The 72,089-nt window shown below is 31.5% G+C and overlaps 2 protein-coding genes across 2 annotated transcripts; both read left to right on the forward strand.

Annotated features, from left to right (window-relative positions):
* The first annotated feature begins 12,846 nt into the window (after window positions 1-12,846).
* On the forward strand, window positions 12,847-30,307 carry LOC145327714 (organic cation transporter protein-like). The gene is made up of 14 exons (XM_080171270.1): window positions 12,847-13,028; window positions 13,689-13,745; window positions 14,089-14,241; window positions 14,488-14,580; window positions 15,069-15,164; window positions 15,425-15,514; window positions 15,841-15,916; window positions 16,143-16,225; window positions 27,304-27,402; window positions 27,876-28,049; window positions 28,491-28,624; window positions 28,966-29,083; window positions 29,611-29,712; window positions 30,142-30,307. Exons 1-14 carry the CDS (start codon window positions 12,907-12,909, stop codon window positions 30,290-30,292), a joined length of 1,548 nt encoding a protein of 515 aa, XP_080027396.1. The 5' UTR covers window positions 12,847-12,906; the 3' UTR covers window positions 30,293-30,307.
* Window positions 30,308-43,982: 13,675 nt separating this feature from the next.
* On the forward strand, window positions 43,983-46,266 carry LOC145328127 (uncharacterized). Its single transcript, XM_080171706.1, has 3 exons — window positions 43,983-44,939; window positions 45,046-45,216; window positions 45,797-46,266. The coding sequence occupies exons 1-3, from the start codon at window positions 44,535-44,537 to the stop codon at window positions 45,875-45,877; spliced, it is 657 nt and encodes a 218-aa protein (XP_080027832.1). The 5' UTR covers window positions 43,983-44,534; the 3' UTR covers window positions 45,878-46,266.
* The last annotated feature ends 25,823 nt before the right edge of the window (window positions 46,267-72,089 follow it).

Raw genomic sequence — 72,089 nt, forward strand, 5'->3', positions numbered from 1 at the left:
GGATAAGCAATTTCTATCAAGAGTCTTTAGCTTCAGAAAAAAAAAACTACTTTATAGCCTCTAGGGGGAGGGTGGTAGAGGTAAAGTAATAGCTTAATACCACCAATAGACATTTATAACGCTTATGTAAAAAGTACATTTTCAGATCTAACTCGTTTTAATTATAATAATCGCTGAAAGCTGACTATAATGTGACAAGATAAATAACTTTACATTTAAATTTTAAAACTTTTCATATTTTAAAACATTTTTCTATGAATTTCTTTTTTTTGGGTATAATTAGAGAAATCCATCATTTAAAAAAATCAATCAGTTATATATCAAAATCTGTTTCTACAAATAAGCAAAAAAATAAAGATAAATCAATTTCAGACATGCAGACAAACGGACATTAAAAGATATAAAAGTGATACTAAGCTAATAGTATTATTCCTTATCGTACTGGGATTCATTTGTGCAAGTTGATATTAATAAATATCAACATGCTTTAAACTGACGCATGCACATTTGCAATTATAACAATTATAAGTTTGCTACGCTTTCCAGATTAAACCGATTAGCTACAGGAATCATCATTCAAGATTTTAAATTGAAAGGAAGAACATAGCATCTTTTGCTCCTCAGTTGCTTTTAGCATTTTTAAGTAAACATTAATAGTCATCATAGCATCGTTTTATAGATAGCTTTCCGTGGAAAGGAAAATGATTAATTATAAGATTGATTCCGGTTTTGTTAGTCCGAGTGAAGGTTTAGTTAACAAAACTTATATCAATATTTTTTCTTTTAATTACTCGTAGAAAATTATCTATTTTACGATGCTACACATGATTTTTCAGTATGGCTGAGATTCGGTTCTTTTCCAGTGGATATTAATCGGTTTTGAAGCCATACTGAAAAAGATTAGCAGGTGGTTTGAACATTCCAAAAAAATAATCTCAACTATTTTATTATTTTTAGCAGATGCCTTCTTCAAATATTAAAACAATCAGTTCAACCATTTCTAAAAGCGAAGTTTCTCTACATGAAGCTTTGATTGTCATTCAGACTTAATCCAAAAACAGACATTTTAAAAGAAATACCTAAAACCTGGGTATTCAAAGGGATAAAACAATGAAATAAATAAATTGATATACGTCCCCAATTATTATACACCAATTTACCCGTTACAATTAGTGGTTGAAATGTTTGAACATTCAATTTAATGAACCAACCAATAAAAATTCATTACAATCCCCAAAGTTATTACTTTTATAATAAACAGCCCAATGTCCCCTCCCTCCCTGCTTAGAATTAATGCTTTATACTAGTGGATATGTAAGTTTAGATTAAATGCAAAAAGAAAAAACAATTAAAATTTAATAATTAATAACTGAGCTTTTCTCTCTTGGATGTAGTCATTCTTGCTATTAGAATATGTAATTAAGACATCATTTGTTTAAATTTATGTTTTATTTAAATATAAAATTTAAAGCACCCCCTATTCATAGATATATTGTTATAGTAACGACGACGCTAATTTATAATTCTATCTTTCCGACTGTCCATAATCCTGTTTATAGAAACATAATTTTATTGGCTGAAGGATTTTTTTGTGATTTCTTTATCACTCTGCTCTACAATTACTTTTTCCGTCCGTTTGTTTGTTTGGCAACTCTGGGAGCTTTTTACTTTTGGGACTCGTTTCTTGTTTATATTGTCATTCCTGTGTTTCTCACTAGCGGAAGGAGGGGGGGGGGGGGTTGAATAGTTAATTGGTTTTAAAATGTTTGTATGTGAATCTTACCTGAAATAGACAACCCAAAACGTTTAGAAGTTCTTGAGATCTTATGCTTTAGACAAAAATTAACGTACTTTTACACACTAAAAAAGTGGTAAAAAAATACTTTCTTTCTTTTTAAGCATCTGCCATTCTTATCTTATCAATCATTTCAACTTTTTTAAGAAACTCGTAATCTTTTTGTTGATAATATCCTTTGAGAATAGATATATAATACGAATTTAGGTTGCTAACTTGGACATCACTTATTGGTCAGTTCTTTTCATCCAGTAGGAGAAGATGGGATGGGGTAAAGAAGGTTAGCCAGCTACAAGTTTCACATTACTAGGGTACATGATGATCCTCCATAGCGTTGCGGACTGACGGACAGACTGATAGACAAAGTGAATGATAAAGGATTTTCGCTACTAAAAATGAATATATAATATATATCAAATCAATTTTTAGATGTAAAATACATTATTCTTTTTTATGACCCCTTTTACAATTTTTATTTCAATTTTTCAATAGATGCTAAATTTTATTATCAGCCTCGTCTTTTTACTGTCTGAAGTATTTGCATTTTGCATCTATAATAGACTGAATAAATGTTTTAGTATAGATTTATATATTTGTTTATTCCAGACAATTATCTCCTCCAAATAGCAAGGACCTTGTAGTAGCAGACGAAAATAAATCTAATTAAACTCTGCTATGTTAGCAACTATTGTGGTAAATTTTCATTGCATTGTTTTGGTTAATTTTTTAATAAACGTTGAAAGAGACGGAAAATTTTCTTTACATTGAATTCATAGAAAACAATACAGACTTAAGTTTACTTATGGTTGCAAGGCTTTTCTGTACAGAGGGCCAGCCCATCTGTTGCTACTCATATATACTTTTGCTTATTTCTTTGATAAGACACATATAAAAAGTAAAGGATGCCTGTCTGTCTATCTGGGTATGTGGAAGGATCTCGCTAACCTCTGAACCGTTTAGTTTCTCCAAAGAGAAATTGCCCCTAGAAAAAATGAACCAATCACATAAATCTTACTTAAGTATTGTATTTCAAAATCATATACCAAAGCTTTTTTTTGGCGCAAGGGTTTAAAGTCTTTTAAATGTAGTTATTTTTATAAAAGTTTATCATTCAAAAATATAAATATGTAATGTATTAATGTATATTTTTATGACAAAAGTATTTCAAATCTGTATTTTTTACAACTGCAATTCTTGTTCAGGGAAAAGGAATAAGAATTCTGAAATTTGTAAAGCCGCCAAATCCAGCAACCCGTCACCAAAGCACCTTTTTAACAATTGTATAATCAAATGAAATATTTCCCTTCACTCATCAGTAAATAATTTTAAATCTAATTTTGCCATTGTCTAGCAGAATACTTCTCTCCCTGTATCATGTTTAAGCTTTAATTGTGCAAAGTCCAGATTTTGCAACAAAATTTTGCACTGAATTTTGCACGCATAGTTGACATTTTTATAGCAGCTGTATGTACATTTATACTGTTCAGACAAAACAACTTTAGATTATTTGCTTTTCAGCGGAGTTCTAACGAAATGGATATCCTTATCTATAATACAAAGTAGAACGATGTTTGTTTGTCTGTCTGTTTGTTTGTAGCGAAGGATCTCGCTAACCGCCGAACCCATCGGGTTTTCCTTTACAGGGTAGCTTCTCATAGGTCCCGGGAAGGTTTATAACTATTTTCTTGGGGGGTGGGACACCCCAAACTTCCCAAAAAAATTGAAATCCCCCCCCAAAAAAAATAAAGAATTTTTTCTTTTTAAAACTAAAATTAAAATAGTGGGGTCGACTACCCCCCCCCAAAAAAAAATTGTTTTTTCTTTTTTTTAAATCTAAAATACGAAAAATTGGTTTGATCAAACCTCTTGGGGCAAAGCCCCTAGAGGCTAGGGGCGAAGCCGCTAGTAATTAATAAAGTAACAGGATGTTTGTTTGTTTGTATGTCTGTTTGTCTATACTGAAGGATCTCGCTAACCACTGAACCGATTGGGTTCTCCATAACAAGGTAGCTTCTCATAGGTCTCGGGAAAGTTTATAATTTTTTGGGGGGAGGGTACCACAACCCTCCCAAGAGAAATCACAAAAATCAACGCAACATAGACATGTTTGAAATAAAAAAAAAACATTTTAAGTGTCACTATAGGCCTCTAGGGGCAAAGCCGCAAGTAGAATATAAGTAGATATTATGACAGGGAAATATTGTAGTCATGGATATTACTTATTGGTTCGATCATCCTGTAGAAGGGGAGGAGATAGGGTAATAAGGGTGGATTGGGGATCGTTATTTTGGCCATCTACAAGTATCACTTTGTTAGAGTAATTCTAATCTGGTGTAAGATGCATGTAATAATGACGATCAATTTTTAATAAGTTGAACCTTTTTAGGCCATTTTTGGGATACTTTATCCCCATTATATCCTTATAATAAAGTAACAGGATGTGTGTTTGTTTGTCTGTTTTTTTGTCTGTACCGAAGGATCTCGCTACCCGCTGAATCGATCGGGTTCTCCTTAACAGGGTAGCTTCTCATATGTCTCGCGAAGGTTTTTAACTATTTTGGGGGAGGGTATCACCACCCTCTCAAGAGAAATCACAAAACAAATTACGTAGAGACTTGAACGCAACATAGATAGGGAAAAAAGACATTTAAATTGCCACAAGAGGCCTCTAGGGGCGTAGCCGCTAGTAAGTATTGTATTGATTACCATTCCTTTCTGTTTCATTCTAGCAAATCAGATAAACATTTCACTTGAATTTTTATAGTTGCTTTAATTCCACTTAATGATATTATAGAACTCTTTTATGTAATTTGGTTAAAACTCTATTTTTCATTGGGTCTAAAAATTTACACCGCCTTTGAAGCTATTGAAAAGGACTCTAAAGGTATTCATATAAACTCTCTAAAGAACCTGTTTTAAATAGCAAAGCTCTTCCATAGGACTGGTTGAATAAATGTATAAGTATTGATGTATAATCCAGACAACTACCTGGTTCCAGTGGTGGGGACCTTTTTTGTCTGCTCTCAAATTGCTTTCTGCTACTGTGTTTTAATATTTCCGACTCTATATTATTAGCTGATATTCAAATACCCAATAGTCGGCACAGGATCCCCATCCCTCAGGGGTCAAAGTTATTTGATCCCTCACCCTCTATTCTTTTACTTTAATATTGGTTGTTCAAAATTATATAAGCACATAATTTTAATTACTGCTAAACTACGCATTTTAGACTTATTCATAATTGCGTAATTTATACTATACACTATCTACACAGTTTAGATTCTAGTCTAGTACCGTTATATAGTCTCGATTCTAGACCTATACATTACCTGTTCAGCCGAAACTCTGAAGCCACAATTCTCTCATTAGATCATTTGTGTATATATTACTGTATTACACTTTTATCTAAAATGTTTATTGTTATGTGTGTCAAAATCATTGATACAACATAAAAAAAACTATTAGGGAGAAGACAATTGCCGATAAGTTTATGTACATCTCTGATGATGATACTGAAAATTACCCCTTCTGTAGATTACAATTAGTGGTTGAAACGTTTGGAAACTCAACTTAAAGAACCAACAAATCAAAATACAAAAAGTTTCCAAGATTATTAAGCCAACGAATAAGAAAACCTTATTATAAAACTTTGGGAGTATTAGTCTGTTGTAATAAACAGCCAAATGTCCCCTCACTCCCTGAAAAACTTTGCTGGTTTGTTGGCACCCCATTCGAAATTCAACAGGAAGTTTATTCTAGAACCTTTTACAGCAAAACTTCTCTATAACTAGTTTGTATCCGTCAGTATAAGTAAGTTCATAACTTTTGTTAAAACTTGTATCTTGGATAAGTGGGGGGCATTTGGACTAATTTAACAACCTCGAAAATAAAGTACCCCGTAAGGTTTTTAAGACGCTAAAAATCAGCTTAAAATAATATTTCTTATTTGTTGGTTTAACAACTTTGGGCACTTTTATTGAATTTTGATTGGTTGGTTCATTGGTTTCTAAACGTTTCAACCACTAATTGAAATCTACAGAAGGGGTAATCATCATGTACATCAATTTATCAGCTGTTATCCCTTTAGATACCTGCATGCAACCTGTTATGATTTTATTCTTGTCTTTTCCCTATTCTTTTTCTATCTATTCAAAGTCTAAGTAAAAATTACACTTTTTCATGTTATTTGTTTTCAAAGTTGCTGCTTTTTAATGCGCAAATGTTGTTCAAAAAAGCATTGGTTCCCTTTTCTTTGTGTATGTCATCAAAACGTTTAATTTAGGCTATTAATTCTGAATTATTTACGACAATCTTTTTACGTTACTAGCGGATGCACCCTAGAATTTTAATTTTCAAATGGGTAAGAAGGGGGCAGAAAAATAACCTAAAACCATCCAAAAGCTTAAATCTAAAGATTAAATAGCCTAAAGTCATCCCAAAACCTAGGTGAAGCTACCCAAAAATGGAGAACCCAATCGGTTCAGTAGTTATACAATAAGATAATCGATTGTAATGACTACTGTACATTTAGGTACACATATGAGAATAAGATAACTTTATACAAAGTTGTTTTTATCCTTACTAACGGCTGCTCTCTTAGAGCCAACAAAGGGCGTAGCCATAAACCTTCTCATGGCCTATATAAAGCTTTGCTGTAAAGGAGAACCATATCAGTGCAGCGGTAAGCTAAACTTTTCGGTACAAACAGACACACAGACAGACATCGTGTTACTTTTATAAAAAGGATTGTCTGTCAGTATGTTCCTGTTTCTATTGTTAAAACTGTCATTGTAAATGTACAGTTGCATAAAAGTTATTTATTGCATTGTATTATAGACAGCTTCCCGCGGATATTAAAATGAAAATTATCTAAACCTGTTTTGTTAGTTCCGAGGGGCCGAAGGTACGTGGTGCTTATAAAACTGGTATTCAATTGTGATTTTTATTTTAATTCAAAATGTCAAAATAGTATGGACAGGAACCGATTCTAATCCAGCGGATATTAATCGGTTTCGGAGCGATACTGGAAAGTACCTCTTTAAGTTTAGATTGTACTTAAATTTTTCTGAGGTAAAATTTAACAAATATTTTTTTTAAGTATTGCATATGCTTAAACGTAATTTCTTTTTTAAGAACTTGTTTTAGTACAGTATATAAAATACGCGTATAGTATAAGATTATTACTCGATCTAAAACACTTTTGATCATTTTTTATTCTGCAAAAATGAAGAAACAAATTAAAATAGTTAAATAACGTTTACAAAGACTTTAAATGCCCAAAATAGTTTATTATTTTCCAATCTTAAAATATTGATTTTCTTTTATCTTATGATTTCAACTTACTAAGCTATTTTTCCATCAAAGTTAAGTTTTCTTCGCCCCTTTTTTCCCTTGAGAGGAGAAATCAGGTAAAGTTACACCTTAAATGATATGCCATAATTATTGTTTTTAAAAAGTTGGGGGGATTAATTAGAAAAGTTGAGCTTAATCGTTTTAGCGATGAATGAGTCCTTAAGCTTTAGACAGAGAAACAGACAGACGGATAGACATCGTTCTACTTTGTATTACAGATGAATCACAACTACCAGGTTACAGCAGCTTCAGAAACCGATTTCTAATTCTGAACTCCGCAGTATTAATGGATTTATTAATACTTGGATCTTACACCAGATAATCGTGTTCTCCAATAATGTGAAGCTAGTAGAGGGCTAAAATAACGATCCCCTACCTCCAACCCATTTGCTTCATACCCTTCCCTCCTACTGGATAAACGAACAGCCCAATAAATGACAGAGTGAACAGCAACCAAAATTGACGAAATTTTTCTCTGTTATTTTACTATTTGACACATCCTTAGCCACCAAAGCTGTACCAATGAAAACTATGCGGCTTCCAATCCTTTGTTTACGTATCCTTCTATACGTAGGCGTATAGACAGAGAGAAAGAGTAGCTTCGCTACTGATATTAGTCACGTGTTCATGGGCAACTTTTTTGCGGGGTTAGAAACAAGTCACGTGTTTTAAGGGTACAAAAAGTGGATGGGTTCATTTTTTGTTATTTAGACTTTCAAAAAGTACTTGACAGTAATGTATTCTTGACTTTTCTTTAAAGACTTTAGCAGTAGCGTTATAACAATTTAAAAGATTCACTTTAAATCTTTACACTTCTTGTTATAAACAATACAAGCACATAAACACGCCCACAAATTTGGTTGATCTTGGTAAACAAACATTCATGCTATTGCTTGGACTATTTTCTATTTGCAATTTATACAACGGTGAGTGTTTAAAAATAATACACCCAAAACTTAAACTCGAATTACTTCCCGTAGAAAGCTTGGACGTCCTTAATCTTTGGTTAAATATTGATATACCTTTCTATTAATTATACCTGCATTTCAGATTTCTGAACTTTTCTTATTAGTTTTGCCACCGTATTACTGCGCTACCTGCGGACATTAAAAACTTTTTTAAACTTAGAAACAGCGTGTTTTAGTCTGTCTGATTTTGTGAATTAATGTTGTAATTTCTAAAATTAGCTACAAAAGTGTACTATTGCTTTTGTATTTTAATTTTAAGTGAATTTTTAATAAATTGTTCATAAAACCGAAGCTATGTCTACATTTAGAGTGTGTCCTTTAGTTTCATGCCCGTAATTAATAGTGTTTTATTACTGATTTAGACATGTTAGAATCGTGTTATCAACTTAAAACTTTGATGATTTTTTTTTGTAACGTGATAATTTAACACGTTAAAAGCCTAGCTATAATTAATCATTATTTGAAAGCCCAACGTCAATTTTGATTTGTTGAACAAAAAACTTTCTCAATTATTCCATTGATTTTATAATTGATATTCCTAGATTGATAGGGTCAATTTAAGCACATTAAGCTAGATAAACGTAAACTTTTATAAATTGGGGAAAGTTAAAATTTTCTACTATTGAACAATATCGCGACACACGGACAAAGTGATTTAAGAGAAGCTTTTAGGCCAATAGTAAAAAGAAAGCTTGTTTGTTTATATTTTAAGCTACTCTATTTTTATTGTGTATTTTTATTTTTAGCTAGATATGCGCATTTCTATTTATCATTTCTCTCTCGCTCTCTCTCTCTCTTTCTCTTCCAATCTGCCTTTCTTTCTCTTTTAATTTTGCTTTATATATGCTCTATATATGTTCTTTCTTGTTTCATAAATCCCTGCAACTATTGGACGTAATCGTACTTGATTAAGACACAAGACACAATTGTCTGCCTCAATACTGCATACACATACATAACTTCTTAGTCAAGTGCATGGCATCATATCGAAATAAATATGAAACAATGACTCTTTAGTTTTGTTTAAAATATGAATGTTTCTCATAACTAAGCTATGATGCACATGGGAGATTTTGATATTGTTTGACCTCTTGCTTGCTGGGCCTAAAGTGAGGATACAAAATCTACTATTTAAACACTTTTGTTTAAAGCGCAAAAGTTTTTCAGGGGTGATTTAACTTGGGAGTGTTGCGATGGTGGTCCCCTTCCCCAAATTAATTAAAACCTTCCCAGGATCTATGAGAAGAAACATTGTACAGGAGAACCATATCGGTACAGCAGTTAGCGAGGTCCTCCGGTACAGAGTCACACAGATCCTGTTACTTTCATATTATTTAAGCATAAACCCACCTAAATGATTTGGCTGAAAACCCCAACAACTTTAAAGAGTCACTTACCAGTTTTTAGAAATATTATATGGCAAAAAAATATTTAATGCTGCTTTACTAAAAAAAAATTAGGTAATTAGCGATTTTTAACAATAACAAAAAGTTAGGGAAAAATAATGATTTTTTTGTTACATAATTTCCTTTAAATAATTAAGTAATACGGGCATTTTTCGTAATTTTACAGGGGGTATGATAAATTCACTGAGTGAAAAAGTCTTTGATACTTCCCAGCTATTTATTGAAATATATTTCGGTGGACATTGCACCCTCTTCAGTCTTGAGTTTAGTTGGATGTTACAGGGGGTAGTTTATTGTTATGAAACATAGATTTTATTCAATTTAGAAACTTTAAATTTATTTAGTTAGTACATTCAGTTTTCTTTTAAAATTTGTGACAAAAACACCATTTTCAAATTAAGTTCAGATAAAACTTCAATACGAATACCTTAGATTTTCAGTGTATTCGTATTAATTTCAATGACTTCTGATTAATTGGTTTTGGTTAATTTTTCTTGATTACTTGTCGGTTTGAAAAAACAATATGTTTCCACTTCCAAAATTACTAGTAGTAATTTATCGCATCATACTATAGGTAGCTTTCCGCGGATATTAAAATGAAAATTATTAGACTAAAACAAGTTTTGTTGGTTGTTGTTTGTGGTCTACTTTAAAAGTCTACTTGAAAAGTCTTATTAAATCAAATACCATTAAAAGGGTATAGCCCTTTTGTGGCAATACACCTTAAGGGGCGATTCTTCGTATTTTTCACAGTAGATTTTCTCCTATTTCTAGCCCCTGCGGGGTGCTCTAACCCTGCGGGGCCAATTGCCCAACCCTGTGGGGCAATCACCTAACCCAATATAACCTAACCTAACCTAAAATCACCTTTAAAAAGCCATTTTAAAAATACGACGAATTGCCACGAAAGGGATTATACCCCATTTAATTAGTCATGGATGACAATATATTGTCGTAATTATTTAATTGTTCATTTTAGCTTTCCTATTATATAAAGTAAGCTTTTTTGTCTGTAGCGAAGGATCTCGCTAACTGCTGAACTAATATGGTTCTCCTTTGTAGTGAAGCTTCTTATAGGTCCCTATATAGTTTTAGGCTACTTTTTTGCATAAAAGTCGATGTAAGGTTTAGGCTATTTTTCTGCCCTTCCATATTCCGTCGAATTATAAATAGCTCTTCCATATTCCTTCGAATAAAGAGCCCCTAAATGTTAGGGGCGCAGCCACTAGTATGACATAAAGCATTTAAAACTGTACAACTAATTTATTATTTAATGCGAATAAAATTTGCTTTTGCTAATTTGCGCAAATCTATTTTTGATATACTTAAAAATAATTATTTTTGTATTGTGCAATACTAGTAAAAATATCCTTGTTTAAATAACAAGAATGAAAACAGTGTTAGAAGCAAAGTCAGTAATTAGAATCTTGAAAATAAAAATATTTTATTTTTCCAGTCTGACAACTAGATGTAAGGATTTTTATTTTTGCTTCGAATTAGATTCATATCCGTTTGATTAAAAATAGTTCTAAGGCAAAATAAAATCATTACTTCCGTGGAAAATTGTCAATAATACGATGTGAAACTTTTTTCTAGCCTTTCAAAGGTTTCCAAGAAAACATATGTTATACTAGTGGCTACACCCATAGAGATCTATTCCTGATAGAGACCTCCTTATTTCAAAAGAAAAGGAAAAACATCTTTGGCGTTTATTTTTTTTTGTAGGGGCAATTTTAATATCATGGTGGTGGCACCCAACCCAAAAATACTTATAAACTTTCCCAGGAAGTATGAGAAGATACACTGTAAAGGAGAACCTTATCGATTCTGCAGTTATTGTGATCCTTCGGTACAGACAGACAGTCAATGATTCTGTTACTTTTAAGTAAGGATTTAATTAAAAGCATTTCTTTCAGGACAAACCGAAATTATAGAACATTTTTGCATTAAATCACAGAAGAACATTTTGAATATTTAAACTTAATAGCATTAAAGGTTAAAGAAAAGACGCAATATAAAAATACAACACATAATACTACAAATTACATAAAACTAAAGTCATAGTAAAGCTTTCTCCGAGAATATATACCGGCTGCTTATACACTAGGGCTAGGCAATGAAGCTAGTAGATCTAGATGGTTAAACTGGCCCTATAATCCGTCAAAATTAAAAGGAAATTGTAGCAAACCTTTGATATTTTTTTGTTATTTTTTTGTTAAAGATAACTTTAACCTAAGAAATTCAACTAATCAATGCTGACTTATTTATATATGTTTTGTCATATGCTTCAAATTATACGAGGTAAAAATTGTACATGATTTAATTTACCCAAGAAAAGCTGTATTTTAAGAAATACGACTAATTAAAGCTGACCCATTTTCGAACAAATTGCTCTTTCGTAACAAAATCTGTACACTTAAGGGCCGATAATATGTCTGAATTATACCTTCAATTTTTTCCTATTGGTTGATTTAGAGAGTTTGTATCTAGATTATATCTAATGGCCAAGCAAAGGCAAAACTGCCAAGCCCCTAAAAAACTGGGACAGTGATGGAGCAACTGCAGAAAAACTATCTTTACTTGTTTAAAAACTAACTTATATTGTGTTTCATTTAGTGATAACAATTATATAATGCTATTGTAAGAATTATTAGTCCTTTTCTGTCAAAAAGTTCAATATTAACACAAATAATTTAGTTTTTTTGCTTATTATTGTAAAATAGCATGCTGTAAATGTAATCAAAAATTAATTTATGTATATATATATAAAGACTCCTTTGTATTTGTCTTGTAGAAAAGTTAGAAGCAAGGAAGTTTTTCTTGTGATTCCAAATCCCTGCGACTGTTGTAAAAAGATACTGTACATGTAAAGCGAACCTTTTTTCCTAGATTTTTTTCCAAGTGCAAAGTTAGTTTATCATTGCACATAAGAAGAGAATAGTGATTTATCGTATCTTATTATAGACAGCTTTCCGAGGATATTAACATAATTTTTAAGAGATTAAAATAATTTTGTTAGCCCCAAGAGTCCGAAGGCCCGATCGAATTAAACTGATTTTATTTTGATATTCGTAGAAAACTGGCTATAGTAGAACCCAGTAAAAGTGTCTGACTATGACGTCAGAAAAAATTAATAATTAACCAATGATACACCGCTATATATTTTACCATTGGTCAATTACAGTGAATACTGGCTTCTCATTGGTTAATTGTTATTTTTTTCTGACGTCATAGTTCGACACTTTTACGAGGTTCGCTATAGTACTAAACTATCCATGATTTTTCAGTATGGCTTAGAACCGGTTCTAATCCAGAGGATGTTAATCGTTTTATAAGCCATACTATGAAGAGTATTACTTTTCAGATTTAAAATAATTACAGTACAATGGAAGATACAAGTGATGTTAATGAACATATTGAGTATATAGATAAAGAATCTTTAGCTGAAAGAAAGTCTAATTATGAAAATGATGATATTACAATAAGTTCTCAAACCTCCACTGAAAAGTAAGTTTAAAATTTTATTATTAAAATGTTTTAAAGAAAAATAAAAGTAGCTAAAACAGAAATAAACAGCCGCAGTCAGATTTGACTGCTCTTTTGGCAACGTTTCTGTATTTTTTGTGTCTGTTTAATTTCAACAAAAAGTCAAATCGGCAATTTTCATCAAAGAGCCTTTCCGGGCATAGAGTCCCCTCCCTCTTATTTTACAAAATAAATAAATTTTTCATTTTTTTCAGTTTTTCATTTGATTGACTTTTATATTAGGTTAAGTAAGGTTATATTAAGAACAGGGTTAGGGTACACTGCATGGTTTAGGTATAGGGAATAAATCTATCCACCCCCACCCTCCTCCCTTATTATTTATTTTCACTAATAAGAAAGTAGGTTTCAGCACTTAAAGGAAAAAAAAACTTAATCTGTTAATTCAAAAGATATATATAATCTTACAAAATTTAACATAAATTCAACTTTCGTACAAATAATAAAAATTAAATAATTACAATTATTGAACCTTTTCATCTATCTTAAAATAACCTAAATATCTATCCAAGAAATTTAAAAATATTTGTTTTTCAATTATGACTTAAACAAAGCATTTGATTGAACTCTTTAATAAGCTAAATAGTATTTAAACAATATATAAAATGAAATAATTGTTTACAGGATAAATATAAACGAAGAACTGGACAATGTCTTATCACAATTGGGTCATTTTGGCAGGTATTGTAAATAAAGATTTTCAATTTTAGATATATTTCACATTGATTCTGGGATGGATTAATGCTATTTTATTTTCTGATTTAAGCCTTGGGATTGTTTTAAGTTATTATTCTCATCTTCTCCTTGTAATATAGAGACCCTAGAAGCTAAGTAAAAATCGTAGTCATACAGTGCAGTTGTATTTAGAACCAACATCTTTTTGATTCATTTTAATCATCTTACAAACATTATTAGTACAAAAAGTATTGTTAATTCTAAATCTAAATTCTAAAAAATTAAAAGTTAAATGTCTTTTTGTTCAGTTTCTATCGGCCTATCAAAATAAAAATACTTGAACATTTAGGTTTCAAAAGTTGCTGTATTTTGGACTATGGTTACCAGCCTGTGGTATGGCGGCTGGTGCCTATGCCTCCCTCTACATGGAGTGGAGCCCCACCTACCTGTGTCTGGATGATACAACCTTTCCTGCCAGCTTGTCACAGGATACCTGCTACAGGTAAGCCATGCCATGGGTTCGAATCTCAGTCTAAATCGCATCATAACTAAAGACGTTAGAAATTGCACTTTTTGTCAGGTTATACATTAGTTAGAGGAAGAGAATGCCTTGGCCCAAAGCAGGCTATACTAATTGGGGAAAGGGGAATAAGGGTGGAAACTTTTTTAGCCTGATGCAAGTTTTACTTTAATAAAGAACATGAAAATCTGGTGCAACATCAAAGTAATAATTTATCTGTTATTGTAGGGCAGATAATGAAACCCAGTGTTCCACTTTTCTGTATGACACCTCCTTGTTCTCTTCATCAGTTGTCACAGAATTTGATCTTGTATGCGACAGGTAAAGATTATATGCACAGTTAAGAGAAAGGTCGTGCAATCAAAAGGGTTTAGTTGTCTAAAGAACGTATGACAATTTAACAATGCACAGCATTGAGCAAAATTTGGCTCAGAGTTTTACTACAATAAGATCTAGTAGTGCAACCCGTTCTCAAGGATATCCTAGGGTAAGGACACCATGATTGTCTTTCACAAAAAGTTTTTTCCAGTAAAAGTCATATCTACAAACTAATAGTTATAGTGTTTTCTCTCTATTTGACAAAACAAATACTGCCAAAAAATTATTAAATTATTGGTGAAAAAGCTTGGACAGTGCTAATTTGTACAAATTAATCAAAAGTTTTTAGACCAACGAATGAAAGTAACTGTTTATAAAACTTTGGGCACCAGTTTTATATGAAGTTTTGTTGTAGATTCTTTCCTTAAAAGTTTTAAAGTTTAAGAAACTGTTGATTATTGCCGTGCTTTAAACTATTTCCTTTCTTTTAGAATGTATCTTCAAACAGTGAGCAAGACAGTTTACATGCTTGGGATGTTACTTGGATCTATGTCATTTGGTTGGCTGGGAGATAAATTTGGTCGCAGGCAAATAATCATCTTAACTTTAATTATAGAGTATAAATTAATGTACATCCCCAATGATAATGCAACAATTAACTCCTATAAATAATAGGACACACAACTTAATGCACAAACCAATCAAAATTTAATAAAAGTTCCCAAAGTTGTAAATCCAACGAATAAGAAAATGGTAATGTAAAACTTTGGGTACTAAAGTAATAAATAGTTTTCCTTCTACTTTAATCATGGTTTTTAATTGAAAAGTTATGATTTGAACATTTTAGAATTGCTTTCCTCATATCATCTCTATTTTTGTCTATTGGATCAATCATTTGTTCATTGGCATTCAATATTGAGTCATACATTATTTTCAGGTAATAATCTTTTTTTAACAGCGTAGCATATTCTAAACATATATGTAGGATATGACCGACTGAGAGGTAACTTTAGTATTGTTTTCAACAGAAAAGGTACTTATGTATGGACAGACTGGAAACATTTTTTCCCACATCTTTTCGACCTATCAAATTTATTTACAACGATTTATTTTGATTTTAAGTATCTGAATGATTAGTCCAGTCCTAATTTGGCCCCTGGTGACTTACAAAACTGGTTTTAATATTATAATGTTTCACTTTAATATCCGGGGAAAGCTGTCTATAATACACTGCGATAAATAACTAACTATTCTTTGTTTAAGGTTTCTAACCTCATTTGGAGGCATGGGACTGTTTATCACATGTTTTGTAATAGCTCTAGAGTTTGTAGGACCTAAGGTAGGTGTTTGAAGTTTCTATAAGAGAACCTCCTATTATAGAAACAGTAAAGGTCTTTTGTTTTCCATTAAGACCTTGCTAACCACTAAACCGATAGAGTTCTATGCAGATACCCTGTGCATTGGGTCAACTACTATATTTTGCCTTTATTTGAGCTAGAACAGGTTGTGGGGTGGCTATACGGGCACATTTTGCCTGGGGTCAATTATATGTCGTCTTTATTTAGGCTAGAACAGGATGTGGGGTAGCTATGCAGATTCCTTTTGCCCTGGGTCAACTATATGTCGTCTTTATTGGATATTTTGTCAGGTAAAAGAATTATATAAATCTTTTTAGTAGCAAAGCTACTCTATAATTTGAAATGTCCGTCTGTCCGTATGTCCGTCTTAGTTTAGGGGAAACGTGATTTTCTCGGCTCCTGTAAAAGATAAAAGGCTGACATTTTTTGACAACATTTATATTATTAAGGAGCACAATTAACTATAAAACATCTATGGCGGTAGGACCGCTTTTTAGCAGGTTTTAGGCTATTTTTGTATTTTTCAGATTTTTCTCCATATCTTTGGTGTTTATGGTCCAATTTCCAAAATTTTTTCAGTTATAATATCAAAATTAAATTTCCTGTCATTTCAAGAAAACAACTATGACGGTCAGACTGCCTTTAAGCAGGTTTTAGGCTATTTTTATATTTTTCACATTTTTCCTCATATCTTTGGTGTTTATGGTCCGTTTTTTAAAATTTTTGTAGTTAAAAATATAAAAATTAAATTTCCCGTTGTTTTGAGCATCCAGTATGTAATTTACTTTGACAGTCAGTCTGTTAGTCATAGTACTGAAATATAAATATTAAGAAATTAAAAACAAATGTTGAAAAGGTTTTGTGATTTTTTCCCTAATATACATGCTTTTGACAACTAATTTAAATTCTTATTTATTTGTTTGTGCTTCGCTACATATGGATGTTGTCATCCTTGTTGATTTGTAAGTAAAGGCATTAAGTCATGGAAAAAATTAGATATTTTTTATATCAAATGTCAATATCAATGTCCTATAAGTATAACATTTCTAAAAAATATCTAAGGTTTTTTTATTTTAGATTACTAGCCAAGAAATTTTACCTATAATCAAAATCAATGATGTGTCTACTACATATTTAAAATATTAAGTATTCCAAACCCTAAACGTATCGTATTTCGAGAAAAATCAAAAGGGAATTTAGAGACATGATAATATTGAAATTGGGGAATATTAATTAACGTCGCCAAGAATTCTATTTCAAGAATATGATATACATTCCCATCTCCGTTCGTTCACAAATAGCTCCCTATTTATATTTTTCTAAATATTCAAATTTCTTAATATTTATTTACGAAGTGCTTCGTAAATAAATACTAGATTTTGAAAAATAATAAATTTTTACGTTGTATATTTCTATTTCTGAAATAAATCACGCAATCTTAAATGAAGTATGTTCGTTAAACAATTCCGAAATAAAATTTACTAAATATATTAGACTTTTAGGTTCTTTTTAGATAGATAGATAAACCCATAGATAGATAGAATCGAATAAAAAGAAATAGCCTGAAACCTGTCCATACAACAATACTTAGCTTCCCTAACAATTTAATATTGAGTAGTTAAGCAATTAAGAGAGAGAGAGAGAAAGAGAGAATATGAGAGAGAACGAGAGAGAGAGAGAGAAAGAGAGAGTCAGAGAAAGAGAGAAAGAGAGAGAATGAGAGAAAGAGAGAGAAAGAAAGAGAGAGAGAGAGAGAAAGAGAGAGAGAGAGAGAGAGAGAGAGAGAGAGAGAGAGAGAGAGAATAACATAAAGAGAGAAAGAGAGAGAGAGAGAGAGAGAGAGAGAGAGAGAATAAGAGAAAGATAGATTCAGAGAGAGAGAGAGTAAGAGAGAGAGTAAGAGAGAGAGAGAGAAAGAGACAGACAGAGAGAGATAGAGAGAGAGTCAGAGAGAAAGAGACAGACAGAGAGAGAGAGAGATAATAAGAGAAAGAGAGAGTCAGAGAGAGAGAGAGAGAGAATAACATAAAGAGAGAAAGAGGGAGAGAGAGTTAGAAGGAAAGAGAGAGAGAGAGATAGAGAGAGAGAGTTAGCATAACTTTTGACGGAGAAACTCACACACCCCTAAACTATATTAACCAATAGAAAATTTCAGCGGTAAACAAATTAACCAATGACAGATGAGCATTCATATAGGCGCTAAATAAAAAAATATTAGATTTTTGCATTTTAAAGAAATTTATAAACCATACGAACTTACGAAGGAAAAAAATGATATTTAGCGTGATTTTTTTCAACTTTTATAGAAAAGCAAAGTTGTTAGGAATTGCTTTGAGTACAACATATAAAAAAATTAGCCTTCTAGGATCATTGGTTATTGTTTTATCTCTTACGTAAGTTGGTCAAAAATTGATTTTTTTAAATGTTAAGGTAGGGTACTGTGCTTTTTTTCTTCTTAAAATTTTCATAGCCTTCGATTTTTTTAAAAACTATATTTTTATGTTTGGTTATCATATACCATCAGAGGAAATCAATTTGGGCAGGTTTTAGGCTAGATTTAAATTTTTGGACAAAAAAATATGCGATTTTAGGTACATCAATTTTCAAGCCCAAATAAACCGGTTTTAAAATGATTTTTTCAAAACAAAATATAAAAGCAAAGTTGTTAAGCATGAAAAAATCTCTAACATATTAAAAAATTAGCCAGATGCTCGTTTTATGATAAAATGAAGGTTTTTTATTTTTTATATAAAACAGGCGCAACTTGTTACCATGCACAGTTGGGACTTCTCAGAAAAAGGTCATGCACCACAGAGAGTTGGTTGTCTGATGGATGTTACTTAACCTAATATTGTTTGGACAGAGAAGGGTGCGTTAAAGTCATCCTTAGTTCTCCTGGATTGCTGGACCAGGACCTGGACAGTACATCAAGTTGATAAGGTCCTTGACTGTAATTCCGCCCGTACGAGGTAATTACGAGGTAAACCAAAGTCTCTAAAGTTTATAATAACATTTTCTTTTCGTTAGCTTAGCAACTTTGGGGACTTTTAATGAATTGGGTGATTGGTTGGGTGATTAAATTGAGTGTCCATCTGTTTCAACCACTATTTGTTATCTACATTTTGTATCATAAATTGGGATATTCATCAATTTATCGGCCATTGTCTCATCTCTTTAGATCCCTCGTTATATTATAACAATTTGTTATACAAAAACCTTTAAATAGCATCTTATGTTATATTTATAGCAGCAAAACTACTCTAGAGATAACTTGGTGCGTCTGTCCATCTGTATGGCTAAGGGGAAACATGAATTTCTTGACTACTATTTAATGTAGAAAGCTAAAATTTTTGGTGAAAACTTGTAAGACCTATGCACATCAAGGCTACATTTGTCTTTCCTTATTATATTATACCAGGGAGGGAGACGACATTGGGCTGTTTATTACACTTGTCCACAAAGTTTTTTTGTCTAACAACTTTGGGGACTTTCAAAGAATAATGATTGGTTAGTTCAATAAGTGTCCTAACGTTTCAACTACTAATTGTAATCTATAGAAGGGGTAATTTTGTGTATCATCTTTGGGGTTGTACATCAATATATCTGCCATTATCTTATCCCTTTAGAGCCCTCGTTAAATTATAACAATTTGTTATGAAAAAATCTTTAAATATCATTTAATGTTATATTTTTTTAGCAAAGCTACTCTAGAAATAACTTGGTGCGTCTGTCCATCTGTATGGCTAAGGGGAAACATAAATTTCCTGACTACTATTTAAAATGGAAAGCTAAAATTTTTGGTGAAAACTTGTAAGACCTATGCACATCAAGGCTACATACATCTTCCCTTATTATATTATACCAGGGAGGGAGACGACATTGGGCTGTTTATTACACTTGTCCACAAAGTTTTTTTGTCGAACAACTTTGGGGACTTTTGAAGAATAATGGTTGGTTAGTTCAATAAGTGTCTTAACGTTTCAACCACCATTTGTAATCTACAGAAGGGGTAATTTTGTGTATCATCTTTGGGGTTGTACATCAATATATCTGCCATTGTCATATCCCTTTAGATCTCATACATGCTCCATTATTACATTATACTGTTTAAATTTCCCTCCTTTTTATGAAGTTCTCATGATAATACTTCACCCCCCCCCCCTCTTTAACAGTTATCCCACGAATCGATGATGAAATTGACTATAGGATTATAGGGGGGAAGGGGTTTGTAACTTAAGAAGGGGTCATCTTAAACGGGTCAACAACATATATTTTCTTTGGGGGAGGGAGAGGATTAAGAATAAAATGAGAGATAAAAAAACAAGGATGACAACTTCCTTAAAAGCAAAATGGTAGTACAAACAAACATTAACACTTGTATTTTGTCTGTTGTTATAACTGAATAATCAGAATATAAATGTTTAAGTAAAAACAAAATTATAAGTGAATATTATAGAGTTGCTATGTTTTCTAAATTGTACAATAGAACAATACTAACAAGCCTAAATTCTAAAAATTCTAAAAAATCTATCTGTTCCAGATGTACAGACGGACGGACGTGCAACCAACCCCAATTATAGAAAAGAAAATTATGATAAGAGATATCAGTAAAGGACGGAGCGGCCTTGATTATAGAAAAGCTTCGCTTTTAAAAATTGGTCCTTAGAAACACATTCTTACAAAGGTATATCTAACATTGTCTCACATGAAAGTTTGTTTTGTTTTAAAGATATGTATTTCATAAAGAAAAGACATATACATACAGAATTACATATTATAGTACGAGACTTTTATTTACATCAACATAGCTTAGTAGCTAGAAATTAATCAGAAAAACAGGAATCACTGTGTTATTAAAAACTCAAGAAAATCAGAGATAAAATTAGTTTCTTGCCCTGCATTTTGTAACAGTTTGAAGGAAAATTGGGTTAGGAGAATTGTATGGGCATGCAGGTTGTTTTTATTCCAATTTGAAATACAGTCTTCTTTGCTTAATTTGAGTGATTTGTCTAAAAGCGAATTACTTAGGTAAGATTTAGAAAGCGTAGCAACTCTATAATCAATTTTGCATCAACTCTTATACATTTATAATCTGATTATTCAATTTTGACACTATACAAGTGTTAATATCCGTTTGTCCTACCAGTTCAGCGCTTCGCTTTTATGGATGTTGTCATCCTTGTTGTTTCTATAAATGCTCATATTTAAACTTCCTATTGTATAGGATTATGGGGGGTGGGGTGTGATCACAGGGTTTTTTAACCCCCCCCCCCCCATATTCAATTGAATATGATTTACTTTACAAGGCATAGGAAAAAAGCAAGCCGTTCTTATTTTCTCTGCTCCCTTCCTGAACTACAAATGAATTCTTAAGAGCAACTTTTTTTTGGGGGGGGGGGGGGGAGGGAGATTAGAATATAGAATTAGTTTTTTTCTTCGGCACCTCGGGGCTAAAAAAACTGGTTTTAATCTTATAATTGTACATTCTATATCCGCGGAAAGCCGTTTATAACACAATGAAAGAAATAACTATTATTGTCCATGTTTTACCTTTTACCTTTATTTTGGCAGAAAATAGTAGTAAATCATATTCAATTGAATATGGGGGGGGGGCAACTCTGTTTAACTTTAGCCAAATAAAGGAAATCGGAGGGTTTATCAACAAGGATGACAACATCCATAAAAGTGAATCAGTAGTACAAACAAACAGTAACACTTGTAGATTGTCAGAACTGAATAATCAGAATATAAATGTATAAGTATAAACAGAATTATAAGTTAATATTATAAAGTTGTTCCACTTTCTTAATCTATCTGTTCTAGATGTACAGACGGACGGACGTGAAACCAACCCCAATTATAGAAAAGCTTTGTTTTTAACAGCAGTAGATATAATTAACACCCCTTCCCATATCATCTTACATGTATGATATGACCCTTCCCCCCTCTACCTACCCCGATTGAGTATAAAGTATATCTGACATGAAAAATATATCTTCTAACCGGTTTATGATAATAACAATAATAAAAGGAAAATCTCATTATTCGCTCTTTTTTTAGGTGCAACTACAAATCCTAGCGATTTTAAAAGACTAAAAATGATGAAAAGATTTTATCCCTCATTATAATAAAATTAGCATAATATTCGAGATGTAAACCTAGATATTTAATTATATCCAATATGATGCATTTCAGTATGGCTGAGAACTGATTCTAATTAAGTTAAAAGATATCAAAATAACAGCTTAAAAAAATGTTTTTTAATAAGTCAAAAAGCATCATTTTTAACTTAAAAGCGGCGTAAAAAACATTATTCTATAGCATTAAATTACTAAAAGTATTGTTATATTGGACGGTTTGTAACGTAAAAACGACGTAAAAAACGATTAAAATAACTGATATTCTATAGCCATTAAATTGCTAACAACATTTGTTAAAAGTATCATTAAATTGGATTGCTTTTAACGTAAAAACGGAGTAAATAAAAAAGGTTTAAAAAACCATTTTTCTATAGCCATTAAATTACTAATAATATTTGTTAAAAAGTATCGTTAAATTGGACGGTTTTCAACGTAAAAATGACATAAAAACGATTAAAATAACCATTATTCTAAAGCCATTAAATTACTAATAATATTTGTTGAGAAGTATCATTAAATTGAACGATTTTAAACATAAAAAAAAGTAAAATACAATTTAAAAACCACTATTCTATAGCCATTAAATCACTAACAATGTTTGTGCAAAATTGTCTGTAATATGATGCATTTCAGAATGGCTGATGACCGACTCCAATCTAGCGGATATAGCCATATATAGTTTATAAAACTTTGGGTACCAAATGTAATCTATAGTCCAATGTTTACAAATGGTTATAAAACTTTGGGTACCAAATGTAATTTACAGTCCAATGTTCACTAATGGTTATAAAAGTTTGGGTACCAATTAGTCCTGATTTAATATTATTTGCCTTATTTATTATAGGTTTAATAATTGAGAGAAAATTGCATGTAATATGAGGCATTTCAGTATGGCTGAGAACTGATTTTATTCTAGCAGATATTTATCGGTTGCAAAGCCATACTAAAAAAAAAAAAGATCCCTCATTCATGGAAATATTTACAAGGTAGAACATGTTGTATAGTTAGGTTGCTAATATGGACCTCATTTATTGCTAAGGGATAAGGGGTTGGGGGCAGACCCACATGGCATGATTTATGCTAGATTTTTTAATTTACTAGGTTTAAATTTAGTATCAATTATTTTTTTCCTGTAACAAAATTAACATTAACTTTTTGTGCAAAAATAAACCACTGAAAATAAAGAAAGTAGTCTGAAATTTTTTGTGTAGATTCCTTAGACAAATAAAAATCGCAGTTCCATTATGCTTCATGATCGATTTTTACGTTTAAACCCCTATAATTATGTAATCTTTGTTCTTAGGTTTTACGTTTAAATTTCAGATCAATTATTTTTTACCTTTCACAAAATTAACGTTAACTTTTTGTGCAAAAAAAAACACTTAAAATAACGATAGGAGTCTGAAATTTTTTGTGTAGATTCTTTAGACAAATGAGAGTTGCAGTTCTTTTATGCTTCGTGATCGATTTTTACGTTTAAATCCCTTTAATTATGCAATCTTTGTCCGTAGGTACTACGTTTAAAAAAGTCTTTTTTTATACTAATAAATAAAAAATGTTGATTGTCTTTGAGTGTCGTTTACTCGTTAGCCTTTCAATGTAGATCGATGAAATTTTAAACATAGCTAGTTAAAGTAGTTGGTAGTCTCTTTATAAAATTTCATTAATATCACATGAATACAAAAAAACTTATTACAATGGTAAAAAACAACACTAAAAACCATAAACCCCAAATGAAAATAAAAAAACATTTTTAAAATAAATTATTTCAGACTTTTCACGTTATCGTCAGCTAAGGGGTTAATTTGAGCCCACTTATTGAAACCATTTTTAAGATTTTTCATGAAAGCAAAAGTGTTCCCCATTTTCAGGCCATAAAGGGGGAGAGGGAAATGGCCACAAACCGGTTAGAAGATATATTTTTCATGTCAGATATACTTTATACTCAATCCCTACCCCTATTGGATAGATAACTAAAAGCTTTTCCTTAATCTCTTATAATATTACCCCCCCCCCCCCCCACGCCAAACATGTATAGACTCATAGAGTCATGGAAAATTTTAATTTAAAATATATTTCTGTTTTCATAAAGTTAATATTTCACAACTCTTCCCCCTCCCCTAATTATTATCATATCAACAAAGTACAATGTCATAAGCAAAGCATCTCTAAAATTGATTCCTAAAAATGTAAGTATGTACTTCAACATTATCCTGTATTTCAACAAATTTACTAACAATTTTGTCTCTACTTTTATACATTTAAATTCTGATTATTCAGTTCTGACACTCTACAATTGTTAATATTCGTTTATCCTACCGTCCCAGACCTTCGAGTTTAGGGAGTTTATGTCATCCCTGTTTTATAGCTTAAATGGTAGTATCAAACAGCGTTAATTACAGCTTTAAATTTTATTAAACAAATTTAGCTGCTAGTCAAAATATAACCATTCTTGTTATATAGACAAGAACGATGACGTCAAGTACTAACGAAGCTTTGTTGCTAAATCAAAATTAGAGTATTTTTATTTTAAACCATAAGAGCCGGCCATTGGATTTTAAACTGATCCAGATTTTTTACAAGACAAAATTTCATGGACATATAAATAAACAGACCACTGAATAAAGCTATTAAAATATCTAACTTTTTAACCATGCATAATATTAGTATCAAAGCTTTGCCTTTTACCCTTTATAACATAAATTTTTTAATAGATATAATAATCCTCTTTATCTTATTCTTAAAATACTGATTCCTATTCCATAAAAAATATATTTATAGTAAAACAAGGATGACAACATCCATAAAAGCGAAGCTCTGAAACGGTAGAACAAACGGACATTAACACTTGTATAATGTCAGAACTGAATAATCAGAGTGTAAATGTATAAGAGTCAAAGCAAAATTGTAAGTAAATTTGTTGAAAAACTGCTTGATACAGGATAATATTTATGTACATACTTATATTTTTAGGACTTGATTATAGAGTTGCTTCGCTTATAATATTGTACTTTGTTGTCCCATGAATCAGAAAACCAAAAATCAATTCTAACATGCATAAATTAACGAAAAAAGCTATCCGTTACGGACGGACGGACGTATGGACGGACCGACCCTAATTACAGAAAAGCTTCGCTACCCCTTGTTTTCAATTTTATGGGAGAAGGGGAGTTTATCTGCACAATTGGGTACTTCGAGTGAAAACGCCAATATATATACTTCTATTTAATAATTTATTTAAGTATTTTAAAATTATTTCTCGTATTCATTTAAATCCGGTGCAGTGGTTAGGCACCGGTTCTCATCAATACGAAAAAACTATGTCTATCATCGTATTATATCCAGCTTTCTACGAATATAAAAATATACAATCATAAGATATCCGCGGCAAGGCGTTTATAATACGATGCGAGAAATAACTATTCTTTTATCTAATTTAAATTTTTGCTCATTGTAAACAGCAAAGAAATTCTACAATTAAAAATAAAATATTAAATCAATTTATCGTCCATTGTCTTATCCCGTAATAATATAGTAATTGTATAAAGGTGTTATTTGGAGGTTTCCTTCATTTTCCCTTTTTAAAAGCTAGGTTTTTCCGTACGAATGAGATGGATAGCTTTTTTCATTAATTTAGGCATGTTAGAATTGTCCTAATTATTAGCATTTCCCCGTAGGGGGGGTGGGGGGTTCAAAAACGTTGGGGACTTTTATTAAATCTTGACTTGACTTCAAAATTTAATCTGCAGAAGGGGTGATTTAGTTTATTATCTTTGGGGATGTAAATAAATTTTTTGCTCATTGTCTTATATAGAGGAGCTTCGCTTCTAAGAACTATCTAAATGTATTATTTTAGATTTTATAGTCCTTGTTTCACCTTCTATTTTTATTTTGTCGGAGAATGGTAGTAAAGTAAATCATATTCAATTGAATATGGGGGGGGGGGGTAAAATCTCTGTGAACACCCCACCCCCATAATCCTTTGCAATAGGAAGTTTAAATATGAGCATTTATAGAAACAAAAATTAAATTTTACTTTTATTTGAGCCAATGTTAGATATACCCAATGGTAATATTTAAAATTTTCACTTGGTTAAAAAGTGAAGACACTGCTAGTTTTAACCAACCAATTAAAATATCCTTGTATTTATGTTTTGACATGTCCTATACTCAATAGGCATCTATTAAATGTAATCTAAATAAAACAAGGATAACAAGATTATCATCCATTGTCTTATCTCCTAAGTTGTTTACAACCCCCTCCCCCACACATACTCACACAATACAAATACACATAATAAATACTAGGATATGACAATGAAAGAAAAATCGAGATTTTTGGAATAAAGAAAGGGGAGAATAAATTATTTAAAAGTCTTATCTATTATACAAATTTTATATCTAAGTTTTCATATTTATTGAATTGTTTACAAGTAAAACTGATATGGTTCTGATATCGCAAAAACCAATCAACCAATATTATGTTTTTATAATTCATTCTATAAAAATAAAAAACTCATCAATATTTAATTTTTAAAAAAAATTTGTATAAAAAGTAAAAAAAAACACTGAGAAAATATTAGGTGTAGAGGTTTCGTGTTCTTTCTAGACAGCTATATTGGCTATTTTTCCAAATTTTGACGGAACGAAAAAATTTATTGGAAAATATCAGTAAATATTAACTTTCAGGATCGTAAAAATTTAGAAAAGATTTTAATATTTCTGTTTCATGTCCATTTTCAACCCTTTCCCTAATTATTATCAACGACTTTGGACCGTTCGTAAATAGGGGGAATATCTGAGAAATATTGACCCGTGGGTTTCAAATTTCCATCGTCAAAGATATATTGGATTGATTTCAAGTAGACATATGTCTGATCAAAATTATTATAGTTTTCTAATTATGTGTACCAGCTTCTATACAATTTCTGGGTTTTTCTCTTCCAGGATAATTTCAAGAATAAAATGCCTTTTATTTTTTAAAGCAAATCTTTGCTGTACTTACAGTCATAACGGATAGCTCTTTTTATTAATTTAGACACATTAGAATTGTCCTATTGCTTTCAATCTTTGCATGATAATTCCTTTAACAGTTAGATACGATTTAGGTAGAGTAGCATCTCTGTAATCCTTACCAGAAAGTCCCTTCGTCCATTTAAAACATGCTGATTTTTAACTTTTTGACAACAACTTTTTGTATGATATAATTATCCTACTCATCTTTTTAGAGACTGGAGACTGCATCAGGCCACCCTGGCAGCAACATTCCTCATCTTTCCATTCTACCTTGCATTTATACCTGAGAGCATTAGATGGCTCCTTTCAAAGTAAGTGTAGTAGGGCACAGTTTTTTTCTAGCAATATCTGCGCTGCCTATGCTGATAAACATTCTTGTGCAAAATGAATATAAATTTAGTGATGATCAATTAGTGATAATTGAATAGAAGCTATGCTTCGGAATTGGTATAAAGTTAGTTAATCCTTTTATTGATCACTGTAGTACACAACCCCAATTTCAAGTGCATGCAAATTATGTCAATCCTTTTTGTCATGCAGTGATATTTAAGCACAATGTGAATATAAACAAATTCTTCCTTGCATTTTTACCTGACCTTTGACTTTTATTTGTAAAACTTGCATTTTTCTCATATTGTCAGGTATAATTGGGTGTCCCAAAAGAAGTAAAAAACTAAATTTACCTTTTTAAAACTCTTTATCTCTGAAAACCCATGTTTATTAAATTAAATTTTCTTCTTGTCTGGCCAAAAGATACCTAAAATCTCAGAATATAATTTTATAGGAAAAGAAACGAATCAGCCTGTAAAATTCTGAACAAAGTTGGTGACTTCAACAACGTAGTTCTTCCTGAGTTAGTAGTCAATAATGATGACACTATCGGCAATTTGAATGATAAAGAACAGACTGCAGCTGATTCCTCGCAGATTTCTTCAATCATTATTCAACCTAAGCTAAGGTATGTATATTTAGAATTTAAAGAGTTATTGCCATTGGACAAAATTAATTGTTGTCATCTTGTAGTATTAAAGTTCAAATAAGAAGAATTAAAACTCTATATTAATTAACAATACATAGGTCAAATTAATCCAAGTATAAAGCAATTATGCTCAAGATCTTGTAAATGACAGGTCTGATGAGGTTGAGATTTTTGAGAATCTAGAAATGTTATGGGGTGATTTTAGATTATTTTTAGGAACTTCTAATTTCGTAAATTGCTGTCACAAAGGATTTCTTTTTTAGGAAAACTTTATAAATGTCTTAAAGGGGTTTTAGGCTATTTTCCTGACCATTATTGCCTTTCACTAGAGGCTAGGGGTGTTTACAACTAGCCATATTATTTAGAGAAATACTTTTGTAGTTTTTTCTTAAATGATATTGATTTTTTCTAAAACCAAAGGTTGAGATTCCTGGTGATGGCTTTGAACTGGGCAGTCACAACTCTTGGCTACTATGGCCTGGGATTAAGCTCTACAAGTTTAACAGCTGATCCTTTCCTGTCATTGGCATTGTCGGCTGCCATGGAAATTCCAGGTTAAAACATATTTAGATCATGGACCGAAAATTAAGTAGCGGGTTTTTTGGTATTTACACAGTAGCTTTTTGTCTATGTCTAGCCTCTGTGGGGGGCTCTAACCATGTAGGGCCTATTTCCTAACTCTGTGGGGGCAATCATTAACATTTACCTTTTATTTTAAAAAGGGGGAGAGTGTATGCTTAATAGGCTTAACAAATAAAAGCAGCATTTTTCTAATTATTTAGATTTTTCCTTTTTACAATAAATGTTTGAAGAAGCATAGATGCTCTGTGAATCTCAAAGCGCATAATACGGTTACAAATGTTTTGGTTCCCTAGCTTTGAAAGTAATTGTTTAGGATACCTATTCTGTGTGTTTTCCCTGGATGTGTTTGGAAGGAAGAGAATCCTTGCCTTCAGCCAGATGTTGACTGGTACAATGTGCATCCTGGCTGCTATTTTACCTGCAGAGTATAGGTTAGATAATTCTTGCCTTCATCCAAAGTTTGACTAATACAATGTGCAATCATCCTGGCTGCTATTCTACCTTCAGAATATAGGTAAGATCATTCTTGCCTTCAGCCAGATGTTGACTGGTACAATGTGCATCCTGGCTGTTATTTTACCTGCAGAATATAGGTAAGAGTATCCTTACCTTCAGCCAGATGTTGACTGGTACATATGCATCCCGGCTGCTTTTCTACCTTCAGAATATAGGTATTCATTTTGTAGTATTTTAATCCCTTTTGATTAACTTTTCCTGAATGGGGATAGTGCAGGACACATACATTAATTAGAAATATAAGCTTTATAAAATTAAGCTCTTTATAGTGTTTATAAAAAGGAGATAATTATATTATATCAGAATAGTCCATAATTCTAATATGACGTCATTTGGGATCTTTCTTTGTACCATTTATCCCCTTTTTTATAGATTTTTAAATTTCTCTTATAGATTAATTCAAATAAACAATTTAATGTTACCTATTTTTTTTTGTTTTTAGAACAATCAGCATTGCTCTGACCTTAGCAGGAAAATTTGGAGCTTCAGCTGCTTTCTCTATTGTTTATGTGTACACAGCTGAAATGTTCCATACTCCAGTCAGGTAAATCAGCTAATCTTTTGTTGATTGTAGTTAATCAGCTGTTTCATGATCCATATAAGGTAAATCAGCTGATTTATTGTTAATTACAGTAAGGTAAATCAGCTGATCTCTTTGTTGATTATAGACAGGTAAATCGGCTGATTTATTTTTGATTGTAGTAAGATGTTGCTCAGCTGATGTCTTTGTTCATAAACTTGATTTGTTTCTTATTTATAATTATTCAATCAGCTGATTTGATTGTTGTTTATAATGGAGTAAATCAGCTGATTTATTTGATAATTCTGATTTATTCATTTAATTCAGCCGAGCTGATTCAGCTGATTACCCTATAATAAACCTATACATACAAAAATGCTTAATTTTATTTGATTTTATATTCAACCAAAGAAAGTTTTGATATAAATACCCTTTATTTGGGTCAATTTTCAGGAATTCCGCTATTGGCTTATGCTCAACCTCAGCAAGAATAGGAGGACTCCTGGCCCCTACCATAGCCTCGTTGGCAGCTACAGATCCTCTGCTCCCATTCCTCATCATGGGCTGCTGCTGCTGTTTAGGAATATACTTCATTATTGATTGATTGTTTTAATAATACATACTATGCATGGAAGTTGGTGATTTAGCTGTACCCAGAGGTTCTATACTTTGTTGAGTTATTGCCCTTTGTCTTATCTATTAAAGTCCTTAGCAATATAAAAAGTAAAGTACTTTAATAAAAAACTTTTTTCCAACTGATTTATACCTGCTGGATATGAACCGATTCTCAGTCATACTGAAAAATCATGTACAGCTTCGTATTATATACATTTCTACGAATATTAATTAATAATTTTAAAATTGATAACAGTTTTGTTAGCCTGTGACTTCGGTCCTTCCGGGCTAACAAAACTGGTTTTATTTTTTTAAATTTTCAATTAAATATCTACGGAAAGCTGTATAATACGAAGCAATTAATAACTTTTCAGATTCTACATGATTCAAGGATTCTAAAAAATTACCTTAACTTTTAAGAAACCAATTTTTTTAAATCAAATACAGTCCTTATGAAAGTATATATATAAAATTAGGTGGGTTAGCTGCCTTCCTGCTGCCAGAAACCTGCAAACAATCTCTTCCAGATACTGTAGAGGAGGCTCTGGCCCTGGACAATAAGAAATTCAACTTTAGGAATACATGCTAGTAATCGATATATTATTACATAGATGTTGCACCAGATTTTCATGAACTTTTTAAAAAGTTATACTCGCAGCTGGCTAAAACATCTATACCCCATACCTTCCCCTCCTATTAGTTGAACAAACTGACCAATATAAGGGTCCTAATTAGCAACCAAAGATGTATATGACTTTACATATAGAGTATTTTTAAGTAGTTCACTTGTCCTTGTTTTAGTTTTGATTTTCACGCAACCTTCCTTTAAAAATTTTGTGTTTTTTTAGTGTTTTATTTTTTTTAGCAAGGTCGATAGAACAAAAAGCAGGTTTAAGGCTATTTAAGAAAGGAGATTTTTAAGAAAAAATATGAAGTTAAGGTGGATAAAATAATGAAAATATTATGGCTACCCAAATAAAACTTAATCTAAGCATTAGCAATCATTTAAAATTTCAATGATGTACAATTCTACAATTGGTTGTACGTACAAGGTAAGAATTATTAATGTCTAATGATGGTTTTAGGCTATTTTCTTGATTACACTCTGCATTTCCAAGAGCGTAGGGGCGAAGCAACTAATTATTTTTAAACAAGCATGTAATTTACAGACAGAATATCATCAAAGCTGACAAACTTTAATCAGTGCAGTGCAACAAAGTAAAAGAACACAGCAAAGAGCACAGTAATAGTGTCTGACTGATTATGACGTAACAAAAAAAAATTAGCCAATGAGAGGCCGTTATTGACCAATGGTAAAATTTATAGTGGCCTCTGATTGGCTAATTTTTTTTGTTACGTCATAATCAGTCAGACACTATTACTGTGTTCCACAGAAAAATTTCTGTTATGACAAATAATTAAAATTTATGATATCATAAACATTTTTTGTAAAAATTTGTTTAAAAATTACATTAATTCATTAGACAAATTATTCTAATAAGAAAATAGTACAAATAAACATCATATTGATATGATTTAAGTTATTTTAGCATGTTGCTAATATTATAATGTAAATATTTAATAAATTTTTTATGAACATTTTTTTTCAGCAAAGATGCAAAGTGCTTTTGGTTGGTTTGTCACAATAGTTTATAGAGTAGATGCTAATAATGCTATAAAATTTACCCCATATCCCCTCCCCTTTTACTGGTAGAACGAACTGGCCAATAAATTAGGTTCATATTAGCAAGCTAAATTGACGGTAAATTTTCCCCATTCAATATATCCACGTATATTCTATGTTTATCCAGTGTTATACAGTAGACTCTATAAAGCGAGAGGACGCATTTTTTTGCTGTAATGAATACTTATGGAAATAACTGTTCTTGCTCATCTTTTGATTGGTCTTATAAGTTATAGAGTAGAGAAGCTTCCCTATAATATATACCTGCAAAAGTAAAGGAAAGGCAACCCGGTACCAAGTAAAAAATATAAGAGTAGTGTAGGGAGATGTCAAAACCTCCATGAAGTTGATATTTGGTAGGCCGCCTCTCAAGGTTTACATAACCCTTAGCCAAATCCTGTGCACGCCATTGAATGCATTCAATTTTCTAAACCTGGGAAATTCGGAATACTTTTTGGAAATTTTGACAATTTCTTATTGAATTAAAAAGTACCCTATACTGATAGTAGGGAAGAAAATGGACTCAAAAAATAAAATTGCCTAAAACCATCTGGGACCTATATTAAGCCTTCTAAACTTGAGAGCTTAAATTATTAAGGGGTTAGCGAGATCTTTACTGTCAAACAAAAAATCTGACTTCTTTGTAAACAATAAGATTCTAAAGGTAAATTTATACTATTTTTGTCTGTATAATCGTTATTTAGGATCTTTACAACGGCTTTGTCGATCAAATCATAATGACTCAACAGCCCTTTTTACTGACCAATAAGCATTTACACTATATCTAGCTTTGTCCGTCTGTCCGTACGTACATAATGTGATTTTCTGAGCAGCTATTCTTGATAATTATCTGAAATTTTTAGTGAAGATTCTCTCGAACAGTAGGTATTTTCCGAATAGCTTTTTTGGTTGAGAGCTTTGCGCCAGGGAGGAAGGTGGGCTGTTTATCACACTAGTCCCCATAGTTGAATAATAGCGTTGTCTTATTCATTGGTGACAACTTTGAGGACTTAATTTTTATTGATTGTTTTAGTAAGTTGAGTGTCCAAATGTTTCAACCAATAATAGCAATCATCAGAAGGGGTAACTTTGTGTAAAATCAATGGTTATGTATGTACATCAGTTTATCGGCCATTGTCTTATCCCTTTAGAATCATAGGTTTGTACATTGCACCATTGTCAACAATAAGGATGTATATGGAATTTTGTGAGTAATAATATGAAGTCAGGTATAAACAAGTGTCTTTCAAAGTTTCAGAGAAAAATATAATGAAAGGAGAGAGAGGGAAATAAAGAGAGAGAAGAGAAAATGAAGAGAGAGAGACAGAGAGAAGGACAGAGAGAGAGAGAGAGAGAGACAGACAGAGACAGAGAGAGAGACAGAGACAGACAGAGAGAGACAGAGAGAGACAGAGAGACAGAGAGACAGAGACAGAGAGACAGAGACAGAGACAGAGACAGAGAGAGACAGAGAGAGACAGAGAGAGACAGAGAGAGAGACACAGAGAGAGAGAGAGAAAGTGAGAGAAAAAGAAGATAAAAGAAAGAGAAATAATTAGCGATATTTTGTTAAAGAGATATAGAAAAGTAAAAAAAAGTAACAGGATGTCTCTCTGTGTATTTGTGTGTCTGTAACTTAAGATCTCACTAATCGCTGGACCGATATGGTTCTCCATTACACTGATGCTTCTTATAGGCCCTGGGAATATTTATAATTATATTTGAGAAGCGTAACTCCGCCCTTCAAAGATAAATCACCCCTAAAACTAAAAATACTCTATGGGCCCCTAACCCCAATAAAAAAGTTATATCTTTCTTTTTAAAACTAATATGAAAAGTTAAAGGACGACCTCCCCCCTTCCCTCGAGTGCTTTAACAGCCCTGAAAGGAATATTTAACCGTCCGGTACAAAACTAATTTACATTATTACTCATTACATTACAATGTAGTTAATCATAAAAAAAACTTCAGATAAAATTTTTGTAACAAAGCTACTAAATAATTTAAAAAGTTCTAATCAGTTTTTAATAAGATTTAATTGAACACAGTAATAGTGTCTGACTGATTATGACGTAACAAAAAAAATTAGCCAATGAGAGGCCACTATAAATTTTACCATTGGTCAATAACGGCCTCTCATTGGCTAATTTTTTTTGTTACGTCATAATCAGTCAGACACTATTACTGTGTTCAATTTAATTTGCCTGAATTTGAGATAGACGTCTGATTTTTGTAAAGATTCATTTTACTCTACAATTCATTGTGTTTGTCTGTTCTTCCATAACAATATATTTAATAATATCAAAATAGGATTTACTTCGCGGCTATGTAAGATTCTAGCGGCTACACTCTTGAGGTTTTAGTGGCACATAAGGTTGAATTCCACCTCCCCATTATTTATTTTAGTTTCCAAAAGGAAAAGTGACCCCCCCCCCCTGTTTTTTTATTTTTATATTTACGAACCTTACCAGGTCTTTTGAGAAGCTACATTGTAAAGGAGAACCATATCGGTTCCAGCGGTTACAGATTTCCTTCATTACACAAACGGACACAAAGAGATCCTGTTACTTTATTATATTACTACTTCTCTTATTTCTTAAAGGATTGTCCATGTCCGCCTATTATTCTAAATTACGCTTCATGTGGATGTTACCATCCTTGTTCTAAATATAAATAAAACAAATGTATAGAAAATATGTTTTTGATACGTAATTTTTGTGATAATTACACCTTTAACAAGGATGACAACATCCATAAAAGCGAAGCACTGAAACGGTAAGACATACGGACATTAACACTTGTATAGTGTAAGAACTGAATAATCAGAAAATGTATAAGAGTCGAAGCAAAATTGTAAGTAAATTTGTTGAAAAACTGCTTTATACAGGATAATGTTTATGGACATACTTACATTTTTAGGACTTGATTATAGAGTTGCTTCGCTTATATCATCATACTTTGTTGTCCCAGGAATCAATACCAAAAACCAGATCAATCGGATGATTAGATCACATAAAAATTTGTTGTTAAAAAGAAAAAAAATGTTTTAAATGAACGTACGGACATTCTGGTAATGCTTATAGAGGTGCTACGCTTTCTAAATCGTACCTAACTACTTTAGGAATCACCATGCAAAGTTTGAAATCGATAGGACAATTCTAACATGCCTAAATTAATGAAAAGAGCTATCTCTCTGTGACGGACGGACCGACCCTAATTATAGAAAAGCTTCGCTTTTAACATTTTATCATTAGTTGCAATTTACCCGGACCAGGGATCTAAATTGATGTATATCCCCAATGATGTGTGTCATTCTTCGACCTGACAAAATGCTTTAAGTCAACAGAAGACTTGTAGAAAGTTCAATTTAAAAGCAGAACTCAAAACAATTCAACTATGATTGGAGATATTTAACTTTGTTCAGTCGGACAGACAGTCAGACATCAAAGTATTATCCCATAATTTGTCTGAAGCTAAAGATCTCAAAAAATTGTTGGTCCATATGTGTTGTACTTTTTAAGGATTCTTTGTAAATGTTTTTATGGGGTTTTATTCTATTTTTCTGCCCTCCCTCTAGAGGGTAGGGCCCAGGGGCAAAGCAACTTGTTTGTAAATAATGTTTAATTTGTATATAGATTTCGGTTTGATTTGTAAAACAGATGAAATGATCTGATTAACATGATTCTTAAATTACCGATGACATATCAATTAGAATTAGAAATGTTTTCACTTTACAACCTAGGGTTGGGTATAGTTATTTCTCGCATCGTATTATAAACGCCTTTCCGCGGATATAGAATGTACAATTATAAGAATAAACCCAGTTTTTTTGCCCCGAGGTGCCGAAGGCACGGGCTAAAAAAAATGGTTTTAATCTTATGATTGTACATTTTTATATTCGAAAAGCTGGATATAATACGATGCTAGACATAGTTTTTTCGTATGGATGAGAACCGGTTCCTATCCACCGGATTCGAATGAATACGAGAAAATATTTTACAGCAAATAAAAACTGAGATACTAACAATCTTTTAAATTTCTTAGAAAATTATCTTAAGGGAAAAGAAAATGGACGTTGATAAATTGATGTACACCCGTAACACCCCCCCCCCCCTTAGTATTTCAATATTTTGTAGACTAAAGTTATTGATAAAAATTTTTGATATTGCTAGTTTTTACCAACCAATCATGGTATAATAAAAGTCACAAGAATTTACACCAACGAATGAGATAATGTGTTTATAAAAGATTAGTATAATTTACAGTCCAATAGCCCATACCCCGCTGCATGACATAAACAATTCTTTCATCATCAAGATTCTGTCCTTGCATCACTTTAAATCTTTCATTTAACTTTCCCTGAATTATATTTTCTCCTAATACTTATTCCTTATCCATAAACAAATGAGAGAAGCCTAATAATCTGAATCCTTGTCTGTTATGGTTTTCTTTTTGATAGGTTAGGAAAGGAAGATAAAAACCCAGGAATCTTAAGGGAAAAAACAATGGAAAATAAATTGATGTAAAACCCTTAGTATGTTAAAAATATACCCCTTTTGTAGATTAAAATTATTGGTGGAAAAGTTAAATTATGCAAAGTAGACTGTAGTTCAAATTGGAATGAAAACAACCTGTATGCCCTTACAATTCTCCTAACCCAATTTTCCTTCAAACTAATTTCATCTCTGGTTTTCTTGATTTTTTAATAACACAGTTTTATCAACTCCTAGCTACCAAACTATGTTAATGTCTATAAAAGTCTCGTATTATAAAGGGTGTTAAAAAAAACAATCACTTCACTTTCGCGTTCACTAAAATCAATTAGTTTTCTTTTAGACACTTCGATAATGAAAATTCTATATTATTCAAATGATAATTAGCTAATAGGAAGTAACAAATAACTTATATGTAGACTTTTATATTTTTAAATTTTAACATTGATTTAGTTTTTTAGTGATTGCATAACATTTAATTGTAGACGAATGTATTTAAATAGCACAGCTACTCTATAGCACAACTACTCTATAGCACAGCTACTTTATAGCACAGCTACTCTATAGCACAGCTGCTCTATAGCACAGCTACACTATAGCACAACTACTCTATAGCACAACTACTCTATATCACAGCTACTCTATAGAACAGCTGCTCTATAGCACAACTAATCTATAGCACAACTACTCTATAGCACAACTACTCTATAGCACAGCTACTCTATAGCACAGCTGCTCTATAGCACAACTAATCTATAGCACAACTACTCTATAGCACAACTACTCTATAGCACAACTACTCTATAGTACAACTACTCTATAGCACAGCTACTCTATAGCACAGCTACTCTATAGCACAACTACTCTATAGCACAACTACTCTATAGCACAGCAACACTATAGCACAACTACTCTATAGCACAACTACTATATAGCACAACTACTCTATAGCACAACTACTCTATAGCACAACTACTCTATAGCACAACTACTCTATAGCACAACTACTCTATAGCACAACTACTCTATAGCACAACTACTCTATAGCACAGCTACTCTATATCACAGCTACTCTATAGAACAGCAACACTATAGCACAACTACTCTATAGCACAACTACTATATAGCACAACTACTCTATAGCACAACTACTCTATAGCACAACTACTCTATAGCACAACTACTCTATAGCACAACTACTCTATAGCACAACTACTCTATAGCACAACTACTCTATAGCACAACTACTCTATAGCACAACTACTCTATAGCACAACTACTCTATAGCACAGCTACTCTATAGCACAGCTACTCTATAGCACAGCAACACTATAGCACAACTACTCTATAGCACAACTACTATATAGCACAACTACTCTATAGCACAACTACTCTATAGCACAACTACTCTATAGCACAACTACTCTATAGCACAACTACTCTATAGCACAACTACTCTATAGCACAACTACTCTATAGCACAACTACTCTATATCACAGCTACTCTATTAATTTTATTGTTTATTATTTAATTTCTGTTTTATTAAAAACAATTTTAGCTAGTTATTTCTCTGCTGAACATAATCATCCTTGTTTTATATACTTACAGGTGTTTTGACTTTGATAAAACTTTTACTTTGAAAGTGTGAAAATGTGAAATACAAACAGTTTTGCATTTTTAAAAAAGTTTACTTTCCTTGAATCATATTTTTCTTAAATACTTATTCCTTATCCCTAAACTTAGGAGAGAAGCCTAATAATCCGAATCCTAGTCTGTTATGGTTTACTTATGGATAGGATAAGCAAGGGAGACACAAACCCAGGGATATTAGGGGAAAAGACAATGGAAAATACATTGGTGTACATCCCCTAGTATGACAAACAAATATACCCCAATTTGTAGATTAAAATTATTGATGAAAAAGTTTTTCAAGGCTAGTTTATACCATCTAATCAAAGTTTAAAAATTTTGAAGCCAACTGAAGGGAGAATGTTTTTACTTTAATTCTTTCAATTAACTCACCCTGATTTCTATTTTTCTTTAATACTTATTCCTTATCCGTGAACAAATGAGAGAAGCCTAATAATCCAGGGATATAAAGGGATAAGACAATGACCGATTAATTGATGTACATCCCCAATGAAGATACACAAAATTACCACTTCTATAGATTACAATTAGTAGTTTAAACGTTTGGACACTCTACTTAATGAACTAACCAATCAAAATTCAATACAAAGTCCCCCAAAGTTGTTGAGCAAACGATAAAAAACGTTATTATAAAACTTTGGAGACTAGTGTAATAAGCAGCCCAAAGGCCCTCTCCATCCCTGCTAATAATCTGAACTTGTGTTGTTCATATGATATTGTCACTTTAAATCGCATCAGACAGGGGGGTGTGGTAATATCAAAGCAAGTTAATCAAAGAATCAAAATCCTGTTTTAACTTTAAGTGGCTTTTTGTTATATATTAACTTAAATTATAAAATAAGAAGAAATTATTTTTTCGGCCCATTTATCTTTTAGGTTCTTTACATTAAACATACGTTTACCTTAAGAAAAATAGCCCGTTCTATCGATTAAGACTTGGCATGATGATTCATGTAGTAGTAAGGTATAATGTTCTAAGCTAAGCATCACTATAATAAAGTCCTAAAAATGTATTTGTATCCTTAAACAGTGTCATGCATTAAAGCAGTTTTGCACCAAATGTTGTTCAGAATTTTACATTTATATTCTGCTTATTCAGTTATGACGTTATACAAGAGTTAATGTTCGTTTGTCCTACCGTTTAGAGCTCCGCTTTTTATGAACGTTGTCATCCTTGTTAATTTTACATATCCATTTTTATGCTATTTTAAACATTTACCTTCAATACTAACTGTCATTATACATGCACTTGATATACTACAAGGGAATATGATTTATATTCAGCGATTTAAATCATTTTTAATCAATTATTGTATGTTTATATTCTGGGTTTATTATAAAAATGGGAGTATTTGATTAATAAAGTAGTAGAAGATGGGTTAATAACTAAAAATATATGTTTTGAATTGATTAAAACCGCTGAATAACTTCATCTCACCCTGATAGCACAAACAAACACAAAGTGTGTAGCTCGGCCAATCAGAGCCCGGGATGAACAAAGAAACGTAGAATGCTCGCCTCTCATTGGTCCAAATGCCGGTTGGGCTAGGCTTCTTGCGGATACTCGATTTATCACGTAAATTTATAAAAAAAAATTATTAATATTTTTTGATATGTTTGTACTTTAAGGCTTGTTCCAGTCAGTATATGAGGAGGGGGGGGGGGGTATCCTTAGCACATCCCCTAAGCTTCATGTTTTAATTATAGAATTCTGGGAAATTCTTATGGGGGAGCTGTAGCAGCTAGTGGTTAGAGGGGGGAGTGTTTTGATTATTTTACCCCTTGGTTAATGCTAAACGTATTTTATTTATATAGAAACTATTGCTTAAATGATAAGATTTATATACACAATGTACATTGAGGGATTAAAAATTTTCTAGTATAGGGTTTTTATCATATGTTTGGATTTAAGTTGGTACTGATGGAGTAACCAATCTACACCCCTCCATTACCTCCAATAATTACCAATCTACTAAACATAAAATTGAAAGAAGATTAGTTTCTTAATTCAGTGTTAAAGGATAAATTACTACATTGTTTCGATAATATGGTTATTTCTATTAAGTTTTATACATAATTCTAAAATTTCTAATTTGCAAGATGATTCCAATATGGCTTCAAAACGAAATAATATCTGATGAATTAGAAATGGTTCTCAGCTATTATGAAAATCCATGTATAGCATTGTATTGCAGACAATTTTCCACGAATATAAAAAAAAGTTTGTTAGCTAAGGCCTTCAGCCCCTTGGTGCTAATAAAACTGGTTTTAATTATCCACAGAAAGCTGTATATAATACAATGTGATAAAGAACTTATTCTGTTCCAAATCTTTATCTTTATCAAATATTGCACAAGTACAAGGAATAATCATGTACCTACATGCTTTTTCATATTTCATTGTCACTAAGAGCTGATAATGTGTACAAATAAGTTGAAGATAAGAAGAAATGAAGGACAAATTGAGTCTAATTTTGCACCTTATTGCATCAGGTTTAAGCATGGATTAATGATTTATAAAATATATATGGAATCATCTTTAATTAACAACTTAATTTATTTGAACAATGTTTTTTTTGTCATTTCCGCTGATTTTGGGGGACATTCTTAGTAGATAGTAAGGAAGCCTCCAAAATCAACTAAAACCTCAAAATATATTTCATAAGTTTATTCAGTTGTTGGTTACACCATCTATACCTGAGCCTTATCTAGATATATATCCAGTAGAAGACAAACAATTTTTCCCCTGAAAATACTTTTTAGAAGTTTTATTGTTGGTTATGTTAGGTCAAGTAAAGGTTAGAAGAGACTTGCAGGGTTAGAGCCCCCGGCAGAGGATAGAAATATTTTTATATTATTAAGTTCTTTCTCTATCTCTGTGATGAAGTAAATAAAAGTAGCTATACTGTGCAAACAAAGCATTATTGCAACATTTTGTAGTATATTTCATAAATAAATTGTTTTTTTTTATTTCAACATATTTTGATAATAGGATACAAATTAATCCTTTCTTCTGATGAAATCCGGCAGTTGCAATTTTCCGTTAAATTCTAGAAAATTTCGGAATTTTCGGAGACGCCTAATTTTTTAGTGAGACTACTATTACTGACCTGTCAAACCATACTCCCTCCCCCCTCCTTTACTCTCTCTTATCTCCCAAACCTCCTTCCTCCCTTTAAACAGAAAATTATTTGTAAGTTTTGGGAATGAGTTTATTACAAAGAAAGATGAGGGGGAGAGGAGGGGGCGTTTCATTAAAAGGGTCTGTCTGCCCTTAAATCGATGATCCTTCCTGGTTACGCTATCCGCCCTGAACTACCCCCCCCCCCTCACCCCACTATTTCTGACAACTAAGCAGGGATCTCAAGTCAAAAATTTGTTTTACCCTACTTTCATAGCAAAAATACACGACTTTACACGACTTTTTAAAAGGGGAAGGGAGGGGTAGAAAAAAGGGGGAAGGGGGAAAGTAAAAAGGGGGAGGGGGTAAAGGGGGAAATTTTTACTTGAATCCTGATTTTTAAGTCAAAATAAGTAACATTCAGATTAAGCTATAATATCGATTCTTGCCCAAAAATCTGCTGTGATTTTATAGAAGGAATTTTTAAAATATTTGGATCTATGTGTTCCATTTAATAAGTCACAAAAGAGATAAATTTAGGGAATTGCTGGATGACGTTTAAAATACCCCCTATGGTGAAATATAACACCAAACAATAAAAAATGTGCACTTCATTTTTCAGATTTGGGTTCAAAGAGAATTTTCTTGGGACATATTTCAAAATTTGAGAAATACACGACATTTTTGGAAATTACACGACTTTTAGGCCAAAAAAAGGTCGTGTCACGACTCAATAATTTTTACACGCAACCAAAGTGAAATACACGACTTTTAGGCAAAAGTCGTGTAAAAAACACGACATTGTGATCCCTGCAACTAAGTGCTCCCTTGTTTCGCCAAATTTAAGATATCAAAGGGACAGTTGTAAAAATATAAAAAAAATATTTCATGTTAATCAAGTAGACCATTATTTTGATTAAGATTTTAAAATCCCTAATCTGAACAATAAAACAACTGAAATAATAGGCCTACAAATTCAAAAAAATCTTTTTGATAGTTCTTGGTAGGTTTAAGTCTATTTAAGTTGAGGGGAGGTTTTTAAAAAAAATATCTGTAATAATGCAATAAAAATACATATTTGTGTTAGCTTAAAAGCTGAAAAAAAATATTATATAAATAGAAACATCTTACAGAGATAAACTTAATAAATAGAGATGATCTAATTAATTTATTTGATATATTATTACTTGGATGTTGCATTAGATTTTTATAAACTCCATTAAAGTGTTACTTGCAGCTGGCTAAAATAAAGATATCCCCCCATCAGACCACTTTACCCCATCACTCCCCTCCCACAGAATGAATAAATGAGGTTCATATAAGCAACCAAAACTTACAACAAATTTCCCTTGTCAATATATCCATCTATATTCTTTATCCATTATATATTTGAACGTTGATATTATAACATCACAAATGCTGACTTAAAACACATTTATAGCAAAAATGATGCAATTTTATTAATTTTAACAATATTATAATCCAATATCCACATTATATAAATAAATGTGCAAATGTTTTTAGAAGAGCAGCTACTCTTTATACCTTGTTCTAGATTGTTGCAAAAAACCATGTATGGATTATTTACTAATAAAAACTAATTCTCATTAAGGGTTCTTCAACATACCTTATTTCCTTTATTTCAACATCTTTAAGAATGATATTAAAACCTATAAAAAATTTGTAAATTTAACCATTAAAGAGCTTTTTACACCTGTCAAAGTTTTGTGTTATTATAATCATATTACAAGGGCATATATGCTTTTTTGGACAAAAAAATCCACTAGGTGGTAGGGGGGAAGGTTAATTTAAGTTTGAAGTGGGTATGAAATGTTAAAAAAAACCTATGCTTTTGAATAGGTTTCAAAGTTTTGAGGGGCTAATTTGTTATTGGTATATAGGGGTCATTATCTAAAATATTTTTTTTGGCTTTGCCTATGATTTTTAATAAATTGAAAAAGAAACTGTCCCTTAATCTTTCACCATCCTATCATAATATTACTCTATTCCCCCTTTTTATGGACTTTATTTTTTCCCTTTTAAGGCCTTTAAAGGAGGGGTGGGTTTTAAAAGGATAGTAATGTTTGACTGACAATTAGGGGTAGTGTTGGCTGGTGTGTGTGTCTGTGTGCGTGTGTGTGTGTGTGTGTGTGTTTATTTGTGTGTGTGTGTTTGTGTGAGATATACGTGGTGTGGACGTGAGTTAAACGAGATCTAACCCCAAAGTTGATAGAAGCAACGCTTTTCTTCAACTAAGTAATGATAAAGCTAGATACTTTTCTTTTTTTATGAAGAAATACACCTACAGACTTGTCCTATTGATTAAAAACACTCGGGGCTCTCAAAACTGGTTTTAATCTTAAAATTTTTATTTCCGCGGATAGATGTCTTGTCTATAGCACAAAGCGATAAATAACTATTTTCAATCTTTTTTAACAATCTACAAGAGTAGTAAGCTTGCATTATATAACAAGTCTGTACATTTCTATTAAAATATGCTTGTGCTTCGCTTTTTATGTATATTGGTGTGCTTGTTTAATAGTGTAATCACTACTTCACCTTACTAACAGTTTTTTGTTCATACATTTTAACAAAATAAAAATTAAAAATTCCTTTCATAAGCCTAGGTCACAAAAATACATTTGAAACCTTAAGTAACCCTAAAAAAAATCGGTAACTTTTTACATTTATATTTTTTCATTTTTGTATACTATATTTTTTAAAATTTTTCAGATAAGTGGTTAAATTGTTCCAGGCAGGTTTTATGCTAATTTTCTACTTCTGTTACCATAAAAGAAATTATATCATGTATTTTTTCATTAAAAGGTTGATATTTAAATGATTTTTAAAAAGGCCTATTGATTTCATTTTTCCTTTTTTATATAAACATATACCTTATTTTTCCCCAATACACTATTCCCCCTTTCCCTTTTAGTATATTCCCCTCTCCTTGTTCGCCCTTTGTTGTTTGACAGTCTACGCTTTATTTCCTTCCCTTTTCTTTTTCCCATCCGCTTTTTTTCTTTTTACAACCTACGGTGCATCTCCTCCCCCTTTTTCTTCAATCCTTTCTTTCCCACTCCTCCCCCTCAATTTAAACTCCCCTTCCCTTTTTCATTTACTACTACTTGTATATTCTACTGAAAACTAATATGAAAATTTTCTTTGTGTCAGTTTAATACAGTCAAGCTTGATACTTTGTATCGACAACAAGCATATAAACTACAAGACAAACCGTCCTAACTCTGTTGTGATTTTATAGACAAATTTGTTACAAGTCAAAATGTTTAGATCTACTTATAAAAATTTACCCGAGCACAAGGAGGCTACGCTGACCGCCCAGCTGCCACCGGTATTCTGCTCCGCCCTGTCAGCCTCGGTCCGCCTTGACGAGAGTGAACGGGCGCCGGAGGCGAGAATTGTCTTTTCCGCCTTGAGTTCCGCTATTATGGACCAACGGCGGGAACAAGATTTGGCCATTAGACGGGCCAGGGAAAAGCGTCTGAAGCCGGTTAAGTACAACTGCGGAGCCGGTGCCAATCCTGGGGCCGCTGCCAAAGCCGACAAGGAAGATGGAAACGGCAGACGTAGGCGCAGACATCCGGCAGGAGATCTTAAGGTGGCTAAAGAGGTCGATTTGGCTGAAGAAGGCGTTGAACCCCTGGTTGGGCTAAGAATTCAGTCTGAGGTAAATTTTAGATAATGAATTTTTAAAAAAATAATTTGAAATAGTATAAAATATTGTGTATATACAAAGTTTTTATAAAAATTTTAATCAAAAATATTATTTATAGGATACCGTTGAATTGAGAACACTGTTGGAGGACGCTTCCGAAACTTCTAGTCTTTGTTCATCTGTGACCTGTCTGGTTCCACCGGAGGACGGCGGCGCCGCTAGGCAAACACCGGGAGTTGTCGCCAGCAAATTAAGAAAAGTCGCCCTCAACCCAACTAATGTGATGAAGGTAATTTTTTTGGTGGATTTTTTCAAAAATATTTGGCAGATTTTTTAAAACTAAAATATTAAAAACGTTTGTCTATAAAAAGCGGAGGGAAAACAATTTATTAAGATTTAAAGATTATGATTTTGTTCTTTGAATAAGAAAGGGGAATAAAACTTTTTATTTTAATCAGAGGTATAAAGATAGGGTAATAAAAGATAAATTTATTTAGAAAGCAAAATTAGAACATTAGAACATAGTTAAGCTTAATAATGTTAATGATTTGAAAAATCATTTATAGCATCGTATTATATACAATTTTCCATGAATATTGAAATTAAAACCATTGATATCTGCGGAAAGCTGCCTACAATACGAAAAATAAATAATAAAAATTTATTTATTTTTTTAATCCCTGTATTCTTGGGGTATTCCTCCCATAAATTAAAGGTGTTGTTATTTTATTTTTCCCTTGAAAAACTTGCTTGATTGGTGATTTATTTTGCCGAAAAGAAATATTTTCAATTTCAAATTTAGACTTAAAATTTAAACTATTTTTTGAGGGGCGATTTTAATTAATTCTAATTTTATTTTTTTATTTCAGAAATTGGACAATCTTGAAGATTCCCCAGATGGCTTTGTTCGTGGGTTCAAGTCCCTCATCAACAAGATATTTTCATTATAATTTCATGAAAAAGGAATATGCTTAATTCTTATAGATCTCCACTTGATATTTAGACATTAGAGCCAAAGTAAAAATGTCTAAATGCCTCTTTTAGCCATATAAATGTATTTATTTAATAATGGAGCTTTACCTAACTATTAAAAAAGCATAATTCACTGTAAAAAAAATACAATTTTTAGAATATGATATTGTAATATTTTTTTTCAGTGCATTAGAGTAATTAAAAACCAATGAATTGTGATCTCAGAATATTTGTTGTTAAAATTTTTCCTAGCATATTGGTTAATAATTTAACTTTTTTTAGTCTTATTGAAATTGTAAATTTAACCTATGACTTTCATTATTATTATATTGTATTTATAAATTTTAATAAATTTGTAAAGAATCTATCTGGTTAGTTTTATTGTTATGTAGCAAAGTTTCTCTATAATCAAATATTTGCACTCATCCCTAAAAAAAACTTCTTATTCGCTGGCTTACTAATTTTTGGGACTTTTCTTGTATTTCAATTGATGTTTTAAGTGTCCTAGCGTTTTAACTACTAATTGTAATATGAGGATTATTTTTAAAAAAAATCATAGGAGATTTTTCGTTATATCCCTTTAGATCCCTTAACTTAAGTTCCATACTTTATTATTTACTAGCGGCTACGCCCCTAGAGGCCTCTAGGGGCACTTGAGGAGGGGAGAGTCGAATTTGATAACCCAATTTCTTATTTTCGATTTTAAAAGAAGTAAAAAAAGATTTTTGGTGGGGCGAAAAAAAATTTTTTTTCGGAGGGGGGGGAGCCTCCCCCTAATTTCTAATTTTATTTTAAAAAATTTAAAAAAAAATTTTTTTTGGGGGGGATTTTTCATTTTTTTGGGGGGGTTGGGGGTGTCCCACCCCCCAAGAAAAAAGTTACAAACCTTCCCGGGACCTATGAGAAGCTACCCTGTTAAGGAGAACCCGATCGGTTCAGCGGTTAGCGAGATCCTTCGGTACAAACAAACACACATCCTGTTACTTTATTATAAGGATATTAACTTAATTCTTTTATAAAATTAACAGTATGTCTGGCTTTTTGTGCCGTTATGGTTCCCCTTTAAAATTTAGATTCTGCACCACACTACCAAGATAAATCGCCCATAGAAAAAAATTACCCCCCTAAAGAAAATATTTTTTTTTCTTGAAAAGAAATACTTCCACTTACCCTAGCTAGAGACCTCTAGGGGCGTTGCCGTTATTAAATATTAAGTAATAAACTGGATATAAGGTTTTTGTCATCAAAAAATGTTGTCTTTTTGAATATCGAGCAATTAATCAATTAAAAGTGTTCTTTTATGATAACTTTTATTTTGTATTATTATTTTATATACTTAATTATTAAAACCGAATTCGAGCTTGATGAATAAAAGCAAAAGATATTGCACTATCCCCACTTCTAAACCTTTTTGTCTAATATAAGAGTGCTTTTTGTGTATGTTGAAATAAAAGTACAAACTCACAATGTGGAGGAGAACTTCACTTCTCTGAACTTGAGTGGATGATGTACTTTCCAGTATGGCTTCAAAACCGATAAGTATCCTCTAGATCAGAGCTGTTCATCCGCCATAGTGAAACATCATGTATAGCATCGTATCACAAACATTTTTTTAGGAATAATAAAATAGAATTAATAGCCATAGACGTCCAAGGGAAAGGGATAGGTGTGTTTAATGTTTATCCCCCTCAAACTTATTTACTTCTCACACCCTGCCTTAACCAAATAAAGGATAAAAAAAATTTACCATAAAAACGGACAATGCAGCATTCAAATAGGACCTAGTGGTAAGTAGAATCCTTTGAGAATGAAATCCTAGCTGATCCTTCTTGGCAGATATTTCATTTTTAAGATTTAAGGTGAAAAACACCTGAAATTTGAATATTTAAGATATTGCTACTTGCAATTCAGAATAAAATGGCCATAATCTCTATGGTAAACAAAATTTACAATAGAAACGGACTCTGCAGCATTCAAATAGGACCTAGTGGTAAGTAGAATCCTTTGAAAATAAAATACTAGCTGCCTCTTCTTGGCAGATATTTCATTTTTAATATTTAAAGTGAAAAACACCAGAAATTTGAATGTTTAAGATATTGCTAATTGCAATTCAGAATAAAAGGTCATAGTTTATTTGCTGTTGAGGATTGATACTAATTGACAGGTATAATATTTGATTTTTATATAAAATTTAAAATTTTTATGATTTAAGGGAAAAAAAACCAAAATCATTAAATATACAAAGTAATTCTACTTTAAGATATTTTTCACATATTTGTGTAAATTTGTCTCAATGAGTTTATTTTTTAATTATTATACAATATTGTCTATTAGAAATAAATGAATCAGTTGAGATTTGACTGGAATTTGGTAAACTGTCTTCATGTTATGTTATTTTTCTTTTAGTCTCAATGTGATGGAAGACCAATTGTTTTGGTATCAAAGCTTTCTTCAATTCTTCTTCAATGTGCTTGAGTCTTCTTCTAAGTTGTTGTAAGGTTTCCTGCAAGTGCTCATTCCCCATAAACAAATCAAAAACTTGCTGCCTTGGTGGATACCTAACGGTGCCAACGAAGCCAAGGTTGTAAGGATAGTGAGGGGATCTTGCATTAATGGTGATCTCTTCATGGTTAAAAATGCTGCAAACAGGGCCAAATGCAGCATGTTGGAAGCATTGATGACTACCTGCCCGTGGTGCTTCTGCCAGTGAGTTGATGAAGTCTGGGGCCAAGCTGAATAGATGCAATCATATCAGATGGGCCCAGATGGAAGCTCCAGTCTAAATGTCATCCCTTTAGATTGAAATATATTTTTCTAAAATACTATGTTCTTTATTTTAATACATTTACATGCCATATTGTAATCCTATATTAAAACCTAATCATATGAATGAGTTGACTAAAACTATTATTACAATTTCAGATTAGACAATGTCAAGCTAGATCACCAGCAGTATAACAAATATGGCCCATCCTGGAAGTATTGCAAATCATGAAGCCAATAGGAAAAAAGTATGTGTTACTTGTGGCATTAAGGTAAAATCTCCACGCTCATTGTCTAATAACATTAGAGCAAGTATTGAAAAGTTCTATCCATTTTTCAATATAAATGATTCACGTTTTCCTACCTCTATTTGTGTTACCTGTAGGCTAACTATTTCTAAAGTTGCCAAAGACAGTACACTCTCCTCTACACTTCCAGAAATGCCAAACTATCAAGACATGGTTCTTTTAAAAGACACAAGAAATAGTCCTAAAGATATAGCATTATGCTATTGTTTTATTTGTCTAAAAGGCAGATCTAAGGCTCATACTCCCCCTAAATCAGGTAGGGGTAAAACAAGGAAACTAGATCCAAAGATCTGTAAAGGACTATTTGCTGCTAAGGAGGATGCTCCTATAGCTCCTGAAACTTCCACTCAAACACCCATACCTGTCATCAAAACTTGTGGTGTTTGTCTGCAGTCTATTGGCAAGGGAGTTAGGCATGATTGTAAAGCTAACAGTGCTTCTGCAAATATCGTGAGAACTCTTGAAACACTACCTGATAAAGTATCTGAACAGGTAGCTTCTGCAATATTATGCAGTAAAGCTTCAATGGCATCAGGATCAGCACAGAATACTTCTCTCTCTTTGGTCTCAAAAGGCAAACCCACTAGAGTACTTATCAACCCATCAACTAGCTCTCAACCTGTGATATCACATGAAGACTTAGACAATCTTCAGGCAGGTGTGGGTAATTTGTCTAATACAAAGATGAGAGGTGTTGCAAACTGGTGCCGTACAACTTTTGGTCGCAAATGTGTTGAAGTTGGCTACAAAGAACATCTGACTGATAAATCTACACATCTTAAAGATCTCTATCAACTTCAGTATGAAAATCTTGAAGTTGATAGAAGTGGAACTTCAAAACAAAGACCAATTGTTTATGGTAATGCTAAGAATATAGTGGAAAGAGTTTGTGCTGAAAGAGATTATGAATCTTCACCTAATGTGATCATAACTATAGATGGAGGAGGGGGATTCTTCAAAGTGTGTGCTTCTATTCTTCCACAAGATTACAACTGGGACAATGTTCCTGAAACTAATAGGTTTAGTGGTGAAAATCCCCAACCTACAACATCTACAAGGTCTTCATATGTGGAAGGTGGAACCATGAAACAAGGAAAATTATCAGGTGTCAAAAGGTTGATTACTTTAGCCCTTGTTCCAGATATAATTGAATCAAACAGAAACTTTAGACTAATATTTGATCTCATCAAGCTAAATGATATCAACTATAGGATTGTGTCTGATTACAAGGCAATGTTAATTACCTTAGGTCTTCAGACATCAAGAAGTTCATTTCCTTGTCCACACTGTTTGATTCCACTCAGAGATTTTGATGATTACTTCACAAAAGCTGATGAATATCAGCTGAGAACTTTTGGTATTTTACATCAAGATCACAAAAAGTTTACTGAGGAACTCAGGAGTAACTACAAGCTTTCTAAACATTGTCATAGCACAGTAAATGCAAGTCTTGTAGTTGAAGAACCATCTGTTACTGTTTTGGAAACTTACATTCTTCCAGAACTTCACTCAATTCTTGGGTTTGTAAATCATATTTTCTTTGATGGTCTCTGCCCACTCCTAACCAAGGAGAAAGCTCTAATCTGGCCAATGAATCTTCATCTCATACCCAAAGGTTATCATGGTTCAATTTTTGAAGGTAACCAATGCAGAGCTTTGATTGCTAAAGCTGAATTTCTAAGAGATCCAGAAATTCTTGGGGCAATACAATCAGAACCTGACAAAGCTGATGCCAAGGCTAAAGTTGATCTATACATAGATTGTATAAAAAGCTTTGACAAGGTGGTGAATGCTAGCTTCAGCTCCAGACCTGTTGACATCAGTAAAGTTGAGTGTCTAGTTGAAGATTTTAAACAAGCATACAAGCTCACTGGAATCTCAGTCACTCCTAAAGTTCATGGAGTATTTGATCATTTGGTGCCAACTCTTAAGCTTCCTTATATGCAAGGACTGGGACTTGGAGTTTGTACAGAACAGGCAGGTGAAAGCTTTCATTTTCACTTCAAAGAGTATTTTTGGAAGAAATGGAAAATTAGCTCCATGGACCATCCTGACTTTGGAAAACATCTCCTAGCTGCTGTAGTAGAATGTGCCTCTAAAGCAGTTTAATTCAAGCACATAAAAATCACTTTGGATGCAAAATTGTTAACTTTATTCAATTTACACTTTTTTCAAAATTTAGAAACATATTAGATTCTTCAAAATTCTAAGTCATAAAAAAACAAAAAACAAAAATAAATTAAACATACCAGGTTAACTGAAGGTCACAAGTCCTAGTAAATGTGAGTGGTTTATTTAAAAAAAGCAAGTAGCAATATCTCAAATATTCAACTTAATGGTATTATACACCTTAAATCTTTAAAATGAAATATCTTCCAAGAAGGAGCAGCTAGGATTTTATTTTCAAAGGATTCTATTTGGCACTAGGTCCTATTTGAATGCTGCAGAGTCCGTTTCTATTGTAAATTTTGTTTACCATAGAGATTATGGCCATTTTATTCTGAATTGCAAGTAGCAATATCTTAAATATTCAAATTTCAGGTGTTTTTCACCTTAAATCTTAAAAATGAAATATCTGCCAAGAAGGATCAGCTAGGATTTCATTCTCAAAGGATTCTACTTACCACTAGGTCCTATTTGAATGCTGCATTGTCCGTTTTTATGGTAAATTTTTTTTATCCTTTATTTGGTTAAGGCAGGGTGTGTTCTCTAAAATTCTTATTAAGATAAATCAGATTACCCCCCTCTAATCTTGAAACCCTTTATTTCCCCCTCTCAAATTTAAAAGCTTAAACGTCCCTTTCAAATAGCAGAATGACTGAAATATGATTTTTTAAATGTTTATTAATGCTCATTAAGTTGTATCTGCCTGAGTTCTGCATTATTATTATAAAGTCCACTTATTAGCCCCACTGCCAGACTTATTGCAAATTACTTAGATGCGCAATTTTTTAGCACAAAGAACCTTTTTTTGCAATATACTTTTTTTTACCTTTTACTGCCTTCCTTCTTTTCTTTGACACTGCTGATTGGCTCCAGGGATCCTAAGGGATAAGACAATGGCCGATAAATTGATATACATCCCAAATGATGATACATAAAATTTCCCTTTCTGTAAATTACAATAAGTTGTTAAAACGTTTTGACGCTGAACTTACGGAGCCAAATTTAATGAAAGTCCCAAAGTTGCCAAGCCAACGAATAAGAAAACTTCATTATAAAACTTTGGGGACTAGAGTAATAAACAGCACATTGTCCCCTTCCTCTTTAATCGCAAGAAACCAAGGACAACTATGTCCAATAAAAGGGTAGTAAACAATAGAAAACAATTCTAAACTAGAAAGTAGTAAGTAAGTTTTTATCTGAATGTTCGCTGATATTTCGTAAACAGATAGAACTGGAAGGTTTAGGTTATCTAGTGAGGGGTTCGTCACCTCCATCAAATATGGCCTAGAGGAAATATAAAAATGTATTTTTCTATAAAAGGAGAAAAGTTCAACTCATGAACTTTATTTACAGAGTAGCTGCACTGTTGACAACCCTAAAAGTTTGGCCCGTGATGTCTGGGGTGATGTTTACACCAGGGTGGGGGTGGGGGGGGGGGGGTACGGGTGGTGGTGTTGTCTGGGTTGATGTTTACACATAGTAATTACTCATTGTAAACCTAAATAATTATTGTGCAATGTAACAATGGATCTATTATTACTTGGATCTTACACCAGATTATCATTAAACTTGTAGCTGGCTAAAATAACGATCTACCCATCGTACCCCATCCCGTCCCCTCCTACGGGATGAAAGAACTGACTAATAAATAATATCTATATTAGTAAGCTAAATTGAGGATAAATTTTTCTCTGTCAATATATCCACGTATATCCTATATCCATTTGTATACATGGTCAATAAGTAGGCCGACTATATTAATTTCTGAAGCTTGTACAACATTTATCATGTACTGAAGTAGCTGAATGTGTGTGAATATTTTAAGTAATATCTCTTTTGCTACTAAACCTTTCAATGGACAGTTCTATAATTTTTATAAAACCACACGATACATGTTTTTTAATCGTGGCTTAAAATCTACAAATTAATAAGAAACTGTTGGAGAAGATTACTCTTCTTCTTCCATTGCCCTTTCCCTGTGTCAGGGATCTAATGGGATAAGACAATGGCCGATAAATTGATTTACATCCCAAAGATGATACACAAAATTATCCCTTCCGTAGTTTACAATTATAAGTTAAAACGTTTGGATACTTAAACTGTTTTTAACCTATTTTTTTATCATATATCAAAAATATACTATGACACCAGTAGAATCAGACTGCAGAGCCCAAGTTTGAATTAAGTCCCCAATAAACTTTTTTTGGGGGATTTAAAAATCAATTTTATATGTTGCTGTGATCATTTTGATGGAAGCAAAAGCATTTTTTAGTTTGGGGTTAAATTGTTTCTTACAGAACAATTTGATGTGATTCAGATTATATCAATACAATAATAAAAACTCTACTCTGTTCGATGCAAATAATTTTTTTCTAAAACAATAATTTATATAGAAGAAATTTAACATTAAAATAAAACATATTATTCTAAAGTCTGAACCAATTAAAAGTCTCGTTTCATTTCAGTTTTTTACAATTCAAAAAAGAGTGTTTTCACAAAGTGACTTATTTCCAATGTAGTTAAATAATTTTTATTTAATTAAAATGAAAAGAATGAAAACTATACACATAAAAGATACATGCTTTTTAATAATATATTTTAAAAAATAAGTTCGAATAATCTTATATTTTATCATATTTGTATATGTGACAAAAAAAAATTGTTGTATTGCGTAAACGTTTGTTGTCATCTTTCACTATTTAACCCTTTACAGCCAATTTTTTTGTGTTTTAAATAAGTGATGGAAAACAAGCACAATAAAGTTAATTCATTGATATATTGTAAAGAATTAAGTTTTTAATGAATTAATTTAGATGAAATCAAAAGGCCTAATTTTACTCTATACCAGAATGCTATATATATGAAGCAAAACACTCTAAAAGCTACGAATTTTACCCAAATAAAAAAAAGACCTTTTGCTCTGATCAAAAAAGACCACAGCAACAGTAAAATTAATTTTTAAATCCCCTCAAAAAAGTTTATTGGGGACTTAATTCAAATTTAGGCTCTGCAGTTAAATTCTACTGGTGTCATAGTATATTTTTGATATATGTTTTAAAATAGGTTAAAAACAGTTTAACTAAATTAATCCAACAATAAAAATTCAATAAAAGTCCCCAAGGTTGATAGGCAAACGAATATGGAAACGTTATGATAAGACTTTGGGGACTAGTGTAATAAACAGCCAAATGTCCCCTCCCTCCATGGTACATAGTACAGTATCACAAATGAATATTGGCGATAGGATCTAACAATATCTTAATGTTTAGAACCTATGTAATTTTCAATAATTTAAAACCAATTTGATCCACTTTTAGTACGAGTAAAAGTCTAATTTTGTGAAAAATGAGTTTGGATTTCTTTATTTTCAGAATTATGATTTTTTTGCACCGGAATATTGTTTGCAATTTAGGGGGAATGCTTTTGCATACCTATTAACAGGCGAATGAAACCCATTTCCAGTATAGAGTTAAAAACGATTAATATCCACTGTATTAGAAACGGTTCTCTGCCATACTGGAAAATTATGTATAGCATCGTATTACAGACAATATTCCACAAATAGTTAGTTAAAATCTAAAATTAATACTAGTTTTGTTAGACAGAGCCTTAGGCTCCTCGGGCCTAACAAAAATAGTTTTAATCGTATGGTTTTCATTTTATTATCCGTAGAAAGCTGTTTATAATATGATGCGATTAAAATCTATTATTATCTTCATGTGCTATATACCTGTCACTAATAAATTGCAACAAATGATAAAATATTGAATAAAACAAATGTAAATCAGAAAGGCAGGGACTTTGGACTATTTATTACACTAGTCCCTAAAGTTTGATAAAAAACGTTTTCTTATTCGCTAGCTTAACAACTTTATTGAATTTTAATTTGTTGGTTCTTTAAGTTGAGTATCCCCAAACGTTTCAACAACTAATCTTAATCTACAGAAGGGGTAAAATTCTGGGTCATCATTGGGGATATACACCAATTTAGATCCCTGGATAAATTGCAACAAATGTTAAAATACTAAATAAAACAAATGTAACTAAGGAATATCTGATGACACATTACAAAACAATTTTATGACTAATATAATTTTCTGACAAGAAATTTCGTGATTTTTTTTATATTTACTTCGAAAATTTTAATTCTTTGGTTATTTGAAAACAATTTTTGGAAGAGCACACCACAAACGACGCAGTCCTTTTAATATCTTTATTTTTCCAGAAAACATTAATTGCAGATTTGTCTAATTGTTATTGGAATCTACACAAAAATCTATTTTTATTAACAAACAAATATAGATGTAAGGACGTACTTACTTGGCCATGCCCCTAGTTATTGAGAAAGTGCGTTATTACAAATCTTCTATTCTAAGCAATCTAAAAAGATATATCCACTGTAATGAAATTCAGAAAATGTTGGAAGGAGGGCTCGGCACTGCAGCCGCGCGTTAGCCACCTGTAAGCCACAAGGAAATCCTGGTTGCACAGCTTGAAAAATAAACTGGATGTCTAAACCTGTTCTGTACACTGTTAAAAATAATTTTTTTTTTTAGCATCAGGTAATACTATATATTCTTCACATTAATGTATAGTATCAATCCGTATGTACTAGGAAAAAAACCTCATTACGATACAAGGATGTTTTCAATGCTGAATTAAGTAATAGGTAATGTTCTGTGAAGTAACATTTAGTACTAAATAATGTATTTGTCTGTAGAGTATTATCCATTACGCTCTTGGGAATAAAATTCAGTATGGTAGAAGTAATTTTTCATTACCCTCCTTCGCAATTGTTGTTACCCTCTATCATAATGTTTGATACTCTGGAGAGTATGAAACTGTTTTACTTTGTATGAAAGATCAGTTTATAATATATGATTATTATATGTACATATACATTTTGTTATATCAACAAACATACCAAGCAGAGCCATAAAACATTAATTTAAATGTAAATTTAGTAAAAAAATTACTTTAAAGATGTTTAGGACTAAACATTATCCTTAAAAATAAAAACTATGGTCAGTCATAATTACAAAAAACAAAATTATAAATGTGAGCATAAATAGTAACATTTCATCTTTGTCTAAAACGACCAAGCAGAAACACTTCCATGAGAGGTGTGCATGAATGGTGTCTGTTTCAATTATTCTTTACAGTACAGATTCGTACCCTAGAAAGTATGAATAGTTACTACTTTAATAAACCATTCTCTTGCGTATTGTCTGATATGCTACAGCGTATGAAATAGTACTAAATCAAGAAACATTTCTACAGCGTATTTTCCGATACCCTACAACGTATAAAGTATTACTATTTTTATAAACTTTTCTACAGCGTATTCTTTAGTACCCTAGAGTGTATCAATCGATACTAAAAAAATGTATGGGTTCTGTATAGTAATAATTATTGTGTTATATAGTATTACATAGTGTTATATATTAATTATATAGTTGTAGGGTACTTACGGGTCCAATACTCTCCAGAGTATCAATTGATACTAAATAAAAAAATTATTTTTAACAGTGTAATGGCACTCCAAAAGTTTAGCAAAATTTTGTATATGTATCATTGTATACATCCAAATAAGTGATATAAAATATACGTGGATATTATGACAGTAATGAAATTGTCGTCAATTGTCGATGGATGGGGATATCGTTTTTTTAGGCAACTAAAAGTTTCACTTTAGTAGAGTATATAATAATCTGGTGTAAGATCAAAGTAATAATAAATTCATTATCCAAATAGGGTAAATTGACATATGATCAGCTTGCACGTGGCTGCCGAGCCCTGTTAAAAAAAAACAAAAAGTCATGATTAGTTTTTGTGCAAATTTTCAGGCAATTAAATTGATCATTTCTTGGCATATAGGTTTTATTTGGTTAGTTCTTATAACTCTTAGGTATTACACCCTTTCTCCTTACATGGTACTAGCGGCTGCACCTATAAAGGGGCAAAAAAGCTTCTAAGACTTAAGTTGGAAAATGAAATACCATAACGGGACTTTTTGGAAGCTTACCTAAAATAGACAACTCAATCAGTTTGGTGGTTGTTCAAGTCTCAAGCTTCAGAGATAAAAAACTTACTATACTTTGACGTCCTTGTTTGCAAATAAAAAGGATAAATTCACATTATACTATGTGAAAATCATAATCTTTGTTACTAGGAATATCGCGAAATGTAAAATCTTAATGACAAATATAAACTTTCTTTTCGTGATCGAGAGAAGCTACTTTATTGTCATCTAGCGACAGTAGAGGCCTGTAGGCAGTGGCGTGCGAACCGAAGGGGGCATTTGGGGCAATCGCCCCCCCCCTAGCGACCAAAACGCCCCCCCCTGCCCCCCCCTAGCCACCGCCCCCCCTGCCCCCCCCTAAATGTTGAAAAATGCCCCATTTTGCCCCCCCCCTGGTTAACAAAAATGCCCCTTTTTGCCCCCTACCCTACAAAAAGCAAAACTATCCCAGTTTCCAAAAAAAAGATCAAGAAATACTCAAAAAAAAATTTTTTGGCGCTTCGCGCCAAACAGACAGTTACTATTCATTTAACCTTACCAAATTTTTTAATTAGTGTAGAAATTAGGTTATAATCTTTTTTTACTGAACATAACAAACCAGGTAATACGAAGTATCTTATTTGGTATAATATAAACTTTTTACCAAAGAAATTTTGTACATCCCCAATGATGATACACAAAATTACCCCTTATATAGATTACAATTAGTGGATGAAATGTATGGAAACTCGACTTAATTAACCAACCAATCAAAATTCTATTAAAGTCCCCAAAGTTGTTGAGCCAACAAATAAGAAAATTTTATATGAATTATTTGGGATTAGTGTAATAAATAGCCCAAAAACCCCTCCTTCCCTGCATATTTGAAGAAAAAAAATTGCGCTTCGCGCACTTCCAAATGGTTTCTGCTTTTTATCACATGCATTGTATATTTTGTTTTTTTAAAAACATTTGTAAACAACAAATATTTAATCAAAAAGTTATTTTATATAAAAAAGAAACAGCGTTGATATTTATCTAAGCCTTTTTCTCAACACTGTATGTCTGTCTAAATGTCTAAAAGTTTATCATTTTTTTTGTTTATATACCCTTACAAAAAGACATGTTTTTTTATGGCAATTTTCATTAAAAACCCTTAAAACTAACTACACTCTATATTCCTAACTTGATAAATACGCCACTCTTGTTGTCTTTAATTGATTTTAGTCCAAAGGGGGAGTAAATATTTTTAGGTGCGCTTCACGCACCGCACACATAAGTTTTAAAGTGCCATTTAAAGAGGGTAGGATATGTTGATATAACTTTTTAGCTTCTCTATAATTCACTATGACTGTCAGTATGTAATGCTAAAGGGGAAATGTGATTTTTTCAACTGCAATTAAAGATAGAAGGCTAAAACTTAATGTTAACATTCCCATCATTATGGAGTATAATTAACTATTAAAAATTCATGGATGTCGGACTGCTTTTCAGGACGTTTTGGGCTATTTTTGTATCTTTTAAATTTCGGGTATAGTCCCTTTTGTGACATTGCCTCTTAAGGTGCATTTCGTCGTATTTTCACAGTAGCTTTTCCCCTATATAGCTCCTGCGGGGCCAATTGCCTAACCCTGTGGGGAAATCACCTGACCTAACTTAACCTAGAATAACCTATTAAAAGCTACTATGAAAATACTACGAAATGCCCCTTAAGAGGCGTTGCCACAAAAGAGACTATACCTAAAAGTTTTCTATATTTCTAAGAGATTTTTATATCTGTAGATGAAAGGACAAGTAATTTTTTTTATTTTTTACATAGTTCTTTATATCTTTGGTTTTTATGGTACGATAAATTTTTTTATTGATTATAATATTTAAAAAAAATAAAATTTCTCGCTGTTTGGAGCATCCAGTATGTAATTTACTTTGACTGTCATCACACAATATGCAGGAAAAAGGATTTGTGACTTTTTCTACCTAAAATATATATTTATTTCAACAGATGCTCTTTAAATCTACTTGTCTGTATTCTTATTAATGATTTTTTGTGCTTTGTTACTTAAAGATGTTGTCATCCTTGTTGTCATACAATAAAGAAATATTTAAAATCATTTTTACATATTAGGTTAATTTTTGGTAAATTATTTCCAAAATGAGTGTTTTTATCTCCTCCCCCCCCAAAAATTTTTTTTTAATGGGGTTATTCATCCTTCCTGCTGAGATTTTATAACATCCCCTTCCACCCATAAAAAATGTTTTGTGGTGGGGGGGGGGAGGTTAAATCATATTCTGTACTTCTTTTTTTAAGATGCTTTCTAGCTCCCTTCCCTTCGGTCATTGAAGGGTGGGGAGAAGGGATGGGGGAGAAGAGATGGGGGGGGAAGAGATAGAGGATATAAACGGGAAATAGGGATGGGGAAGAAGGGATAAGGACTAGAAGGCCCATAATCAAATAATCCCACCCCTTAAAACGCCCTTATTTAAAATTAGTATATATAATCAAAATGCAAAATTTTACAAAATCTTCAAAATGCCCCCCCCTAGACAAAGTGCTTCGCACGCCACTGCTGTAGGGGCATTTCAGGTGGGGGTTAGTTAGGAGGAAATCCCACTTTTTCTAATTTTAGTTTTCTTTTGGGACCCCTATAAACTTTCTCATGACCTATGAAAAGCTACACTGCAAAGGAGAACCATATCGTCTAGCAACATCCTTCGGTACACACACACACAGACAGACTCAGTCATTCAGACATCCTGTTATTTTTGGCCTTCCTCAGTATGTCATGACAAAAATAACCTAAAACCAGACCGTGAATATTACGATGCTTCTCTGAAAATTGTTGTCCAATTGGTCACGATATTTTTTAATTTTAAAGGAAAGTACATTGATCTTACTTAAGTAAAGAAATTAACATGAAAACTAAAAGTACTTTTAGGAAAGGTTTTGTGATTATTATAATATCAAGTTAGAATTAGTGCGTTCGCTAGTTATAAAGTAGGTTTTAAGCTCAAATCTTCTTAACGTCCATATTAGAGACTATAGAAATTGAGTTTCATATTGTCAAACGTTTGACATACAAGAGATAAAACTTTCAGACAAAAATTTTTATATTAAGCCTTTAGTCACAGTTATATTTTCTATAAAAATTTACTTCTTCATTTTAATTGAATAGGTATAGGTTGATAACATGGACATTATTTATTGACTAGTTCGTTCATCCAGTAGGAAAGGAGGGGATGAGATAAAGGGGGTGGATGGGCGTATTGTTTTTTAAGCCAGCTGTGAGTTTAATTTTATTAGATTACATGAAAATTTGGTGTTATAACCAAGTAAAATAAATTCATTTGATTTTAATTTTTAAATTAACATTGATAACATAAATAATTTGATAGTTTCCTAAGATTTTTATCATTAAGTAAATATTTAGATTTTTGGAATATAGGAAAATGTAAAAGTAGTTAAATACTAAAATATACATTTTTATAAAGTATTATAGAAAGTTGTCCGCGTTTCAGAACTGGTTTTAATCCGGCGAATGACAGATAATTAGTGAAAAACTATTAAAACTATCCATTAATCCCCTAATTCAAACTTACATTAAGAGTCTTTTTTACTTAATTAAGAAAAAGGATAATTATCCATAAAGTGTATTGAGGTTTATCCTCGGATACGAAAATGGTAATTAAAATACTCATTAAGAAGGATTTTTTTCCATAATGTTTTTTTGTAGTGATTTCTTGTTCTTATTCAACGATTAATGCTATGGCCCGGGCTAACAAAACTGGTTTTGATTTTTAATATTCATGAAAAATTGTCTGCAATACGATCCTATGCATGATTTTTTATTATGACTGAGAATCAGTTCTAATGAAGCGAAAATTAATTTGTTTCAAAGTCATACTGGAAAACAATTCCTAATCCTTGATGTTTGAATTACTCATTAAGCAAAATTTCCCACAAACACTTAATAGTAATATTTAATTTGCATAATGTTGGTCACACACACAGGGGAAACTTCACAGAAAATCCTTTATTTTTCATTTGGACCACTTTAACCACTTTAAATTTGGTGTTTGAAGAATTATTTGAGATCATACTATTATATAAAGAAGTGGGTTTTTTAATGTTTGTGCGTTAAGATCTCGCTTTCATTGAACCTATTTGGAATAGTTTTAGGCCATTTTACTTCTAAATTTAATTCTGGCGATGGTTTTAGGCTATTTCTCTGCTCTCTCATTGAATTCAAAGCCCGTAGAAGCTAGAGACAAGCAAATATTTTTGTGTATTAGGATAGGTACAGCTTGGTCCTGGAAAATCTAACCGGGGTGTGACCGGGCCGAAATGTCATTTTAAGATTTTTGCAAAGGCTTTATTTCAATGTGTGGATTTTGGTTGCTGCAAATAATAATAAGAGGTTTTGCCATTAAATATTTTTTAAATATTTTACCTCCTTTTCAATGTTACTTTAAATATAAACAGTAAAGACTGCTCTGTAAGTCCTACATGTTATTTATTTGTTTGAAGTTATTTTAAAATAGCTGGGATAATGTGTTATAGAGTAGCTTAATTGTAACAACTTTTTTTTTTGCCCTAATAGCTCATTTAAACTTTACAAAAACTATGAAATTTATATAATGAATGTAGAATATAAGTGAATATTATGACAGGAGAATGGCCAGTTTGCTCATCCAGTAGAAGGGCCGGGAGATGATAGGGTAAAGGGAGTGGATGGGAGAGTTATTTTAGCCAGATACAAGTTTCACTTTATTAAAGTACATGATAATCTGGTGTAAGATCCAAGTAATAATAAAACTATTCTGAATGTGTATAATATGGCAAACAGATCAACACATAACTTTTTGTATGTTTAAAGTTAAAGAAAAGTTGATAAAACTAATGTTACAGACCTCTTGTGAAAAATTAGTGTAAACAAAGAAATTTTTAATTTTCTATGTGAAAGAGTTATGTGTATGTGAGTGTGTGTGTGTGTGACTCATTAGGTGTTTGAACTCTTTATTGATATTATGAGAGATGTTTATAAAATGTAATATTATATAGACTTTTAAAAGTGTGGGGGGGGGGAATGTTCTTTTGCCCACCTCACCCCGCTGTAAGTTACCATAAAACCCTGATCAGGGCTAATACTTGGCTTCCCTGAAAATGATAAATCAAGCAGTTAAGGGGAAGAGGGTGTGGGGTACTTATATCTTAACGGACATAACATCCTTAAATACCAATCTTTGATAAATAAGTACATCCAAGTTGCACCAGAATTTCATGTACTCTAATAAAGCGATAATCCCAGCTGGCTAAAATAACGATACCCCAGCCCATCCACCCCTTTTAACCCATCCCCTCCCATCCTACTGCAAATAACAAAAAAATTTAACTTTTAAAATTGCCTGTAAGAAAAAATTTTAATCCATTGACCTCTCTCCGTAATTTAGGATTAAACTGATTTTCAATTTCAATGATATAAATGTGTTGATAAAAGCGCTGTGTCACTTTAGCAAATTTGCTTTATTGTAGTGATTTACTTTTTATTAAAAAATACAAAAAAAATCAATTTGACTAATGTCCAGTAAACTAAATAAAAAAGTTCTAAAAATAAAAAAAAACATAAAAAGAATTGTAGTTTTAAAATACAAAAAAAAAACCAAGTATTAGTATATTTTGAGTTTCCCACAGAAAGTGCAGTTTTTGCTACAATTTTACTAGAGCAAAAACTAGGATTGCACAACAATTCAAAGTTATATAATTGTGTTTTATATCTAGAATATTCTAGACTTTTTGTAGGAAACAAGAGTATAGTTATTTACTGTGATTCAATAATTTCATCATTATTTTGTATTATGTAATTGTATATAGATACTAGAATGTTCTTAGAAACACTTTAATTATACAAGCAAAAACCAATGAATAAGTTTTTGTCATACATAAAAAGCTAATATTGCATCATGTGTAAGTTTCCAGAATCTTCTTTATTATATGACAAAAACTGATGTAGAAGTTTTATTATGACATAAACAGCTAATATTGCATCATGTGTAAGTTTCCAGAATCTTCTTTATTATATGACAAAAACTGATGTAGAAGTTTTTGTTATACTTTTTATTGCACAAAAAGCTAGGATTGCATCAGATTATGCCATTAACTAAATTCTAGAACATTCTAAGATCTCAGTATAAATAGAGCAGCAAAGTATTTGGTTCTCAATGAGCCTTGCACACTCATTCACTCGTAATCTTTTATTTAACCTCTGTATCTCTTAATGTTTAACCTATCTAATGTGTTTATCTGTATACTATCTCTTTTCTTAACCATTCTGTTAGTTTTGATTAGAATGGTGTTTATTTTTATGTGTATCAATTTTTCATTTATCTTAATTTCTGTTTTACTCTTATTGAGATTTATAGAAATTTTACAAGTTCCCTGTTGGGACTTGTAAAAATCAAATGAAACTCAAAACTAGAGAAATAGGCTAAGTTCTGAAAAATCATATACTTATGCTGCTTTAAAAAACTATCTTTAGCAAATTTATCTAAGTTTAACTATTATATCTTTGGACTTGTAAATTTACAAAACATAATGAAGTTTGATGATTATTTTTCAAAGTATTTGGATAACAAACAATTACATGTCAAGTGTAAAGAAAATCTTAAAGAATCAAATATTATAAGTTTAAAGTTTACTTTCTTATTAAGAACTTATGGTTTACACTTTGCAAATCCAAAGATATGTTTTAACTGTCATAAAACATATTTAACCTTATATAAAATAATTGAAAATAACTTAAAAAACATTATTATACTTATGTTAGAATACAATACTAAACTATGATACTCACATTTAATCAACAATAAAGTATAAACAATAAACACTTAGTACATTTTTCACTTTGGTATATATTGAATAATTTGAACTTGAAGTTGTGAGACAACAATTCTTTATTGCACAAAAGTTAATAAATAATAGGAGATCTTCGCGTGGAAGTGTTTACAACACTTAGGTCTTTGTATTAATTTTGCCATTACTTAAGCAGTTTAAGAGTAAAAGTAAAACTAATTTAAAAACTTAACTTATAAGCATATCATAACTTACTAAAGGACCTTTGCCTCTATATTATCTTGGTAAATGTTTATTATTTAAATATTCTTTATCTAATAGACTTTTTCTTAGAAAGCAAAATAATTACTAATTTAAAGCTTGTTAGAAAGCCCTAGTACCTTTGGAAGCGGTTAGTAAAGAGCGGAGTTATTCCTGCGGAGGGAATAGCGTGATTAGTGGTTATGTATATAGTTGATATTCATTAGGTTATGATAGTCTACATGTACAACTTATTAAAGGACCTTTGCTACTATATTGTCTAAATATAAAGTAACTTCAAAAATACTTTGATGATTTCTTTTATTTAGAAATTCAAAGTAGTTGCTAATATCAAAGCTTGTTAGAAAGCCCTAGTACCTTTGGAAAACGTTAGTAAAGAGTGGAGTTCTTTCCTCCAACTTGATTAGGAATTATTCAAGTGCAAAAATAGAATCATTCTTAGTTGAGGGTTAGGAATCAACGTGGTTAGCAATTACATATATAGTAGATACAAATATTTTAAATCTTGTAAAATTACTAGAGATTAAAGGACAGCTATCTGTAGGCGTTTGGAGCTTTAGGGACTGAAACGCACGACACAAATGCAATTGAGAACCTTGTGTACAAGCAATTGCAACTAGATGACACTCTAGAGGCCCTAGAGAATGCTAGTATATTTGTGGCCATTGGTCGCGGCCCTAGGGGGACACTCGCACCGGTTGACACTCCAGAGGCCCTGGAGCATACCGGAACATGGGAACCTCTATAGTTGTACCTCTCTTTAAGGATGCTTGATAAGAAATATTAAGTTGTATAATACATGCTGAATTAGATTTTGGGACACTGATTAGTACAGCTCTGTAGCTTAATAGCTTGGATTCTAGGAGTAAGGGTACGGTAGCGCATCAAGTTGTACTTGTATAAGCCGGCTATGCAGTTTACTCTGAGTTTCTATTGTTATAAGAAAAGCAAAATACATCTGGTAGCTTGCTAGAGTTTAATTAAGCATTGGATAAATCTTTATTTATTTATTCTTGGAAAATCTAGCTTTATTTAATATTCTCACAAATTATAGCTTATAAGTACTTCATAACATAATTTTAATCTAAGTTTAAAGTATTGAATTGAACTGCTTTTTCTTTGGCAAAGTTGAATTGTTTATCACATCTATCACTTGAATCAATTTAGCCTAACCAGCTAAATGTTGTAAACTTTGACAATATTGCGTTTAACTTATTCGGTTTGGTAGCTAAGTTTATGCTTTGTCATATGAGTTGGAGATTGGCTTCAACTTGGTTGGTATTCTCTTCTTGTTCTGAAACTTGGCACGTTTTATTAGAATTGGGAGAAAACATATCATTTGGTGCAACATCGGGTTGTTCAATATTTTTTTTTGGTGTAAAGGGGGGTGCATATTAGTTTGTTTTTACATCAAAAAAAAAACTAAAGCTGAACAGGTTTTACATTATAAGGAGATGCAGAAGGGTTAAAGTGCAAGTGCAAAGTAATATAACTAAAAAGTGAAGTGCAAAGTAATATAACTAAAAAGTGAAGTGCAAATTCTTACATATATATTTTTTTCAATAGTGAATAGTGTATTAGAAAATTGGTGAGAATATCTTAAAGTGAAGTTTATACATATATTTTTTCAATAGTGTACAAGAAAATTGGTAAGAATATTTTAAAGTGCAATTTTTTCAGGCATATATTCTTTTTGCATTATTGTACTAGAAAATTGGTAAGAATATTTCTAAAGTACAATTTTTCCAGGTATATTATTTTTGCATTATTGTACTAGAAAATTGGTAAGAATGTTTCTAAAGTACAATTTTTCCAGGTATATTATTTTTGCATTATTGTACTAGAAAATTGGTAAGAATGTTTCTAAAGTACAATTTTTCCAGGTATATTATTTTTTTTGCATTATTGTACTAGAAAATTGGTAAGAATATTTCTAAAGTACAATTTTTCCAGGTATATTATTTTTGCATTATTGTACTAGAAAATTGGTAAGAATGTTTCTAAAGTACAATTTTTATAGATATATTCTTTTTGCATTATTGTACCAGACAGTTGGTAAGAATATTTTAAAAAAGGAGTGTAGATAGATTCTTTTTGCATTACTGTACCAAAAGAAATTTTTGGGAGGAATCTTCTAATAAGTTTTATATCAATTAGAATAATTTTATATTTCCATTTTTAAGTCCGCAAGTTTTGAGATAGATTCTTTTTGCATTACTGTACCAAAAAAAAATTTTTGGGAGGAATCTTAAAATAAGTTCTGATATCAGTTAGAGTAATTTTACATTTGTATAATAAGTCTGCAGCAAGTTTTGAGTAAAGGTTTCTTTTTGCATTATTGTACCAAAGAAAAAATTGGGAGGAATCCTTTAAGAAGTTTTATATCAACTAGACTAGCTTCTTTAATAAGCTTTAATAAGAAGTTTTATATCAGTTAGACTAACTTCTATAATTGTATCTCAAATTTTAAAAATCTCAAGTTTAAAATTTAGTATCTCAAGTTTAATTAAAAAGAAATTTTAGCCAGCAAAATTAATTTTTATATTTGTATCTCAAGTTTAATAATTTCATTAACATCTATATTTTTTATTACTTTATTAATTTTTGACCCTACAATTTTTAAACCAATAGTGGTTTTAGTCAGTCATATCTTAACATCTATTAAGGATCTTTTTATACTTATTCAAAATGAAATCACTAAGAAAACGTAGTAAAAGTAGGGAAAAAGATATTGACTATTTGAGAAATATGTCAAGTCTTATTAAGTCCGATGGACAAGGGGACTTAGAAAGTTTACCAATCTCTTCTCAGGATTTAGTAGAAGATGAAACTAGCCCTGAGTTTAATATTACTGAAAGAGTTATGTCTAGAAATGCAGAAGACATAGACTTAGTCAATGATATGAATGATACTGTTGAGATACTAAAGCAAGATATTAAGTTTAATAATACTATTGATAATAACTTAGGCCGTATATTGCTTGAATTAACTGCTCAAATAAATGATTTGAATAAGAAAACAAATCTACCTAAAGGTAAATCAGTAGATGAAACTGTTAATGATTTTAATGAACATTTAAAGGACTTAGAAACTAGTATTAATGATAATGTCAATAGGAGAGTGGGTAAGATTGAAGACTTAGTAGAACAACGTGTTAATGAGGCCTTACAGAAACAGGTTAGAGAAAAAACTTTTAGTAACTATATCAATCATGCTGAAACAATTTTCCCCCCAAGTTTTGATTGCAATTCTATTTCAGTTATTTCTGATGAAAAGATAGGTCTAATCAATCACACTTTTCCTACTAGACATAAATTTAGCGGTTTTGGCACTCCTTCCGTTGTAGAATTTTTAAGAAATATGAATGCGGCACAAGCTCAATGTAAATTATCTGAGCATACATTTAAAGAAACACTCCTAAGATGCACAACAGGAGAAGTATATGATAGTGTAGCTACAATGGTAGATGGAAATATATCTCTTTCTGAAATTTATAACGCGTTATTAACTAAATATGATACAAGATTGAGGCCTGAGCATGCCCAATTAGAACTTGAGAATTTTGTTTTGCCTAAGGATCCTACATTTAATAAAGTTGTTAGTAAAATTATGGCTCTATGTCAAAGAGCTTGTTTGGAACATGGAGAGCCTGCTAGGACTCAAATTTATAATTTAACTGCTATTGGATATTTATTAAAAAATTTACCTTATGGATCAATCAATGATGGGTTAAAGATTAGAGCAGATTTAATTACAGAGTTAGGTAGATTCCCAACTTTTGCTGAAGTAGTACAAGCACTTAGAAAGTATGTAGGTGCTATTGATTTAAATTATAGAAGGGATGATAATAGGAAAAGGTATAGTAGGAGTGAGAATTTAAAAGCAAGTGATATCCCTGTTCCTAAATTTTCTGTAAGAAATAATATGCGCGCAAAAATATCAGAGATTAATCATAAGCAGAATTTTTTAGGGAGAAGGAATGATTATAATTTTAAATCTCAGTCTTATAACAATACAACCCCTACAAGTAATAGGTATAATGGCAATCAGCAAAAGTATAATAATAATAACAATAGTAACTATAAAGACCACAGAAAACAAAATCCCAATTTCATTCCCTTAAAAGATAACTCTAAAATAAACAATAGCAGAAATAATGATAATAATACTAACCGCAAAGATTATGGAATTCATACTGAAGTAAATGGTAGATTAAGATGTAATTTTTGTGGTAAAAACACTCATGCTGGCAGCAAACTTTGTTATGAAATGAGAAATGATGAAGGAATTATAAAATTTACAATTCCCACTTCCGAACCTTGTCTTGTTTGTAAAAAAGAGATTGGTAAAACTTTATATCATCCATCTTACAGGTGTTTTAATAGGCCAGTTGCAAAGCAACTTAAAATGCAAGGTAAATGGAGATATCCTAATGCTGAAGAGAGAAGGAATCTCGATAATCAATTGAGTGGTAACTTAGCCTAAAATAAAAATGTCTAAATTTAAAAATCAACCTTTTCAAAACCCTCCCTCTGGGGAATTGAAAAGTGTTGATATTTCTGTAAATATAGGGCGAAAAATATATATACCATGTAAATTATCATTTAAAGATTCAATATTTAAACAAGCATCAGGCATGTATGATACAGGAGCTGATACCTGTATTATGAGATTTTCATATTTTTCTAGACTTTTTTCTGAACATAATAAACAGGATCTATTGTCATTAATAAAAGAAAGTAATTATGAAGTATCTGGTATAACAAATAGAAAGATTGATGTTATTGGCTCAGTTTATATGTCCATGTTTTTACAAGGGGGGCCAGTACTTAGTATAGAATTTTTGATAGTTGATCAATTTGATCAATTTCCATCTGAATCACCTTTTATTATTGCTTCAAGAATGCAAACATTATTTGGTCTTATACTAATGCCTAGTAGTCTTGAAAATACTATTAAAGTAATTCAACGTAATAAATATGGGAATAGAGTAATAGCTAGTTCTTATGCTACAGAGCTAGAGCTCAACACAGCCTATGGGGTAGTTGAAAAGATTTCAAGTATGCAAACAGTAAAAGTTGATTTTGTCATTTCAAAAGCATCTAAATATTTAGTCGAAGATAAAGTAATAGTTTCTCAAGATAAAGTTCCATATGATGAAATGGATGGGTTAAGAATAATTACAACTGTAACAAAAATACACTATAAAGAGTACCAGTATGTAGTAAATGCTCTAGTTGAAAATTTAAGTAATAAAACTTTTTCTGGGGTAATTAAAGCAACAATTGATTTATTTGATAAACAATATAGGTTGTATCCCATTAAAGATAATTCTAAACATATTAAGCGATCTATGAGAAGGCTTAAAACAGATAAAGTATCTATTATGTCTGAATGTAGATTACCAGATGATAAAGAGGTCTCAATTAAAAACATTGTCATAAAAAAGCCACTAATTTTTAATGATTCTAAAATAAAGTCAAAATGTTATAAAGTAGATATTAGTTTCCCAAATCATTCACCAGATTTATCTGATTATACAGCAGTAAACAATAATGTAAATGATCCTAATGTTAGTTTAACAGATGAGCGCTATCCTATTAAGGAAAAAGTAATACCAAATTATGATCTTAAAAACTATTATGATTCTGAACAGTCAGTACAAATAGGATTCCAACCAAACTGGAATGATATTAAAGAAAAAGATCTTCAGCCAGAAGGTATTGGAATTCCAATTTCTATTTTAGACACTCCTAAAGATATCATTAAAGAAAGTAATTATGATCCTAAAATTTGGCCTTATGTTAAAAATATATTTATAGATAAATATCCACAAATAGTTTCACGGCATTCTTTAGATAGGGGACATTTATCCAAAACTTTAGGTTATTTTAATTTAAGGTTAAAAGAAAATATTGTACTACCTAAAAACAAAAAGATAATATATGAATCCTCTGCAGACGCTAGTATGCTGAGGGATGTTTTAGATTATTTATGTAAATTAAAAGTAATATCGAAAGCAAGTCTTACTGGGGATGATATACCAAATTTTAGTTCACCATGTTTTTTAGTAAAAAGGTCTTCAAAGGATTCAGCTGCAAGATTAGTAGTATCATATAAACTTTTAAATGAATGTATAAGTCAAGATCCAATAACAATCTCAAATTTTGACATGATATTAAATAGATTACACTCAGCACATTGTTATAGTTCAATAGACTTGAAGTCAGCTTTTCAAAGCATAGAGCTGACTCCAGAATCCAAAAAATTAACCCTATTTAGTTGTATGTGGGGGAGTTACATTTTCAATACTTTAGCTACAGGTATGTCTGTATCTCCAAATGCTCTCGCTAGATTTTGCGATGTAATGATACATCATATCCCAAGTAGAGATAAAAATGGTAAAATACAATTAAATGAAAAAGGACTACCAATAATGATTAATGATAGGATACCTAATGTAGAAATTTTCTATGATGATATAATTATTTTTTCAAAAGCTGGGCGTACTTATGAGGAAACCATTAAAATACACTTTGATTTAGTAGAAAAGGTTGTTTCTAGATTAGCATTTCATAGAGCTAAACTAGAGGTAGCTAAGAGTCAACTTTGTAAGTTTAAAATATCCTTTTTAGGCTGGCTTATAAGTAATAACTATTTAATGGTCGATCCAAGAAGGGTCGAAAAACTAAATGAGAAAACTTTTCCTTCTAGTGCCAAAGGCATGAAATCATTTTTGGGTGAAGTAAATTGGTTAAGAAATACTTTAAATTTTCAAGTTTTAAGAAACATTCATTATCTAACACCTCTTACTAGTACTAAATTGGGAAAATATAATCCAAATAATATACATAGAGAAAAATTTGAGGAACTTAAGAAACAGCTAACTCAAAGTTGTCTATTCTCAAAAATATGTTTACCAGGTGTACCTAAAATACTTTTTACTGATGCTGCAAGTGAAAAGTATAGTCAATACTCTTGCGTTTTAGCACAAATAGTACCAGCAAAATATTCAAAAAACTTTGTTCCATCTTACATATATTTAGACGATCCTACCCATAGAATTATTTTTGATTTAAAATTACCAGTAAAGCCAGTTCCTCTTAAAAAAGATAACCAAACAATCAAGGATTATTCAATAAATCTTGAGAGTAATTATCCGCCTGAGTATGAATATTTGGATGATGATACCTTGGGGTATCAAGAACACTTTAAGATCTCTTTATCCGTATGTTTAAAACTTATGTTGGAACTTCAAAATTGTGTAACAAAATTTGAGAGTATTTGTTTTGACCTACAAAAACATATTAGAGAACATATTATGTATAACCATATTCTGGATACTGAACATAAAGGTAATAAACTAAGTATGAAATTATATTTAGAGGACATTAAAAAAGGTGTACTTAAAATAGATACAGGATTACACATTTTTAGCGCACTTTCAAATGTACTACATAGGCCTGTAACTCTTATTAATGCAACAAATAAATTCAATGGTAAAAAACTTATAAGATTTAATAATGATAAAAACAAACCTCCTTTTTTCTTTTTATTGTATGAGAAAAATTCGAATCTTATTGTTAGGCCTACAATTTTAAATAAGCACTCAGAATATAATATAGGTAAACATAAGGGTTCTTTTGAAATAATTTTATATCACTCAAAAGTAATCCCTGAAGAAATGAGAAAAACTAATATTATGCAACTAGAATTGTATGCAATTTTAGGTTCATTACAAGCAACTAGAAAAATGGTTAATTCTGATGAATTATTATTAGCTTGTGATAATAAATGTCTTTATTATCTGTATAATCAAGATGTTAAAGACAGCCATACTAAAA

The sequence above is a fragment of the Acartia tonsa genome, chromosome 9, assembly GCF_053477335.1.
Source record: "Acartia tonsa isolate MP-2025a chromosome 9, ASM5347733v1, whole genome shotgun sequence".
In the NCBI taxonomy this organism is placed as follows: Eukaryota; Metazoa; Arthropoda; class Copepoda; order Calanoida; family Acartiidae; genus Acartia; species Acartia tonsa.

What these genes read in the sequence shown, in the direction of transcription:
- LOC145327714 (XM_080171270.1), top strand. Translation starts at nt 12,907, where the DNA reads ATGGAAGATACAAGTGATGTTAATGAACATATTGAGTATATAGATAAA. An exon ending in TAGAGTTTGTAGGACCTAAG is followed by an intron (nt 15,917 to 16,142) that starts GTAGGTGTTTGA and finishes GTCTTTATTTAG; the next exon opens with GCTAGAACAGGATGTGGGGT. An exon ending in ATGTTCCATACTCCAGTCAG is followed by an intron (nt 29,713 to 30,141) that starts GTAAATCAGCTA and finishes GTCAATTTTCAG; the next exon opens with GAATTCCGCTATTGGCTTAT.
- LOC145328127 (XM_080171706.1), top strand. Translation starts at nt 44,535, where the DNA reads ATGTTTAGATCTACTTATAAAAATTTACCCGAGCACAAGGAGGCTACG. An exon ending in GGCTAAGAATTCAGTCTGAG is followed by an intron (nt 44,940 to 45,045) that starts GTAAATTTTAGA and finishes TATTATTTATAG; the next exon opens with GATACCGTTGAATTGAGAAC. An exon ending in ACCCAACTAATGTGATGAAG is followed by an intron (nt 45,217 to 45,796) that starts GTAATTTTTTTG and finishes TTTTTATTTCAG; the next exon opens with AAATTGGACAATCTTGAAGA.